Source organism: Mastigoproctus giganteus, chromosome 10, assembly GCF_048544385.1.
Source record: "Mastigoproctus giganteus isolate SK-2022 chromosome 10, ASM4854438v1, whole genome shotgun sequence".
Classification (NCBI taxonomy): domain Eukaryota; kingdom Metazoa; phylum Arthropoda; class Arachnida; order Uropygi; family Thelyphonidae; genus Mastigoproctus; species Mastigoproctus giganteus.
The window spans coordinates 172,195,516-172,267,604 of NC_143584.1; the positions used below are offsets into that span (position 1 = coordinate 172,195,516).

General features: G+C 36.3%; 1 protein-coding gene across 1 annotated transcript; it reads right to left on the reverse strand.

Moving 5' to 3' along the window:
- Positions 1 to 5,232: 5,232 nt before the first annotated feature.
- On the reverse strand, positions 5,233 to 60,426 carry LOC150079485 (bone morphogenetic protein 4-like). Its single transcript, XM_090384067.1, has 7 exons — positions 59,971 to 60,426; positions 38,553 to 38,776; positions 34,766 to 35,065; positions 29,450 to 29,650; positions 19,469 to 19,726; positions 14,040 to 14,170; positions 5,233 to 5,927 (listed from the first exon to the last, which is right to left on the reverse strand). Exons 1-7 carry the CDS (start codon positions 60,243 to 60,245, stop codon positions 5,802 to 5,804), a joined length of 1,515 nt encoding a protein of 504 aa, XP_090240193.1. The 5' UTR covers positions 60,246 to 60,426; the 3' UTR covers positions 5,233 to 5,801.
- Between the last annotated feature and the right edge of the window lie 11,663 nt (positions 60,427 to 72,089).

Sequence of the window (72,089 nt, forward strand, 5' to 3'; positions counted from 1 at the left end):
AATACTACTTTGACGAACTCCCCTTTTAATTTTTACCTCTTTCGACTTTTTTCCTTCTGTATACTTTTGCTAATTGTCTCCAACACAAATTAAAAAAAGTACTCTGATGTCCTTGCCATCAATTCCAATCGTCTCTAGAATTTTGAACATTTTGTCATGTCTTACGCGATCGAAGGCTTTCTTATGTAGAGATACATACCTCTTGGTTCACATCTCTACATCTTTCTACTAGAATTCGAACTGCAAACAGAGCTTCCCTAGTACCAAGTCCTTGTCTGAAGTCAAATTGAGAATCATTAAGTATATTCTGACAGCTTTGAAAAATTCGATTGTGTATAATCCTTAGAGATATCTTCAATGCATGCCTCATCAAACTAATTGTTCTGAATTGAGAACATTTACATTTGCTCATTTGGGAATGAGTATAAACGACGATCTCAACCATTCTCTGGGAATTTCTCCAGTGTCATAAACCTTTTTGAGCAGATCAGCCAATATATCCACTTTAATTATCTTTAAAAGTTCTGTAGGAATTTCATCAGGATCACTTCTCTTTTTCGTTTTAGCATATTTAATCGCCAAAGTCACTTCTTCCTCCATGATACTTGGTCCTTCCACATTTTCCATTCTGTAGAACTTTTCATTTCTGTTATCATTAAACAATTCTCTGATATATTCTTGCCAGCATTTAAGTCTTTCTTCAACTGAAACTGCAGTCAATCCGTTCTTATGTTTTAGAATTCCACTACCAGCTCTGAAGTGCAGTCCTAACGCCTCTTTCAAGATTTTATGCTTGTTGAGTTGGCCCTGTAGGGATTCCAGATTCTCAATTTCTTCACATTTAGACCTCATCCAGTTTTCCTTTGCTTCTTTTATTTTCTTCCTGATTTCCCCTCTTATTTTCTTGAATTCTGCTGGTTTGTTTTTGTTCTGTCTTCTCTTTTCCATAAGCTCCAGCATATTACTCGTCATGCACTTCTGTTTTGCTTTTAGAAGTTCACTTTTCAGATGATTATCTGCCACTTTAAGTACAGCCTATTTAATTGAACTCCATCTATCATTTGTATCTTCTGGGAGGATATAATTCAGTTCATTCTCCAAAGCGTCTTCGATGTTCTTTTTAAAATCTTTTTTCTCTATCTTTTGGAAGTCAATCCGTTGCTTACCCCCTTTCTTTTTTTTATAAGTTTTGGCTTCACTTTCAGTTCACCAATTAATGGTTTATAGTCTGAGCCTATATCAGCGCCTGGATATGTTCTTAAGCGCTTCACGCAATTTTTGAAGCGAAAGTTGATCAAGACATAATCAATTTGATTTCTCACAATATTGTTTTCTCCATCACATGGAGCTTTTCATGTATATTGTCTGCATGAGAAGCAACTCGAAAAAGGTATTCATTATTACTAATTCAAATCTTTTGTGCAAAGTTTGTTAGCCTGTCTCTACGGTCATTCCTCCTGCCTATTCCAAACTTTCCCACAATCCCTCTACATTCACCAGCACCACTACGCACATGAGAGGACATAAATTAAAATTGAAGCAGGAGGGTTGAACGATAGATGTGTAAACGTTGGCTTTAGCCTGCGGGTAATTGATTTTTGGAACAAACTTCCATCTGTTATGAAGTGCAAAGTGAATAATTTTAAGGAAGAACTAGACCAACTATTGTGGGGATGGACAGGTGATGTGCCAAGTTTTTTTTTTTTTTTTTTTTTTTGTGATACTGTATATGATTTCTTTTACTACATCTAATACTACTAATACTAAAATTCCCCTGTTCGAAACCCGTCAATGGTACGAGGAACTTTAATGGGCTCTCTTCATTCTGTGGTTTGCAAGATTTTTGTAGACAGCAAGGTTCCACTCCCACCGAAGCTGGGGTTTTCGTCCAGAAAAACAGGCAAACGGACGATAAATTTCACGCAATTTATGGACATGTTAAACATGGGGAGATGAGTTTATTGTTTGGTGTCCTAATATAACAGTTTTTTTTCTCTCTCTTTCCCAGTTCTCAGAGAAAAACACCACACCCTTTCTTAACTTTCAGAAAAAATGAAAATTACGTTTATTGAATTGTGAAATGGAGAATTTGTGTGTATGTGAAGTTAAATGATAATTGTACTGGAGAAGTGCCTTCCCTAGGCCACCTTTGGGTCTATTATACTTTTCGTGAATATATAGTAATATGCATTTTGGTTAGTGGATTGACTATGGCTGAGGTGGCCTAAAAATATTATTTTGTTTTTTTTTTAGTACAAAGTGCACATGACGCGAGGAACTTTAATGGGCTTTTTTTCACTCCGTGGCTAAGTTAGTCGGTCTCAGGCGTAGATAGCAAGGTTTCCCCCCAGAAACTGGGGTTTTTAGTCCAGCAAAACGGACAAATCGATCATAGAACATATGCAGTTAACAGACATAAGACACACTGCGCGGCAGATGAATTTAATAATTCGGGTGGCCTAAAAATAATAGCTTGGTTTTGGTACAAAGTGCACAGAGTGGTTGTTATGTCCGGCTGTTATTACTGTTGGTCGAGGAACTCTCGGACTATCCTACAGGTGTTCAGGATTGAGACTTTCTGGAGTTCCTTGTAGGTGTTCTCTAGGAGACTTATTGTCGCTAGGCCCTTCTGTAGGGTCTTTGGCACCATATCGGCGGTTGACACGGTAATCGAGATGGTCTTTACTTGTTGCATGTGCCAAATCGAACACATCTTTGACCTCTTAGGTCTGTGTACTTCTTGAACTTTTCCTCAGTAGGTTTCTCGAAGTCTCCACTGTTGGGCACCGTTATGTAGATCAGATAGGTATCCTTTCTTCTTGTCGATCAGGATTATGTCCAGTCATTATCATTATCTGTTTATCCATTTTGGTGCTGTTTCTTGTATTCTCTCTGTCTTGTGAATTCCTCGGACCGTCTGTTTGTCCCGGAGTATAAACAAAATTTATTTAAAAAAGTGAACCACCCTGGAACGTTAATGTTCCAGGAGGGTGTGTTATTTATAATCCGCGGTACCGCACGGACAACGGGTTAAAAGTAGAGTATATGCGGGCTCGACCCGATAAATTTTCACAGAAGTTTACTCGTATACAAAAGGTTGAAGTTGTAGTAGCAGAGGCATGTGATGCAAGAAAACAAGCTTCTGTAGCATCAGCCAAATAATATACAAGTTTTTAAAATTATATATATGCTCTGAAGTTATAAAAAATTATTTCTAGAAAGGCATTCATTGGTGCGGCAAAGGTGTCCATCACATATTCATCAGCCGATAACTGTTCACTATCGTTTCTTTCTGTAGAGCTTATCTTCGCAGAATCTATCCGGATGGATGCTTAATTTGTTTAAGATCTCAAGGGTATTGGTGGGAAACATATTCCTTTGAGAATTAAGATTTTTATGAGTTATCTGAAGCGGGAGGCAAGGGTTTGAATGATCCGGAACTTAAAAAAAATATGATGGGGCATCTATTCGCTCTGTTATGAGCCGTGCCTAAAGTGAGGGCATTTCTTGCAGCCTTAAGATGTTTCCAGGGAATGGTGCCCAGATTTGCTTAGAGGTGGGGTTTAGAAATAGTAAGAGGGTTATCCACCACCCTGTTCATCCATCTTAGTAACAAATATCCCAATCTGAAGTTTTTGTTGAGGCAGGAGCAGAGTCCCAAATTTCAGAAGCGTAAAGCGTTATAGTCCTAAGGCACTTCAGGAAAATCGGCGCTGGTTACACATACCTACGATCTCCTGGCGTACGGTCCATAGTGCCTTACGTCTTCTTTTACATTCTGTCAAAGTGATGCTGGAAAGTGAGCCCTTTTTCTCAGATGAGGCCTAGGTCTATGAGAAACATCACCCTTTGCACCCATTCACTGCATAAAGGTTTTGGATATGTTTTTAACTATTTTTTTGGTAATCGTTGTTTGAACTGATTTTGAAGGGTTCGGATGCAGCTAATTTGTTCAAGATGTTTTTCCTAGGCTCAGTATCTGACTAGAAGTCTGGAGGTTTATATCATGTTTCTGATGAGGATTATTTGAGCTCACGTAGAACTTCAGGTCGTTGGCATGGGTAACAAAATTTGAAATATATACTAAGAAAGACACCATTTCACTCGCTGAAAGCACACTCCCCTGCGGGATGCATTTTGTGACTTTGAGGGTTACCTGGAAGTTGTGGGAAATAAACATGTCTCGAAAGTAAGGTTGTGCTAATTATATACTAGTCTTTCACACCAGCAACACTTGAAGATAGTGAGGCTATTGATTTTTCAGTATTGCAAGAACTGGGTAACTGAATAGCAAAACTACTTCACTTTCTTAGCTTTTGTTTTACCTGCTCTAAATAAAGTGAATGTGGAATGTCAGATTACCTATTTCAGAATAAACAAACTGAGTAATTCAATTTGCAATTTTTTTAAAGGCTATTCTCAATTGTTTCATTAAAAGAGAAATATTCTCTTTTAATGAAAGAAAATAATTAAAAAATAAACAGAACTGGCAAATCCTCGCCCGTTATCAGCGAGGATTTGCCGTTATCAGCGTCCACGTGGACGCTGATAACGAGCGGTCGACTTATATTTTAGTTTAACCCCTGATTAACCCCTGACATGGAGAGATACTGGATATATCTATGTCGGCTTACCCTTTGCCAGTTAATTTATCAGTCTCCTGTCCATTTTTCCATCCGTGGAGGGAGCGAGCTTTGCCTTCGTAACTTTGCCTTGGTAAGATTTGTACTTAGCTGTTTGTATGTTATCTGTTTGGCAGTAAAGATTTATTTATTAAACGATATCCAAAAGGATTTCGAAACTTTGTCAAAATTAGTATCTGAATGGTTTGGTTGGTTATTGGAATATTTTGTGTACAGTGTTTTTCCAGTTTCTTTCAATAAACTCGATTTTTTTGCCTTCAAGTAAATTTTAGAGTGTGGTTTTGTTTAAAATCTTATTTAAAAAAAAACCAACTAACAAAATATCAAATTGTATGTAAGAACTAGTTAGCTGAAGTATGTTGTTTTAATATTTGTTTTTCCGTTGACTGGTAAACTTAGCTATATATCAATATACTTATGCTGTTGATATTACTGGTCACATATCAAACACAATTTTTGGCACAAAATATTTTATTAAACCATTTGCATTTCTACAGTATGTGATAATTTCGCTAGAAAAATCATGTCCAGCAATGAATAAATAAAGATCTTTGCATTATTTAGAAATAGAAATTGGTTAAACTGATATCTAACAGATGATGAATATACATAACCCGTACTGAATGAAATATCAAAATATGAAACGCCCCGTTGTTAGGAAGCACGTTATGAAAATAATACTTTTTTCTGTCCCCTCTCTATATTCCCCCTTCTCGTTCTCCTTGTATGCATCCATACTTGTCTATTTTATGTGTATGCGGATAGTATCGTGGTAGCTATATTCTGCAGTTTATAAACTGAACATAAGTTTTCTAGTCCGACGTTTATATAAAAGTTTCCATATTGTCACTGAACAGTTGAAACCCACCTCCCTAAGTCAATGCGGTTTCAATTTCACTGGCAGTCCCCAATAAACGTCAGTGCATGCTGCATATATTGTTCGTATGTGGAGATAGCGGCAATCACACCTGACGATGCTAATATAGACATTTATATCCCTGTCGTAGGCACCAAAACGTTATCACTGAGATGCCCGGCGTATATTACAGCGATGATACAATAATACTGATGACATATTGGTGCATCCAAGAACCCGACTTTAATCTTTTCACATCTCATATAGTGGTGTAATTTTATGAACTCTGTGTTGATTTGTAGCTATGTGGCTCTACACGAACATTCTTCTGTGAGGAAGTCATCCAGAATAACCCTCCGAAGTTGACCTTCTGAATTCGAGAGGAGGATTGGTAACGAAGAGAACTGACTGGGCACGCAGGTGGAATGCTGAAAGAGAAAGAAGACAAATATATAACAGTATGATTTCAGATCACTACATTACAAATAAGTATCTGCATAAATAACTAGCGGTAAATATACCTTTTGCGTGATTTCTTGAAGTATTTCTTATAGTCTCGTATGAGTTTAATTTTGGGATATGGTGATTATTGATAAGTAATACGGGATGTGTGAGATCAAAGTTTCTAATCCTACGTTATAGGCACATATCTGTATAACTTGTTTTTAAAATTTTTTCCATTTATTTATTTTTATTTTTATATATGTTACAAGACATAAAGTCCATTTGCAGTGTGCACCGTCCTAGGCATATGACGTTGTACCCGGGTGGTCAGGCGAAAGGATGCATAAGTACATGCGCTTTTAGTAAACGTGATTCAATATTGCGTGACTGCTAAATACGATGCTGTTTTTTGTATTCTACATTGTGAGGTTCTTTATATAGTCGTCACTGAGTATAAACAGAAAAAAATATTATACGAACACCTCAGCCCTGGGAAGCACTGGTTGATTCAGAGGTCACATGACAGGTGCATGGCAATATCAGTTAAAAGTAGGATATACAAAGTGGTTGTTGTAGTGGGGATTTAGGAGCATCAACGAATAAGGCCATACTGCTCCGTATATACTATCTGTAAATTGCGTGTGTTTAGTGGTCTATTTATTTTCTGTTTGCTGGACGAAACACCCGAGTGTCCTGGAGAAAAAACTGCGCTACTCTCGCCTGAGACCGACTAACTCAGCCACGTTGTGAAAAAGGCCCGTAATTCCTCACGTCATCGAGGAACTCGAACTCTGGTCTTTTCCACCCGGTGTGGGAAGGACGTATGTATGTATGTATGTATGTATTTAACTGTCGAAGGGTGGCACCCGGACATACATCCATCTCCACCAATTTATCATATAATATCATATTCTCATAATGGCCTGTTAGTGTAAGTGTGTGTAATGTGTTATAAGTCAAACAGGCTACTCTGCCACCAGGTGATAGTCCATTGGGCAATTACCACCTGGTGCCCATCCCTGGCACGAGGAGCTATGCCTGGATCTATTAACTCTGGCTGTGCATATTGCACCTAAATCCCGCACCCACCAGTAAGGGTGCAAGACTGGTGGGTGCCAGCAGTCCCGCTCCTGGGGTGCCCACACCCAAGAGCCATAAAAAAAAAAAAAAAAAAAAAACAGGTCTTTAGTCAGTATTAGTAACATGTATACTCCTCCTTTTATTAAATGTCAACCTGCAAAACCGTTGAAATTCTACAAAATTCCTTTCATTAGACAGCCAAATTAATTCAGAACCCCTAATAAAATTAGGTACCAAATTAAATAAGTCTAATCTAAATTGATCATACAAATTGCATTCATATAAGATATGATCCCATGTTTCCAACCTTCCACAAACACAGTAAGGATCTTCCACTAAACTAATTGTGGGTGTGGGAAGGACGACGATCCTACTAACTGTGCTATCCGCAAGGGCCTAAAAAAAAACTAAACTAAAATTAACTATTTTATTAGGGTCACTTGGTCTTCGCCTCCAGCTATGGGTCTTTTTCACAACGTGGCTGAGTCGGTCTCAGGCGAGGGTAGCATGGCGTTTTCTCTTGGAAACTCGGGTTTTTCGTCCAGCAAACGGAAACTCGACCTCAGAACACAAGCAATTTACAGACAATATACACGGAGCAACACGGTTTAGTCGCCCATGCTCCTGAAACCCAACAACAACCAATCAACATCTTCGCCTCCAGCAAGACGCTGCGGCTTTATACACTGGACTGCCGCATTCTCGGCTAAACGCCGCGCCTGGATGGGAAAGAATATTTGGGCCCAGGCTAGACCCCAACACGACCGTTTTAGATCTTCAAACTCGTATAAATTGGTTAAAAATATATATTGCAGAACATCACATTTGGCTCTCGGTTGTAGTTACGGTGTTGCAGGCAGGCGGCTGTTTGTATTTCTCATAATTTGATTGGAAATGAGACTCCTGTAGACTTCCGAGTTGAGCAACCTCTGATAATTTATGAGGTGAAGGGATGCATTGGGGAACGTCCTGTCCATTAGTCTGGAGAGTTTGGATTTGAATTGTTGTTGGTTTCTTGAATTTTCTCTGTTGGTAGGAGCTATGTTGGCTAAGTTTGGTGAATTGGTTGCAGAAGTAATTAACTTTGCAAGAAGTATGACTCCAGTCTCGTTGATCATCTTTTGCAGAGGCTTTGTTTTTAAGTTTTTATAAAGCTGTTGCCTGGATATTGTACGGGGAAAACGAAGTCTAGGGCATGGAATTTTTTGACGGTAACTTGAGGAGCGCCAGACCAGATTTCGAAGGCATAAGATAGAATGGGAAAAATGCATCTCTGAACATGGTTTATGACTGTTTTTCTATCTTGAATCGCTGCTGTCACTTGCTCGATTAGCCATTTTGCTTTTTGGATTTTTTTTAGTAACATGTACATAGTGAGAATAAAAGGAATGATTTTTGTCAAAAACAACTCCTAGGTCTTTGTGAGCATATACATTTGGAATTGAAACATCTGCAATTTTAATTTCTATGTGGTTTGGTTGTTTCTGTAAGGAATAAGTTAATTGAACATATTTGCTTGCAGTTATAGTCAAATTGAGATTCTTTAGATACTTGATGATTCCGCACATCTTTAAATTCGCATAATGGTAAACCTTGCAAATATGGTTCATGGGTGATGATTAGGTCTAGAGTATTATTTTCCCTAGTACTTTCCCTGACATGTTGATACATATAGCAATCATCGAGTTGATTTAAAAATTTTGTCCTCCATGTGGAGTTTCCTTCCCATTTGCTCCAATCAATTAGAAGAAAATTGAAATCATCCATAATAAGACATTCACGCTTACTTGCCCGTTCCATTTGCATGCAGAGGCTGTCATCATAATCCTCACAATCACCTGGCCTGTAGATTACTCCCACTCTCATTATACCGTTCTTTCCAACTATCTCACACCATACAGATTCAATACTAGCATCCAAAACGTCTGAATCCGGGAAAGCTTTCGTCGCGCTCAGGCTACTTTTGATAAGAAGCATGACCCCATCGCCCCTTCTATCTTCTCTGTCCTTCCTAAATACATTATACATACCGTCCTGAAACTCATCATTCCTTATCTCCGGGTGCACCACATTTCTGTAAGCCCTATTATGTCAGCGTTACTTGTCCTTATCAGCAGTTCCAATTCACTCATTTTATTGACGACACTTCTGACATTACTGTATAAACAATTAAGACTTAGTGTTCTTGTATAAGAACACTAAGTCTTGACACACTGACACACTCCTTAAAGTTATTTAAGCTCGCTTCCCTGGCATTTGCTACTCACTCATTTGAAACGCTTTTGCCCTAAGAACATCTTGCTACTATGTTCTGTTGCGGTAACAAACAAATACACTTGAGGTATGTGCAAAAGTTAATTTGACCAGTACTATCAGATAAACGCGTATCTATATTACCCTTGTCCCTCCAAACTAGTAGTTTCCCTGACCTAAATTTAAGGTACCCTCAATAATACTAACTTCCACCACCACCTTTGTTTAAATGTATCCTGTCTCTACAAAACAGATTCCTTCTACCTACAAGTGCTGGCCAAGCTGATAGAAATTTATCCCCACAAGCCTTGCGGAGTCCTTCAAGTCTTGAGTTAATCCACAATGCTTTCAGCATACAATCACTCTTATCGTACATGGGCAGAATTGCAGACACATAAGACATTGTGACCTAACTTGCGACATTTCTTCAGCATGGTCCTATTTGTCTAATAAATCGCCAGACCTCTTGTCAAATCGTCAAACAAATGTCTAACCAGATCAAACCTCTTGTTGGACCAAACCTTAAACTTTTTTTTTCATAGTCAAGCAACGGGCTTTCAGGATCTTGCAGAAGTCTCCGACCCTTGATAATTCTATCAACAAAAAAGCAAAAACTCTCGTCATGCGCGCTAAGAGACTCCTCTCTTATGGAGAGGCATACCAGCTCAAGGAGAATTGTTACCAAGTCAAGTTTTGACTGCTCTGTGGATCGGAATGCGTTCTAAGTTGGGCGGATCACATCTTGCTGGGTTGGCTTCTGGTCATCCTACCCCCTGCTATAACGGTGGGTTTATCCCAGTAAATAATTGTAAAAAAATTACAAATATTGATATCAACGTAGAACATATTGAGCATTACAGCTCCAGTTCATACTACACATTAAATAATAAAATTCTGCTTTCTTCTATCAGACTGACCAAACAGTATCTTGGCTGTTCAATAAACAACTTCACAAGCAAATGTACTATTGGACCCGTTGGATTTCCTTTATTCTTGCTAACATTTGCCGTCCATTCATAATAGATTCCCTCTTGCTTACCTTTAATAGGATTCTCGCGTCTGCAACTATACCCTACGGAAGCAGTGTTATCGCAAATCCCATACCAAAAAACAATGGAAATCAAAATCCCGTAAGGAGTATAGACCAATCTCGATAAGATTCAATATGCTGAACATCTTTAAGAGAGCCATCCTCAGATACATAAATGAGCACTGCTTTGGCGACAGACCCAGCTATAAAGAACAGATGAACAACCTCAAATCTTCTCGAGACCTGTAGGATGCAACGTTCCCTAAACAATAGAAGACAAATGGATATACTTTTCCTCGATATCAAAGCAGCATTGGCTCTGAAACATCATTGCTAGAATATCTCAATTCCCTATCTGTGTTCAACCAGTTCACTCTAGAGTTAGAGGTTAACGGATCTCTCCCATTCCTGGATATCCTAGTAAAACGGTTTGGACATAAAATGTGCAAGATGGGTGTGAAATTCGTCATTTTGTTTTTACTTGGCATAGTCCACGCCTTGGTCGTAACAATTATCATCCTTCCGGAAGAACTCTGTTCCGTGCCAACAATTACTGAAGATTCTAGGAAAAATGGTTCAGGTGTTGCCAACCACCAGCATGATGAATGCGTTATTCCACCAGCAGTACCAAAGGAACTGCAACCCCGCTTTAGAATTGGAAGACTGTCCAACCCAGTAGAAGTTGCAGCAGTAAAATATGGATTTAATTATAAGCATCTAAAACATGTTAATGAGTACTGGGAGATGGAAGCAAAAAAAGCAAACGGCTTTTTCTCAGTTTGCTACTGAAATCGAGGGCCTCAAAATCAGCTATCTTCACGCCAAACCAAATGATGTAAATCTTGAAAAGGTTCATGTCGTCCCTCTGTTGTTTATCCATGGTGGACCAGAACCACCAGTAGAATTCTACGTAGCGATTTCCATATCTTAGAGAATATCGAAATCAGTGTATTGCTTTCGAGGTCATCTGCCCTTCGATTCTAGGATTTGGATTCTCAGAGGCACCCAGTAAATCTGGATCTTCGGCAGTGGATACAGTTCGCATCTTCTTGAAGTTGATGTTACGTCTTGGCCACAATAACTTTTATATACATGGAAGAGGATGAGGAACAACTATCACTGCCATGATGATCCAGATGAAGAGAGGTTCTCAAAAGGTCCCATATGCAGTTGCAAGTTTTCAAAAGGCATTGCTTAAAGTTTTGAAATATCCAGAAAATGCTAAAAGCAATAGTCTTGTTCAATGTATTTCCCTTCATCGAGGATTATCCTCTTCGGGGATGGAGGAGGCTGCTTTACTTGCAGAATGCTTTCGGTCGTTCCTGAAGGAATCATTCAAGAGGAAAGTAATTCCGGATATCGTCTTCTCGTTTCTGGAGAAATGTCTCGAAATAAAAATATTTCCAAATAGCGTCCGGTTATTTATAGAGAAATTTATCATAAAGAAAAATAATTGCGCCCCTTGACACGAGATTCAACAAACGTGAGGCCTCATTGATTCCTTGATGAAAAAGAGACACGATTTGTCTCGAAAGCTACAGTATCTATTTGTAATCAAAGATATTCTGTATCTATTTGTAATTAAATTGTTTTACTGGTTAACACTTAATCTTCTTTCACCATGGATCCCAGTACAACAGTCCCATTTGTCCTCAAAGCAGCATATGATAGACTCTGCGTCAATTTCTTGCTTATAATCCTCGAGAAACACTTCAGAATTGGCCCTTTTTAGTGGACTGAAAGACAAATCATTGTGATGCATAATAACAATTGCTTCAAGTTCACCAGAAACGGGGGCATTTCCTAAGGAGGCGTTCTGTCCGCATCCCTTTTGCGGCATCTGTTAACCCCTTCATGACGCTGCATAACAACTTTATTTCGCATGTAGACGACCTAAAGATGTTAGTCTCTCGCAGGAGTGCCAAGGCGCTGTACATATCTAGGCTGCATCACGCCAGATTAAAATTAACATCACAGCCCTTCTAGATGGTCTTCCTGTCAACCGAGTCACACAGGTGAATTGTTCATCGAGTCGCCTGCGATGAACAATTCACCTTCTTGTGGCACTTTGTAAAAACCAAGGAAACGACCCTTGCAGCACTCTGGAGAGCAAGCAATAAGTCACCGGTGTTTGTCATCCTAGCCTCATAACGCAATATGTCTTGAGATGTGCCTCCCCGGTTGCATCTATGCATCTGTTGTTTGGTTCTCTGTATCGTCTATTCCAGTGTTTCTCAACCGTTTTTGTTCGTGTACCCCCAAAGAACCACGTTCTTATTTTTGTCCCCCATATATGTATGTCTACTATATTTTACTACTCTTCACTTGAAATGAAACCATAATTAACATAACTTTCTTCATAATAACGATATTTGGGTTTAGTCTCAGCTTTCAGAGATTTTGCGGTATTATGTTTAGTTTTAGTAGATTTTCCAACGACATTCTCACACCACTCGGTCCAGATGAAGGAGTAACAAGTGTAACTTCATTAGATCTTTGCAATTCATTATTTTCACTGCATACACTGCCGTTCTCACCTTCACGTTTTCGCTTTAAAACAAACTTATCCATAATGGGGTATTTAAAAAAATCATTTTTTTTATAAGTTTTCAAAAAAAAATATATCATCTCAATCAGAATGTCAAAATTTTTAATCAAATTTAATTAATCCAAAAACGGAATGTGCGTATACTGTAATTGGATTTTGCGGTACTTGACACTAACTCAGCACTTCGGATGAATCATCACTTAAATCGCAAGTGTATATAAAACCATACAAACCACTCTTAAGTAAAAAATCGGATAAATCATCACTTAGCTTAATAATGGCACTAGTGTAATTACTAGAGAATATGGTTAAGTAAAAAATACGTTTCAATTGTTCCAAAATATTTTTGTTTCTTGTTAATCTCTCGCGTACCCCCGGTTGAATAACGCTGGTCTATTCGACTCAAGAGTTTCTGAATCGTAATGTGACTAAACAGGGTACTCGGAAAACCTTTCATGGTCTCAGGAAGCATCCTATATACCACCTTTAACTGGGAATTAATCATAATAAGGATCAACATCATTAATCTGGCAAAACGTCTTACATTCAGAATAGACGCACAAAAATTTCTGAAATTATTTTGCTGACTCGCAGCCAAAGGATAAACACACGGAACCAAGGCAATGCGATGCGCTGCGCTCCAACTATGACCATCGCAGAAGCCTATATAACGGATGTCCCGTCCAATACGGTAAATCTTGAGAACCGGCTGGGCATAGATATAAAGCAACTGTGTGCTAGTAAGACCTACAGAACTGCCATTTTCCAGCAGACTTTCCAGCTGGTGAAGAACCTCTTGATAGCTCGGTGTGCCGCTTCTCCGGCAATGTAGTACGCATCGTACTACATGCTTATATTCAATGTGTATAATGCATTTAGTTCAAAATGAGATGAAAACGTTTAATACCTAGTTTAACACCTTTCTTCCCGAAACAGATTCATGTAATTTTTGTCCTCTTCGAGTTCAGTGTATTGTGTTTTCCTAGTGCGGATCAATTTTTTTTTGCATGGCCGCCTGTGGCGTAGAATCATCAGACAACTGTGTGCCCCTTCGGTTTCTCGGGCCCTACACACACTCGTGCTTTATGTAATGGTTAAATCGATTCTGTGAAGTAAAGTTAGAGACACAGTATAAACATATAACTTTAAATTATGCAACAACGTGATGAAAAAACATTAAACTACCTTTATGGAATCGTGATGATCTTTATAGAGATGATTATATAAATGTTTTCTTGAGCGACCCGGACAGTTTCCTGTACAGTATGACCAAAGAAATCCTTCCGGTTCGAGGATTACATCTTCCAGGCCAAGTTCTGAAAATATAAGCAAGCCAAAATTAAACATAATTTTCATTTATGTAAAATGTGCTTAAATTTATTTTATAAATAAAATGCTACTTAATTAGCACCTCCACAAAGAATAAATCCAAACATTGTACAGTATTTATATCTGCGAAGAAGATATAAATAACAGCACAGCGTCTTATAAAGCATTTTTTTTTCATTACTAAATTTATAAATATTTCCTGGAAAGAAATTTGTGACATTTGACGAGACTTTGGTGCACTATTTCAGCCCTATTTACGAGGGAACAAGCATGGGATGGAATAGTACCACATGACCTCGCCATCTCTAAGATTGTTCCCTCTACGAACATGGTAATGGTGGTGATTTTTTGGGTAGCAAAGGGTGTCATCTTCATTGATTTTCTTTTGGAGCGAGAGACTTAATGTGGATTACCACTGAAAATTATTTGAAGTATAAAATAAAACCGCAATATAAAAAGCCAACAGTTCTTTCCCAGTAGTTTGATCTTAGTATCTTTTGATAATCATTTTTTCATAGTTTTGGCAAAAGTTTCCGTTTACAGAAGAAGAAAAACAAGTTTAATAGAACTACAAAACGAATTACGTTACCACAGAATTGCTTTTTAGGTGCGTTTGCAAATGCATCACTGTCTGTCTGCATTAGCATTAGTAGAGGCATATGATGAAAGAAAGCAAGTTTATACAGCATTAACCAAAAAAAAAAAACCTTCCCATGTCACCCATCCATCCACTCCAAATGTTTGTCTAGTTGTTCCTTGAATTTATTTAAACTGTGAACTTACACAACGACAGATGGAAGTTTTGTTGCAGCAGTCAACAACCCGCTGGCTAAAGGCAGATTTCGGCACATCTGTTCTACAACTATCTTTCCTCAATTTGAATTTATGTCCACTCAGGCGATTAATCTGGGAAAGAGGAAGAATCGCATCAACTTGTTGAAACCACTCAAGGCCTTACACACCTCAATCAGATCACCTCGTAGGTGCCTAGTCTCCAGACTCTGCAATTTTCAGAACTTAAGCCTTTCTTCTTAAGAGTAACCCTCTCTTCCATTCACCGTTCCACCAGCTCTACATTTTTCCTAAAATCAGGCCTCCAGACCTCTATACAGTACTCAAAGTGTGGTGGCTTGACCATTACCTTATACAAGGGGATAATCACCTCCTTATCTGCGCTAGAAAAATTCCTGTATATCATTGACAAGCAGGAGCGGATTAAAGTCGGTTCAGGCCCCGGGCGCAGAAGAAAATATTGGGTCCCTTAAAAAAAAGAGAAAGATAGGGAAAATAAAAATACATGCTAACCAATTTTTTAAATACTGTAAATAAAAAATATTATGTACTATTAATGTTTTATTTCCAATAAAATTTGAATATATGTATAATATAATTAATAATAGCATAATAATAATCACAAAGTTTTGAACTAATATGTTCAACTAATTTGTTGGGGTTTTGCGTGGGCCCTTCAGAAGTCGGGGCCCAGGGCGCGCGCCCGGTGCGCCCGCTGTTAAATCCGCCTCTGTTGACAAGACACCATGAGCTACTCTTGCAGACTGTCTCACTGCGCAGAAAACTTCATATGACTGCACAATTACCCTCAAGTATTTTTCATTCTCCACCACCCTGAGTATAGCACCACACAGTTGATATGTTACTCTGGGGTTACTGCTACCCATATGCAGTGCTTTACATTTGCCAATGTTAAACTTCAGTTGCCGACTCTCAGCCCATCTGCTCAATTTTTCTAGATCCTGTAGATAGTCTACATTAACAACCCTGCCAACCTTCGTATCGTCTGCAAACTTGGACATTACCTTCATCAATATCATTAATAAATACAAAAAACAACAATGGGCCCAACACCAAACCCTGGGGGACTCCAATAATAACATTAGTCCACGAAGAGTCCATTGATTACCACTTTCTGTCTTCTCCCACTCAACCATAGCTTTATCCATAGCAACAATTTGCCTTTAATGCCAAACTGCTCCAATTTGTACAGTAGTCTTCCATCTGACCCCAATTCACAAAGGAGGATCAAAGGGCGACACAGGTAATTATAGACCTGTTAGTTTAACTTCTGTTCCAGAGAAATTAATGGAGGCACTGGTTAAAGAAGCACTACAGGATCATCTATACAAGACTTCAGTTATAGCTCTGACACAGCATGGTTTTGTTAATGGGAAGTCTTGTCTGATCAATTTGATTGGATACTATGAATGTGATCACAAAGGAACTGGATGCAGGGAATAACTTTGATATCATATATTTGGATCTTAGAAAGGCTTTTGATACTGTTGTACATGGATTATTGGAGTTCCTCAGGGTTCTGTGTTGGGTCCATTATTGTTTTCTGTATTTATAAATGATATTGATGATAGTACATCAGGCTTAATGTCCAAGTTTGCAGGCGATACGAACGTTGGCATTGTTGTTAAGGACACTAATGACAGTACGCTGCTGCACCAGGATTTAGAAAAGTTGAGCAGATGGGCTGAGCGGTGGCAAATGAAATTTAACATTGATAAATGTAAAGTACTACATATGGGAAGCAGTAACCCCAGAGTAACGTATCAACTCTGTGGTACTACACTGACAGTGGTAGAGAATGAAAAGGACCTGGGGGTAATTGTGCAGGCAGATATAAAGTTCTCTGAGCAGTGCAGACGGGCTGAAAGAGTAGCTCATGGTGTCTTGTCAATGATATATAGGAATTTTTCTAGCAGGGATAAGGAAGTGATTATCCCATTGTGTAAGGCAATGGCCAGGCCACACCTTGAGTACTGTATACAGGTCTGGAGGCGTCATTTTAAAAAGGATGTAGAGCTGTTGGAACGAGTACAGAGAAGGGCAACAAGATTAGTGAATGGAACGAAGGGTTGCTCTTACGAAGAAAGGCTTAAGCTTTGCAGATTACAGTGTCTGGAGACTGGGCACCTGCGAGGTGATCTGATTGAGGTGTATAAAGCCTTGAATGGTTTTGAGCATGCTCAATGCTGATGGGATTCTTCCTCTTGCTCAGAATAATCACCTGAGAGGGCATAAATTCAAATTGAGGGAAGGCAGATGTAGGATAGATGTACGGAAGTTTGCCTTTAGCCAGCGGGTAGTTGATTGGTGGAACAGACTTCCATCTTTTGTTGTGGATTTTGGTAGCCTAAATAAATTAAAGGCTGAGCTGGACAGGTATTTGGAACGAACGGAGGGGCGAAATGGGAGCTGATTTTTTTTTTTTTTTTTTTTTGGCTGATGCTATATAAGCTTGCTTTCTTGCATCGTATGCCTCTACTAATGCTAATGATAATGTGAAATAGTATCAAAAGCTTTCCTGAAATCCAAGTATATGATTTCCAAATTATTTTTTGCATTCAGTTCCTTTGCGACCACATCATAGTATCCAATCAAATTGGTCAGACAAGGTTTCCCCTCAACAAACTCATGCTGTGTCTGAACTATAATTGCAGTCCTGTCTAGATGATACTGCAGTGCTTCCATAAATTTCCTCGGAACAGAAGTTAAACTAACAGGTTTGTAATTACTGCGTGTCACCTTTTGATTCCACTTTGTGAATTGGGGACGCGTTTGCACATCTACAGTCCATAGGGACCTCCCCTGAGTCCAAGGAAGCTCTCATAATTATGGCCAAGGGTGTGCTTACTTCCTTTGCTGCCTCCTTTAATATAACTGGATAGATCCCATCCACTCCTGGTGCTTTTCTTATGTTTACCTTCAATAATTTCTCATCCACTTTGCTCTCAGTTATTACAAAATCATTTACATGTAACAACTCGACGGATTATTATTAATATTTTATATTTGGATCTTTTGTAAAGATTTGTTGAGCGATCAAATCATACAAATAAAAGAAATCCAACTCCCCCCCCCCTTTTTTTTATAAGTTATTTGGGTTTACCTATATAGATAAATGAAAGTGTTTCAGGACTTTTTACACACTTATTAAGGAAACTTTGGCTACACCACATTCTCATTCTCAGTGTATGTTTTGTTGGCCACTGGAAAGGTTTAAATCAGATTCTTTCCCCCCCCCCGCCCTCAGCCTTCCACTTTCGCGCCCTACAGGAACATTAGAACAGAAGTTCTTATCCTTTTCAAATATTCTTATTCTCTACCTGTGTGCCAAATTTCATGTCGATAGGTTACCATCAATAGGTTAACCTTTAATCTGTTTCCTTGGCCTCTTTAAGAATTTCTGTTACAGAAATCACGCTTCGCGGCTTTTATTCACTTGAACATTATGTGAAGTTTTGGTAAACGTTTCTTGAGGAGAGCTTTTACCCCGTCCCCGCTACTTATTTAACAATCTAACTTGCCTGTAATATAGTTCAGCACGTACATTACCTTATTCTCGTATCATTAAAAGAGTTTTTTTGGGTCAAACATTTCAAATTAACGAGGTTCTTCCGATCACCACTACTACAAAGCTTCTTCAAAAAAGGCATTGTTTAGGTTAGCAAGACGGCAGAAGTATTTAGATAAAAAGGAACCTTCTCAATAAGTAATAATGTTTGTATTGTGATATTGGTTGGTTGTAGATTTGGGCGCATCAGCAACTTAGGCCATATTGCGCCGTATATAATATATCTCTAAATTACGTGTGTTCTGTGGTCGAATTTCTGTATTCTGACGCAATACCCGAGTTTCCGGGAGAAAGTAATATGTTAACCTCGCTTGAGACCGAACTAACTCAGCCACGTTGTTAAAAGAAGACCCATGCAAATTCCTAGCGTCATTTACGGGATTCGAAATGAAGACTTTTCCACCCAGTGTGGGGAGGACGGAGATTATACCAAACTGTGCTACCACGAGGGCTTGTGTTATGATAAAATGTCCAATAAACAAAAATTCGTATTTAAACCACTTTCATACATTGAATGACTTCTTAAAAGTATAAGAACATGCAATTTTGAAGAGAACCAGTAAAAAAAGAAAGGGAGGGTAGTCCTTTTTCTTGAAAAGTATCAAAGTATCTCTGCTAGGGTTCAGAGAGCGTAAGCGTCTTTATCCATAATTGACAATCGCCAATTTATATTGGAATGAGAAAAAAAAAAAAAAAAAAAAAAAGGAGGAAATGATATTTTACTTTCAATATGGAAAATATTTTGTGTTAATAGGTTTATCTGATTTTATGTTTAGCTAAAAATAAAATCAGAATAAAAAAAAAATCAGACCCAAACCTTTGACCTTAGACATCAATTTTTAATCTTGGAGATATTCAACAAATTTACCTATATAGATTTGAACAGATAAAATTGCTACAGTACCTTTGAATGTGATAAAAACCTCCTCACGACCACATCTACTATGTAGTTTTCGGTGATATCTGTGGTTAACTCCTGTATGACGCTTCCTCAGAAGACGGCCACTAGCTTCGCTCGCTTGTACCGATGGCTCCTCTCTTGAGAGTTCTGCTGTCTGGAGGTCAAGTGTGGGATATGTTTCATTGTCAAACAAGGATGACTCATTTTCTGCCATGTCTGGATGGATTTCCATAATATTAGGAAATGGAGGGTCCTGGATTACTGCAAAAAGAAAATTAAGGTGTAAATATAAATGTCAGAATTTCCAATTATGCAATGTAATAGATACTACCCACATAGTAATCCTATGATAAGCATGTCCGGTTCCAGACAATTGGCTGGAAAGGCTAAGGCGTGACATCGAAAGAGTTTACAGGACAGAGGGTCGTCATACTTCTAATTACCTATCACTGCATTCTATCCATATGTTATTTTATATATGATCGTGCGACTGAGAATGTTCCTAGAGCTGACGCGGCAAACATAGTGATAAAAACGGATTGTTGAATTATTTATTACGCGAACTGTATCATTATTGTGATTAAGATTTCGTAAATTGTATCCTTGTCGGCTCGTTAGCTTTCATCTGAGAGGTGTGCGGGGTCCTCGTCTGTCATCTATTTCTAAAATTGGACGAACCCCACCTTGTGTTCTGCTGTCGGTATTGTTTGGAAAGCATCGTTTATTTGAACAAATGAAAATCTTTTGTTTGATCACTGATCGTACTCCGGTCATTTAGACTGGCATACTTACACACGTTCAAACAAAAGATTCTTTCCAGGGACACAAGACCTGCAGCAGAACACCAAGTATAGATCATCCAACCTTAGAATAGATAGCGATATAGTACAAGGAAGAATGGATATCTCCAGTAAGATTGACTAACAAACTCACGAGTATGCACCACTACAAATTAAGAAGTCTCGGCCAGATTATAAAAGAATAATAAGATTTATGTAACTTTCCTTTATACATTGTAATAATTGAACAGCCTGCATCCATTACTCTATTTCGGTAGCCATATTAGCAAGAGCGCAAGGCTGGTTGAGTGTATGGGGTTCGAGACCGGTAGTCGTGGATTTCCTCTTCGTATCTTGAGTTAGTCAGTCTCAAGGTGGTGCTATTAACAAGTCAAATCCAAGGATCCTGACTCGAAATAAATAAACATTATTTTTTGCAAGTTTTATTTTAATTTTCCCTTCTTAACTTTATCTTGGCTTAATTTCATTCAGCTATTTTAGCCATATTGTTCAAGTCGGCAGAATGTGCAAATCGTGGAGAAAATCTTAGAGCACTAAAGGGTTAACACAAAGCAAATCAACCTGTAATATGGCGTTAAAACTGTTAAGCGTGAGTTATTGAAGTTAACTGTATTTTTTTAAAGAGTAGTTTGTACTCACACGCGTAATGAATACAAATTATATTAAGTTGTTAAAAGCAATTGTTTAACTTTCACTGACGGTTTCGGAAGTAGTTACAAATTTCCATTCTCAGAGTGACTAAGATATTCAGGATTGCAATCTACCTCTATAATGTTAACATAATAAGAGTGACATCACAACTCCACCGGAGAAACACGTAACATAAAGAATTAAATATAAACAGTATATTTTGTGAGACACGTACAAAATCGCTGTTAGAAGGAGGGAAACAAAGTTAGTAACTGTAACAGGAGACTTCGGACAGATTTGTAATGAGAAACGCAAAGCGAAACGGTGCTGGGAAACGCAACATTCCTTTGCAGCGATAAATCATTAGTACTAACTACAAAAAAAAAAAAAAAAAAAAAAACCCAAATAAAAAAGCCACTTGTGTTAAGAAAAAAAAAAAAAAAAAAAGGTAAACTGGACATATACAGTAGAAACCGGATAAGAAACTCCCGTATAAGAAGTTTTCCCCTGTACTAGGTTTGGTTTCTTAAGTCCCAGTTTCAACTCTGTAATTTATTATTTTCCCGGGTAAAAAGTTTTTCCGCGTAAAAAGTTCGTGATAAAGAATACACAGTGTATTATTATAATGACGTTTTCCCACTTAATACGTTTTTTTAATATACAAATTCTTTATATTTAATATTAAAAATTATTAAACAATATGAACATTTTGGTAATTGAACAAATTATTGCCAAGCATAATTTTAGTTCGTAGTAAACCACCGAAGTAGGTGAAATGGCATCGCTTTTGATATACAGTATCTCATATTGTGAATGTCTTCACAACGAGTTGCCCTGCTTCAATAAGCAACACTTCGCAATGGAGAAGACTAATGTTACTTATTCTCGGCGGATACCACCACCCCTGAGTGGTTTACTACGAACTAAAATGATGCTTGGCACGAACTTGTTTGATTTTTCCGCTTTCAGCGCTAAGACCTTTTTAGTATAAACATTTTGATATAATGGATGTGGCATATTGCAATTATTTTCATCGATATCCATAACTGGATAGTGTCGACCACGTGATGCCGTTAAGTTCTTCTGTTCAACTGTCCAGCTCTGAACAACCGTGAACAGTTCTGAATAACTTAGTGGATTGTTGCTCTGTCTTATTGTAATTTTGACCTTTTAAGTTATGTTAGATACAAGATAAACAAGATAAATATCTTAAATATATACAAAAAAGGACAAATGAGAATGAAAAAATATATAAAAACAAGAACGCAATAAAACTAAAGATATAATAAGCAAGGCTAAAATAGAGTCATGGGATAAATTTATAAGCACAATAGAACATGATGTTCATGGAAGACAATTTGGCATATAAAATGATGAAACACTTGAATAGCGCAGAGAAAGACACTTCAAGAATAAATATAATAAAGGAAGAACAATGAAAAAAACATTATGAAGAATTGTGGAAAGACCCAACATATCAAACAGAAGAGATACAGTTAGACCCAGTTAGTGACATAGATTCGATAACGAAGGAAGAATTTGAAAAGGCATTGAAAGCTACAAAAAAATAGGAAAGCAGCAGGAATGGATGGTATAAATGCAGAACTGATCAAGTATGGAGGAAGTTTTTTAAAAGACAGGATACTAAATTTATTTAATAAATGTTGGGAGCAATATAAAATACAGAAGAATGGAAAATAGCAAAAATTATTTCAATATTTAAAAAAGGAAATAGAAATGATACAAAGAATTATAGAGGGATTAGCATACTAAATACAGTATATAAAATTTATAGCAAAATAATAAATAATAGAATTAAAATTATCTCTGATGAAATATTAACAGAAGAACAGGCAGGATTCGGAAAAGGAAGATCATGTACAGATAATATATTTATATTAAAACAAATAATAGAAAAACGAAAAGAGTTTAATTTAGAAACGCATTTATAGATTATGAAAAAGCATTTGATCGAGTAAACAGACGAAAACTATGGGACGTGTTGAGTAATAAAAGATAACCAAAGCATCTTACAAAAATAATACAGCGTTTATATCAAGGAACAATAAATTAACAGAAGAAAGTATAATAAATCAAGGAGTTAGACAGGGATGTAGCTTTTCACCAACGCTGTTTAACTTATATATCGAGGATATGATATGTAAATGGAAAGAAGAAATTAATACAGGTATATATATTTAAATACAAAGAGTAGGATTAATACACTGTTATTTGCAGATGATCAAGTAATTATTCAAGACAGTGAAGATAATTTACAAAGAGCAGTATTTAAATTAAACCAAATAACAGAAGAATATAAAGTTAAAATATCAACGATGAAAACTAGAACAATGGCTTTTAAGGGGAAAAATATGGTGAGAACAAAAATAGTTATAGACAATAAAATATTAGAACAAGTGAAACATTTTAAATATCTAAGATGTGATATAACATATGATGTCGAAGAAGATATGAACCAGAAATTGGCGAAATTTAAAAATATATGTGGAACAATAAAAAGAACAATAAAAGGAAAGAAACACAATTGAAATTTTAAAAAGTAATGGCAATACCAACATTTCTTTATGGTTCTGAAACATGGATACCGAAATAAAGAGACATTAATAGAATACAAGCTGCAGAAATTAAATTTTTAAGATATGTTAAAGGATGTACAAAATTAGATAAAATACCAAACGTAAATATTAGAAAGGAATTAAAGATTTACTCAATTAATGGCAAAATTACAGAATATAGACAAAGATGGAAAGAACATGTAGAAAGAATGGAAGATAATAGATTCTCTAAATTAGCTTATACACATAGAACAAAAGGAAAAAGAGACAGAGGAAGACCAAAGAAAAGATGTGCAGACCTCTTCGAGATCGGAACAGGCGGATCGCCTAATCCATGAAGGAAGATAACATAAGATAAGATAAAGGTATGTTAGAACTCCAAAGGAGCTCATCCTCCCAACTTGGTAATGAGTATTTGGTAAGGAGTTTAATGAACAGAATGTTAAGCAATTAGAAATCCTCAGTTTAAAAATGTTTCCCATAGGAAGAGTGAAATATTTATAAATTCAGAAATAGTACTTTAAAACGATCTTTACCTTTTGTGTATCTTTTCATTTTTATTTCTGTAGTTAATATTTAATACCCTTAAGGTAATTTTCCCTTCTAAGAAGTTTTCCCGCGTAAGAAGTTCTAAACCTTCGGTCCTTTGAAAAACTTCTTATCCAAGTTCTACTGTATTTAATTTAATTATAATAATGAAATTGTTAATTGAAAATTGAAGTCAATCAAAATTGAAATGAAAGAAAGTTGAATAAGATAACGATAATGGATGAACAAAGGCCTTAGAGGAATTAAATACTGTATATATTTTTCACCTATCCTTAGGATTGAATAAGTAAATTAACAAACTCGATGATAATAACGGTGGAGTTAAAAAGAGACAAAAATAATAGCCAACTATAGCCAAGCAAATAATAGCCAACTGTATTTTTAGGTTGATTATAATCAACCTAAAAATACAGCAATTCTCAACTTACACGGTTAAATCGTACCGAAGGTTTCTGTGTAAGTTATGAACCATGCAAGTTCATCAGTGCTGAAATATGATATATTTTTTACCTATATGTTCGTTTCAATGGATGATTGAAGTAGGAAAGTAAGTAAACTGTGAGCTGTATAAAAACGGTTTGGCCTGATATGTTTACTATTTCTGCAATGAACAAATATTTAAAATTTACAACAATATTGCACAGCTTGCTCAACAGGTTGGTTTTAATTAGTAAGGCAGTTTAAGAGAGTTGTAGTGAGATTTTAGCTATTGATGTCTTATCTTGCTGGACCAATAAATGGATGATTGCAACTGATATAAGCAGAGAAATTCTAGCCAGATAGTGTTAACATGCAAAGGCCTCTCGGACTTCCGAAACCGTTTGTGAAAATTTAACTACTGTATTTCTCTTTATAATTATATAGTGGTTTATAAAGACCTCGCTAAGACTTCTTATGTTAGCATTTTAGATCTTTAATATGATAAAACTGGGCTACGAAAATAGCCTCTGAAAAAGACCCTAACACGGAATATAGCAGTTCGGTGCAAAGAATATGAAAGCTATTATTGTCTTTTAAAAGAACTTTATAAAGAGAAAAAAGTCAATCCAAAGATCTTTGTTCTTCCTTTAAAAATGAGGCAGCAGCAACTGAGTCCTTTCATAAATAAATGTAACTTTTTTTAATCCATAGGTTATCTTGTACTTAGTTTAGTTTAGAAGTTTGTTATAAATGATAAATGTGAACTGGCAGAACACTTATGTTTTTACCCAAATAAATATAATAAAATATGTTTTAGTCTTTGGAACATACAAAGAGTGGAAAATTTAATGGAACCACCTATGATAAAGTTACAGGTATGCACTAATATGGTGTTGGACCACCGTTTCTTTTGAAACAGCTTATACTCTGCGTCGAATAGATTGGAATAAACCTTAAACTATCTTAAGAGGAATATTAGACTCTTCTTCATGAAGGAACGTTTCAAACTCCTTGAGTGATTGAAGGTGGAGGAAATCTGCTTCTCGCTCTCCTCTCCAAATATGCCCACAGAAGCTCAATAACTTTTAAGTATGGTGATTATGCAGGTTATGGTGGATGCTTAGCTTCAATTTCATGCTCCTCAGACTAAGATTAGACATACCTAGCTGTGTGTACGTTGGAGCATTCATCTTGAAATGTGACATTGTTTGCGGGAAAGAATATTTGCACCATGGGATAAACCTAGTCACTCAGAATACTAAAATAATCATTGGAAGTAATTCGTCTATTCAAAGTGATGGCATAAACAATACCCTAAAGAATACCAAGATACGTGTCCAAACCATTGGCGATCTTCCTCGTCCTCCATGTTTGACGGTTGGCACAAGACAGTCAGAATGATGCTCTTCATTTGACATTCTTGAAATATGAATTCTCCCTAATAGAGGAAAAAGTGCGAATGATGATTCGTGTGAAAATATGACGTTTACAATCATCAAATGTGCTCACTACGCCATTACATGCTCTTTCTAGCATTTATGATTTTCTGGCTTTTTGAAGTTCTCGCTGAACTGTTTTGTTAGAAACTGGATTGCTTGACTCGCATTATGTCCTGCGATTATTTTTGAGGCAGTAGTTTTGCGTTTTCGGGCTACAATCCCTTTCAGTGTCCGGCGGTCCCTTTGAGTCAGCTTCGATTTTTCTGCCACAATTCGTTATATCAGATTTTGTTTTTCCACACTTGGTGAATGCAGCGGTTAGAGTCACGGATGCCCCTGCTAAACATGCTGAAGCAATTTGATCTGTTTGGAATTCGTACAGGTCGGTTCTCTGCCAACCCGCACTGGACCAGCGTGGCAGATTATGGTCCATTTCCCTCAGCATGAATTGTTGAGGAGGCTTCCACCCTGCAGTGGGTTGATAATGGCTGCACTTTACTTTTACAGGTCGGTTATTTTCTTCATGTACCTTTTTATATCACCGATAAATAAACACCAACTTTTATCGTCTTTCCTTTACAGTAATACCCGCAATAAACAAAGAGAAATCATCACTGCATGTTCCTAAATAAAACCGCAATATAAAAGCCAACAGTTCTTTCCCAAAACTTTGATCTTAGTACACCACCTGTATCTTTCGTGTAATACATTATACATATACACTGGTGTTCAAAGAAAGTGCATCACCCGTTAAAATTGTAATTGTCGTCCGAATAACGTAAGTATATGGCAGTATTTCTTACAGATTGCATCAGATAAGATTGACACACGTAGGTGATAACGTAATATTGCATCAGCTGTTACTTTCAGCTGCAAGCAACTTCTGCAAGAGTTGCAGTCATTCCTTGCTTGTGTCAGGACGGTGAGTTACGTGCAGTTGACGCCAGGAAGAAAGAGTGCTAATGTTGCTCTACGTGAGGAAGGATGTTTGTTATTTTGGTTTCTAGGAGCATTATCAACTAAGGCCGTATTGCTCCGGGGATATGCGGTGGTCATTCCCTGACCTTTCCGCATCCTCCGTATTTGGTGGTCACGGGCTCGAACCCCGGTCTAATCAAGAAGCGTGTGCTACGCACTGCTGCTCCTGCCCACCTGGCTACGGAGGCGGCAAATGAGGAAGGATGTTCTTTCCGTCATATTGCTTATAGAATGTCTTATAACCAGTCGACAGTGAGCCGATTTCTTTCCAAACTCAAGAATACTGGTTCTGCTGATAAGGAAAAAGGAACCGGACGCAAACGAGCTCTACGCCAAAACAGGACCGCGTTTTGATGCGCTTATGCCTTAAAAACCGTAAAGCTTCTTCGTCTGAGCTGAAAAGAGAATGAAAAGAACATACAGGAGTGGTATCAAGTGCAGTAACAGTCAGAAGACGCCTCTTCAAAAATGGACTTGTAGCCCGTCGTCCCAAGAAGAAGCTCCTCACACAAAAAATAAAAAAAGGCCCAATTAATTCGGTGTAGGGAGCATGTCAAATGTATGTATGTAACTATTTGTGTAGAGCGGCACCTGGAACGTTAGTTAATCTCCGCCTCGTTTCACTTTTAAGATACAGGACTCTGTAGAAATGGCCAGAAATTAACTGGCTGTTTGACTATCCGGATTCAGCAGGTCGGAAACGCGCCAGAGTCCAACAAAGTTCGAGCCGAAGACTTTAGCCAAAAATTGTTAAAAAAAAGTATATTAACAACTATACAAAAAATAAATAAATACTGTACACAAGATTAACCTCAACGTATTGAGGTAAACATTTGATACTTTGAGGTTTTAAAGTAAATAGAGCAATTAATCTCGTTAAATTTTAAAAATTAACATAAATATCAGAAAATAACGGTTATATACAAGATCAGAGATTAAGGATAATAATCCCCAACAAAAAAACAGAAAGAAAAACCCTAAGCCAGTACCATCCAACCGACAAAATTTCACACAAGCATTTTAGCAGGCACAAACCTTTAAACATCTTAGGTTAAATGTGACATTAAGTAGGTCCTGCAGTCATCAGTAGAAAAGTCACAGTCAATCAATCATCAATAACAAAGTCACAGTTAGTTAACAGCCAGCCGAGCAATTTCAGGAACACAGGAATTTTCGTTAAATTGAGTTGTAGTTGTAAGGAACGTGTAGAATTGCAAAAAGGAGCATGTCAAATGCGCCCCCCGAGCAGTGGAAGTCAGTTATTTTCTCGGATGAGAAGAAATTCAACCTGCATGGCTCTGATGGGGGGGGGGACAAACGGTTTGCCGTAGACATGGTGAAGAATACCATCCAGACTTTATGGTGTCTCCAGTGAAATTCCCTACCAGTCAAATGATATGGGGATACATTTCGTACACGGAGTTGACCACCTGCAGTTTATAAAAGGTTCCGTAAATGCCAATGGATACCTGGCTGTATTGGAAGGCAAATTGCTGCCAACCATTAGAGACCATTTCAACCTGTCAAGTAACTGCATCTTTCAGGACGACTCTGCTCCTTGTCATCGAGCGAAAAGTGTACGTAGGCACTACTGTTGTTACTTTAGCTTCATTTCTGCATTAGAGTTCGACAGTAATGCGTTTACATTTGTTACATGCGAAAAAATGGTTGGAAGAATGGTTCATTACGACTCTTAGCTGGCCAGGAAACAGCCCGGACTTGAATCCTATAGAGAACTGTTGGCATCGTGTGGAGTCTGCAGTTTCCAAAAAGAAACCAAAGACCCTTCGTGAACTTGAGGAAGCCATAATTCATGTTTGGAACCACGACCTATCAATTGATTATCTTCAGAAATTTTTCTTGCCAATGCCTAGACGGTGTGCTGCTGTCATCAGGGCTAGAGAGTTGGTTCAACTAAATATTAGTTTGCACCTGGTGAACTTTTAATTTTGTTTTCCATTTAAAATGATAAACTGAAGAAAATTGAGGGCTTCTGATAACATTTCAGCCATAATTGTCGTTTACCAAAACTGTTGTATAAAGGTTGCAAATGCTCATTTTGGAATATTTTGAGAGCACCTCTCAAATATTACTTAGCTTTGCCTTAACTATTAATAAATATCTTTTGTTTATATTTCTATTTGTGATGCTAGTCATTAATGTAACATACCATTGCGAAAAGGGTTAGAAATGTGAAATCCCTAGGTGATGCACTTTCTTTGAACACCAGTGTACATGTATGAAAGTCAGTAACTAATATCAGCCCGTTCTTTGTTTCAGTTTGTTCTGATGAACGTATCAAAGACGAACAACGAGCACCTAACTGTAGTTATTTCATTAAATAACCATCTGTGCGATGACTTTTGACTTTATTAAAATAGTAAAGTTATGAAGTCTAAGAATACTGCGCTTATATTCTTAATTTTATCTCTTATAATTTTAATTTCAAACTTAGCAAACAATTTTTAAAGCAACGTTTCTTTCACATTGTTTATAAAAAAGAATCCAAAAATAATACCTCTACTCGCATTGTTCACCATATTCAAAGATTTGCGCATAAACATGTTTAAAAAGAATAGAGCATCGCCTTACCACTTTCCTCGGAACAGTTCATGCTTTGAAAGTACCAAGTAGGATTCAGTTGATTGCCAAAAGCATCTTCCACCTCCACCTCAATACCAAAGTTCTTATTCCTGTTGTGGTACCAATGATTTAATGTCGATATCATATTCATCTCTACCCACCCGCGATGGTTAGCTGGTATTGTCTTGGAGTCTATAAGACGTTTCTTTTCTGTAAGAAAAAAAAATTGGACATAGTTATCTTTTCGTTAGGTAATGATATATTTATTCATTACTAAATGAGTTTAAATATATTTTGCTATTCTACTCTAATAAATGAGCAAAGCTTAAAGAATTTTCTGAGGATACGTCATTGATTTCAACGAAGAAATAAGTCAACATGAAGAGATATTTGGGAAATGAATAGACATTATCCTACTAAAATTCATTTTGTAGTACCGTCTGATTGCAGGAAATGTGTATAAGTACGAAATGTACGAATATTTTGTCCTGTGATCAGCGGCTAACGTAGAATTCATTCTCGTGAGCTCACGAATGTTTTAAAAGAAGAGTGCAGCGCAGCATCACCAAACCTCTACCAGAAATTAGTATGAAGTCTTCCATGACGCACGAAGCAGTGAATGTGAGGAAAGGTGGGCAAACACTTAACTTTTTTTGAATAATTACTTTAAAGTGCCCTATAACTTTTGGTAGGGCAGTTATATATGAATTTAAATTGCGGTTGATATATTAGAAGAAGGAAAAGATTATAAAGCGTTTAGGGCGTAAGCCTCATTGATTGATGCTTTATTGATGCCTTATTGATGCTTTCGCACTATACTTATATATAGGAAAAGATTATTAAAAAAGGTCAGAGAGAGAGGTCGGGTAGGTCAGTATATTGTGTTTTTGGGTTTTGTGTGCTCTCTGTTCGTGCTTTTTTGTTTGTGAGATGAAAAATACAAGCTTCCGGAAGAATAGTAGTAGTAGTAGTGGCAGTGGCAGTGGCATGTGATGCAAGAAAGCAGTGTATGAGCTTATGCAGCATCAGCCAAAAAAAAAATCACACATTCCCTCCAAATGCCTGTCCAGTTCCTCCTTAAATTTATTTAAGCTATCAACTTCCACAACGACAGATGGAAGTTTGTTCCAGCAATTAACCACCCGCTGGCTAAAGGCAAATTTCCGCACATCTATTCTACATCTGTCTTTCCTCAATTTGAATAAAACGAAACAATCGTGGCGCCTCCGTAGCCAGGTGGGAAGGAGCAGCAGTGCGTAGTACACGCTTCTTGATTAGACCGGGGTTCGAGCCCATCACCACCAAATACGGAGGATGCGGAAAGGTCGAGGTATGACCACCGCATATCCCGGAGCAATATGGCCTTAGTTGCTAATGCTCCTAAAAACCAAATAACAAACATACAAACAAAACAATCTACTCTCGAGCTCCACTAACTCGGCTAATATATGAAAAATGTCAATGAAAGTTCCACTATCTCCATTGGGATTTCCACGTGTTAGGAAACAACAGTGAAGGTACTCTGCTTTATTTTTTTAAATTTCCTTTCCAGTATTAAGTTGATATCGAAAGTTGAAGTTCATTAAGTTATTGCATTTTTTTTAGTTTTTGGAGTTGTTTGTGAATGAAAAGAAACGAGTACTGCCGGAGAAACACTTACAATCACAGCACGGAATGGTAGCTCAGTAACTAGTGAAAAAAAAGTTGGCTAAGTAAGGTAAGTTTCTTGGGCACCTACAGAGTGTTATTCACCACATCAGAAAATAATTTAAAATTCATCTTGTTTTCAACAGAATGATAAAGAAAAAATAGTGCAGCGCAGCATCAACGATAAATAATTTTAAAATAAAATATAATAAAAAGACAATCTTCAATGGAAAAAATCTTCAATGGAAGTAAAGTGAAAAAAAATATGACAAACTGTACAAAAATGTAAAATAATGGACATTTGGTGTAATCACCATCCTTCAACACCGGGTGGAAAATAATTGAGTTCAAATCCTGTCAATGACGAGAGGAATTTTTATGGGTCTTTTTCACAACGTGGCTGAGTTAGTTGGTCTCAGGAGAGGGTGCTGTTTGCCGGACGGAACACCTGAGTTTTTCGTACAGCAAACAGCATATCGACCATAAAGCACATTCAATTTACAGACATATATATGGGGCAATATGACGTAAGTTGCTGATGCAGTTAAAACCCTATTCATTTATAGTCGTGTAAATATAGCATTCTACCTTCTCTTTCATTTCACTTATTATTTTGGAGTTTTTAATGTAGAACGTTGTCAAAACCTATACTGAAATCTACGAATATGATGATGTTGTAGTAGTAGGATTTTAAGAGCATTGGCGACTAAGGCCATATTGCTCTGTGTATATTGTCTGTAAATTGAGTGTGTTCTATGGTCGATTTTCCGTTTTTATGGACGAAAAATCCGAGTTTCCTAAAGAAAAAAAGAATTCGAAAGACCAAAATTCGATGGGACTCGAATTCTGGTCTTTTCCAGCCGGTGTGGGGAGAACAACTGCGCTACCCACGAGGCCGTATATGATGCAAAAATTATTTGTTGCATCTATTTTCTTTGGTACTATGTATTCTGATTCGCTGATTGATCAGATAAGATCTCGCCTTAACAAATTCATGCTGTTATTTTCCTATAACCGTATTCCTGTCAAGATGATCTTGCAGTATTTCTTTAACCACTAACTCCATTATTTTCCCAGTAACATTCGTAAAGCTTACAGGTCTGTAATTACTCACTTCACCCTTTAATCTCCCACTCCTTTGTGAATTGGATACATTCGAATATCTACCATCCATTGGAACATCCCTTGAATCCAAGGATACCCTCATAATTATGTCTAAAAGTTTGCTGACCTCGTTTGCTGCCTCTCTTAGTATAATTGTACAGATCCTATCCGCCGAAGTTGCCTCTTTTATGTTGAGCTTTTAACAATTTCTCTTCTATTTTCCTCTCAGTTATCACAGAATCACATTCATCTCGCTGTTAGATTTTGAGACACTTCTGGAATCTCCATCCCTAAAAATTTCTTCATATGTGAATGTAGATGCAAAATATCGGTTCATTTTATCAGCAACCTGAATAGATTATCAAGAGTTATACCAGTCATATCTAGTAGAATAATGTGATTCATCTCTTTTCTTCTAGTGGTAACTAAGTAAAGAATTCTTTGCTACTTTCTTCATTGCATTGTTAGCCAAATAATGTTTTGTACTGAGCATTATTTTGCCCACTTAATTAAATCCTCTCCTTAGCGACTTAGTTGCAAACTTGTGTATACTAACTGTAGGTTTCTATATCCCCTGATAGTATATACGCATATACGCACTTCATATATTTTTCTTCTCTACCATCCTTCTCATCTGTTTATCTGGCATCTATTTAGGTCTAAGCGTTGAACAGTATCTCTTAGCTGGTATAAAAATCCTAGTGGCTTCTGCGTTTATCCCTGAGTGCTTCCCATTTAAAATTTGCAGTTGGTAATTTTATCAGTTGGTCCCATTGCAAAGAATTTAAAAACTGCCTAAAGCCAGTCTAGTCGCCTTTACGTTAGCAAAATCCCATCACTTTATCCCCTGCAGTATTTTGTTTGTTTGTTGTTGTTGGGTTTTGGTGCATCAGCGAATTAGGCCATATTGTGCCGTATATATATTGTCTGTAAATTGCGTGTATTCTATTCTCGATTTGCTGTTTGCTGGACAAAAAACCCGAGTTTACGGAGATAAAATTATGCTTCTTTCTCTCTCTCTCCTGAGACCGACTAATTCAGCAACGTTGTGAAAAAGACCCATAAAAATTCCTCACGTCATCGACGGAATTCGAACCGGGGTCTTTTCCACCTGGTGTACTGAAAACGGTGATTCTATCTACTGTGCTACCCACGAGGGCGTTATATGTTTAAGTATATCCTACATCAATATATTTATGATCATTGCCACCTAGTTGTTCCTTTATGTGGAGATTCCAAATGCATGAAGGGTCACTGCTGATAATCAGATGTTATCGGAGTGGGAGTTTGATGCTAAAAGGGATGCTATGGTCAAATTGCTCTCTAACTATGGAGTAATGATCAGAATGGTAAACAAAAGGATTTAAAAGTAGTTGTAGAGATTAACTGCTTTTTGATATGTGAAAAACTGATTTAAACTAAACCTAAGGGACTGCAAAGGATTTAGAGAGAGAGAGAGAGAGAGAGAGAGAGAGAGAGAGTCGTTGTTATTTGGTTTTTAGGAGCATTAGCAACTAAGGCCATATTGCTCCGGGGGGATATGCGGTGGTCCTTCCCTGACCTTTCCGTATTTGGTGGTCACGGGCTCGAACCCCGGTCTAATCAAGAAGCGTGTGCTACGTACTGCTGCTCCTGGCTACGGAGGCGCCTGACAGAGAGAGAGAGAGAGAGAGAGAGAGAGAGAGAGAGAGAGAGAGAGAGTGTGTGTGTGTGTGTGTGTGTGTGTGTGTGTGTGTGTGTGTGTGTGTGTGTGTGTGTGTGTGTGTGTGTGTGTGTGTGTGTGTGTGTGTGTGTATGTTAAAAAGGAAACGTAAAGTGTGTACTATCTGTTTCAGGGCGAGCAACGGTGTATATTCTTGGAAATAAACTGATCGTTTAATATGAGCAAACACAAACGGATGGAAGTTGCTGTGTCGATGTTGTTTTTACAAATAATAATCAAAGTTCTAGAAACATTCACTAAAAAATAAATGTTTACTCAATCGTTGCCCTCAGCCTAATGTTTTTGTCTACGATTCTGATAAATGCGAAACTCAGAAACCGAGTAATCTGTTTCTTATTATCAGTGAATCGCTAATCTTGTTCACGAATAGCAATTAAACAATCCCACGGACTACAATTTCCTCCATGTCGTTTAAGCACGATTTTGAAGTGAAAGCACCATCCTGCACAATCGGCTAACATGCTACTTTGTGAATACTTGAAGTATTAAATTTGCTGATTGTCGAGTAGTTTACCTTATTCCTCATTTCACTACTAGTTGCTGGAAAATGGGTGGTATCAGATAATGACTTGCCGGATTTGGGAAGTTTGAGCGTATGTAGCTTTTGTAGGTTTAGTTTAAAATCTTTACACGTGTTTTAGGAGTGGGTTCAGTTTCATTTATTGAGTTCCTTCTGTTTCTACCATTTTCTCCATAATACTGAACTGATCTTGCTTCAAAAGAAGAATGCAAGCCATTCTTTACATAAATTTGCTTAATGGGTGTGTCTATAATTTAAATGTTAAAAATGAAGCGGATAAATAAAATAATGCATTATGATAACAGTATTCAATAACAAAAATTCACAATACCTCGTTTATTGAGCCTCAAAGGTTTCAAATATTGATGGATTGATACGCTAATGCTATTGCTAATGGAGCGATGTACGAGGAAATCCAACATTTTGTAGCGGGGTAGGAAAGATTGCTCAGGATCCCAGGAAACAAAATTTGGGTCGTCGTCAGGATCACGAATCTTGAAAAGACGAAGTTTAGCGGACATAATAGAGATCTCTGTGCTAGAAGAGGGTCTAGGAAAACTGATGTCATAGTAAAGACGGAAAGATGATGGATCTTCCCAACGTTCACGTTCTGTATTGTTAGGTACAGTGCCTGCAAGAGAAAAACAAATTTGCGTCTGCTTTCAGAACCATAAATACATATTTTATGTAATGGTTTGACTACTACAGGATATAAAGAGACAAAATATATGCTTCAAAATTATTTTCCTTAGATTATTCAGATTATTAGTATAGATTTTTCATTCATTAAAGATTTATTATAACGATAAGTAATAAAAATGTTATGTACCTTATAGTTGGAATGCGTACACACATTTTACAGTTTAGTTCCCAGATATTTTATGTTGATATTCAAAGAAAAATTGAATGGCAATTTCATGACTACGGTATTTAGTATATAAAACAGCTGTCTGTCATTTATATCTAGGAACTATTATACAGAAACATATCTAGAAAGTATTTTTAATTTTTGTTTGATATATATTTTATAGACTTTCTCTATGTTATAAAAAGGTCAGCGATGATTGTTCACATCATATGAAAATGTAATTATGGGAGATTGGAAAAGAAAAGACATCGTACCGTTCATTTTTTTTATACAACGTTACTTTTTATATTATTTCATTATTTGACTAGTCTGTGGAAAGGACAGATAACGGCTTTCGTAAAACAGGGGCCTCTCGGAAAAAGAAATCGAACCACGTTCGTGGAATTAGATTCGTGGCGTAAAATTAGCAAAGAGGACTAATATTTGGTCGTTGCATATTATTTGCATAGTATTGTTTAAATACTGTGTTCTTCGTATCCTGTTTCGTTATAATTCTAGTTGATGGATTTGTGGATCTAAATGTTGTCCCTAAAATTAAAGTGCCATGAAGTCGGCAGAGCAGCTTTAGTCATACGTATGATGTTGGTAGGAGATATACGGACTAATAAAAGAGTAACGCTACCCAGGAAAAAGGTAGTATAACGAAAACAATTTTAATTTACTAGATCTGACAGAAGATAGCACAACAAAAATTTATACAAACTGAATGCCGAATTGACATTCATAAGCAATTACAGTATACTGTAAAAGTTTCTTGTTTTGGACTTCAGTAAAAATCCATATTCGCATCGAATCCCTGTTTATAGAAGGTGAAACCAGACATAGCCACCACCCTGGAAGACACATTACTGCTACCTTTGAAACTTTCTCAGAATTCACCACGTGTGATCACTAGCAGTTGCAAAAAAGGACTTCGGAATGGAAAGCGGAAGATATCTGAAAGCGGATTCATTCATGTCCGGACTGTATTTGTCCGGATTATATTCAAGATATAATATAAGTAGTCAGTTGTATTTGTCATTTAAAGAAATTACTTCTTGCTGAATAACGCGGTCCTTCTGTTAGCATACCAAAAACGTTCCTTTTGTAATACGAACTTCGAAAGTAAATTCTTCTGTTGTCATTCTTTGTTTTCATCCAAAATTGCAGCAACGATGGCTCCGAGTGCTAAGCGATAGTTCCCAAGTCATCTTTCTAGTGCGATTTTCTAGCGTTTTTCCTAGGGCGAGTACTATTTCTTTAATAAACCCTCCACCGCTCGCAACGTTACTGCTTCACCGCTAGCATCGTTACTGCTAACCCCGCTTGCAACGTTACTGCTATCGCTGGCAACGTACTGCTCTCCTCTTCTCCTAATCGCTTGGTCAATGGTTGGCACCGCTCCTGCCTCCACGTGGCGGGGTCGGTAACCTGGGAGAAGGAATTCCCTCTTCCAGGGCTAAAAGGAGCAGCGATGGATTGCGATGCATATCCACCACTAGAGCCCACGGGATCCAGACCTGTTAACACTGACTCAGAGCATGACTCGAATCGTCCGAAGAGACTACGGACAGAAAAACAAACTGCAGACATGCCAGCATTTCTCATAATGCATTCACTATCCACACAACCTGTCGGCAAGCTATCGCTTTCTAATACAGAAATGTTTAGAATCGGTTGTTGGATCTCCTAAAATGGTTAAACGTCTCCAATCTGGAGACCTTTTATAATTGAAGCTTCTAAGCCAGGTCACTCAGAAAAATTGTTAAAATTAACAAATTTTAACAATATTCCAGTGTCAATAACAGCCCATAACACTCTGAACATCTCTAAAGGAGTTATCAGCGAATGGGACTTACTGAATGTGTCTGAAGAAGACATAATACAAGATCTTAGCGAACAAAAAGTGCCTCATGCACAGAGAATTATGACAAAAAAAGATGGCAACCTACTACCAACCAGGTACATTATTTTTACATTCAGTACTCCGAATCTCCCATCTGTTAAAGCAGGTTACTTAAATTGCAAGATTCGACCTTACATCCCGAGTCCCATTCGTTGCTTTAAGTGTCAGAAGTACGGCCATTCTCAGACGGCATGCCGAGGCGATGCTGTGTGCCCTATTTGCGTCTCCAAGGAGCATTCCCAAGGAGACTGTACAGCTTCCACTCCCACTTGCTCAAACTGTAAAGGAAGCCATCCTGCATTTCCTAAAGCGTGTGACCTTTGGAAAACAGGGGAAAAAATCCACAAGTATAAAGTGGAGCATAAATTCACATACCCTGAAGCAAGAAAAAAAATACTGTTAACCATGCCTAACCAATCATATGCATCAGTCACCAAAACAGCCGCTCAGCTGCAACCCAAACAGATATCTCCATAGAACCGAATATTTCCTTTGCTACCTGGACAAAGGAAATTTTGCCACCTATGCTAACTTACAATAAGAAACCTACAATCAATGAAACCAGCAACACGCCGATCAGTATCCCAACTGATGCTATATCAACGTTGCCTGAAACATCAGGTACTGTTGAAAATCAGAAAAAAGTGAAACCACGAAATATCACCGTGGAAATGGAGGTTCAATCAGATGACGACACAGTACTAGAGTTATATGTTAATGATACCATGGATACAGGACGCCCAACCTTTCCCAGAAATGAAAAATCAAAACTAAGCAGACAGAAACCTTCTCAGAAAAAACAGTCAGATCAATCTTCCTCAAATAAATCCAACCAATGAATAAATTCCTTCAATGAAACTGTAGAGGATTACGCAGTAATATAGATGACCTATATGATTTACTCATGCAAACTAATGCAATAGGTGTACGTTTACAGGAAACCATTTTATCACCACAAGTTTCTCTGAAAATTAAAAATTATACTTTTTTAGTCGTGACAGGATTCTGACACTCCTGCTCGTCGTGGGGTGGTATTCTTGTCAAAACTACCATACCATCAAGACTATATTCTGATATCCCTTGGAAATAGTTTCCCTGGGGAAATTTCTAAACAACAAACATCGATCATGGTCAGTTTAATATTCTTTCTACTAACATCTCATGGGATGCACTAATATTTAATTTTAGTTTTTGTTTTCCTTATTAACTGGTGGAATTGTACCCAGGATGTGATGTCCTGTGGATCCATGGCATTTTATCATATAACGGGTAATTGTGAATTGTATAATTAATGCACAGTAAGCATTATATTATTATAATATATAACATCATACATGCTCATAATCAAGAAGGGCCCTCACTTACATGCAGGATAGAAACTCTGAATTCTCTCGGCATACAATCGAATAGGAGTTTCTACCGTATTCTTGTGCAGATGAGAGCGCGTATGACGCATACGCTCAATGATCTGGGCCATCCGTTGTCGTTCTTCTTCAGAAAAGAGGGGAAGAGTGATATTCGGCTGTCGGGATATACCGAGACGCTGCAGAATCTGAGCTTGAATCAAGAATAATCTCTCTTGCTTCTTTCTATAAATATAATAATATATCACTTTTAAAAACGCATTCAAAACTATTTGCACAACAATACTTTTCAAGAAATTGGTTACTTTTCAAGATGTATATAAAACAACTTCAAACAATAACTTCAATAGCTTCTGGTATTGAATAGAATATAACTTCACGTATACTTTTAGATGCATACTTCAACGTTGTTATAATTGTAATGTTATCCTGAATTCTGTGAAGTTTATTTTTTGGTTGATTTGAATTATGAGGCAGAGTAATTTATATAAAAAAAAATGGCTTTCAAAATGATTGTCACCTGTCCCATTATTTCACATATATATGCTATCGCATCATTTATAAATTCCATAAAATGATAATTTATAATTACAAATAATGCTTACGATTTAACTGCTAATTGGCACTGTTAATATAAATATTTGGCACTCGGCGACAAATGTAATAAATATTTAGGAGATTTATTAACTCATTGTTCCTTAGGGAGAAAGAGTAGTGATGCAACTTGGCTCAACTGCACGTATACTTATCGGTCTGCATTTCATTTCTACAGCTTCTTTGGAGACAGCAATGTTAGTTATAATGATAGTGTTGGCTTAATGAAAACAGTAAAATTTTATAATATACATTGATACATATAGGCTGTAACAAAATTGATCGAAGTAGATAGTTTTTAAATAGAGTGGAAGAAAGCCATGTTGGTAAGACTATCCCACTCTTTCGATGTAAATAGGTTTCGTGTACGCCGCCGACACACAAAAACCTTTTTTTTTTGTATGTCTACCCCCCTCACTGTAAGTCGTTGACCCTACCGTTCCCGTCAAAACAACTTGAATTATACCTTGAAGCTGTCCAAGGAACGCGACATGGTTACAAAGTAAACAAATAAAGAGAGAGAAAAAAAAGTGATACATTGTGTCAGAAAATTTCCACAGCAGAGGTCATATTCAAGGGAGTGTATGTACCAGCTATTTTCATCTTAGACTTTCTCTGGTGTCGCTCTGTTTTTGTAACAGGTACAAAATCTTCCCACAGTGAAAGTAGTCTGCGTACTCAGTTTAGAATAAAAAAAAAAGCATGATGCGCTACTTTCTTTTCTGTTTCTGTTCTTTAGTTTCTGTGGAACAGAAATGACAGTGCAAATAAATAAAATTGTAGTAATAATGTTAATGAAATTTCGAAAAAAAAAATACAAAAACAAACAAAATTATGTAATATTTAATTGTAGATCATAATATAATAACAAAATAATGTTTAAAGCAGTATGCAAAAATGTTTAATTTCTTAGTTTTTGAAAAATATATGTATACTGGCTCAACAGTCATGCGACATACTAAATATTTATGTAAAATCTGTATATAACGTTATATATAACCAGTACTGAATAATTATATATAAACTACGTGTCTTTTCCCCCACAAGAAACTGAAGTATTTGTGTTAACCAGCTATTACAGCGGACGGGCTCTTTCCTACAACGGTATCTAACTGAGATCAATTTACGATGTCTTGCAAATCATGAAATCAAATAAACTTGAAGGATCAAATAAACTTAAACTTCACTCAAAGTAAGGATGCCATTTCACCTCATCGATGAAAAATTTATCTGTTATTATTTTAATCGTCTTTTAGAAAGAGCTAAAACCGCGATTGGTGGATTTGAAACGGCTTTAAAATACACTGTAGACCTTAAAAACTACAATGACAATGATAAAATTAATGAGAAATCCCTTAAGATAAGGTAAAATCTCTCCCCCCCCCCACACACACACAAGAGATTGATCTAATTGTAAAATATCATTTTAGAGATTGTGTCGAGGGGATTTGAAAGTTTTCGTGGAAACGCCTTGCAACAGAATTTACAACTTATTCTGTATTTCAAAACGAGTAAGGAATGTTACAAAAATAGATATGAAAACAGTATATTTTGGATTATTTGGTTGATAAATGAAAGGATAATAATTATTATTTCATTTATCATTGCTAAAGTGGATTAATTTCATATTAATACTTTTTACGCTGTATCAAACTGTTGAAATTTCTAAATTTAAATTTGTAAACTTTCCTCAATGTAAAATTTTGAAGCCGACTTCCTCAATCCTCAGTGACCCTTAGAACAATCCCAAGTAATGGTTCGTTCCTCCAGACTTAAGCGTTCAAATGAGCTTTCAAATGATGTTCTCCCAGAACACTACAGAATTCTTTGTAAGCTGTACCTAGATGAAGACAAAGAATAAATATATGAAGACAAAGCATGAAGAAACAATTATTCACCTGTGCCCAGCTGTTTTCAGGTTATTTCTCGATGCTCCAAGGTGGCGATGCTTGAATCAGGATCGGATACAGTTAGGTCTCTAAGAATCTGGACTCTCCCTTTTGAACCAGATATAGACGTCCTGTCTGATTTCCAATCAATACATCAAAGTCTAAATGTGAAATTTTGATGTAGACAAAGAGTAATTCAATCTTTGCTCAGACTATATTACTTATAACTGTTAACTTTTTTTTTCTTCAACGGTAATTTCACATCGCATTGTGTCAGAAAATTTCCACAGCCGAGGTCATATTCAAGGGAGTGTATGTACCAGCTATTTTCTCCTGTTTATACTCCTGGACAACCACATAAATAATAAAGTCAGAGGAGCTCACAAGATAAAGAGAGCATACAAGAATATTTCCGCATTTAGCAACTAGCGGACTTGAACCACGGTCACTCAAGCCCGTGCACTTCCTCTGCCTCGATCTTTCGGCTATAGTGGCTTATAACATATCTACATATGTATATCTCCTTAATTTCATATGCATCATTATATTATAATGATGATAAACAAATTCATCATTATAAACAATATCTTGTAAGCAAGGTATTGTTTACAATATAATATACAATATCTTGTTTAAAGTATATATCCTGTGGAATATACCGTCTTTTTAAGGAAGAAATGTACTTCAGATTGACTGAGGGCAGATCAAAAAGTTCTGAAACTATTTTATTGAAAAAAAAGAAAGAAAAAAAAAAAAATATATATATATATATATATATATATATATAAGGTGCACTTTTATGAGCGACTCCCCTTCAAAAGTTGTTCTTCCCTGATTGATACGCAGTTTCTTAACTTTCTTGACACTTCTGGGAGCATCGCTGGAAGTTTTTAACTATGAGAGATTGAATTCCGCTGTCTCACTCTTTTGGATGGTTGGAATGTCAACAAATCTTCCTCCTTTCAACTTAATTTCGAGTTTGAGTAAGAGAAATAAGTCACACTGGGCAAGGTCAGATAAATATAGGATTGAGGTACAACAGGAATGTTTATTTGGACCAAAACGTCTTGAATGGAGAGTCAGGTGTGTGCAGGGGCATTGCTATAATGCTGTAGCTGAGAAAACATCCACCATTTTCAAACAGCTGGTGATGCTTTCCTAAACGTTTTCTTTCAATCGAGTCAGAATCTCTTTATAGGTTGGTGAAGAGAACGGCTATGACCATTCTGACTATTTTGAAAAAACAAGTAAAGTGATTCTTATATTTGTTACAGCCTGTCGTGCTTTTTTGGAAAACGCAAGTTTGGTGACTTATAGTGGGATGACTAGGATTCGGGAGTCATAGCAGTTTCATCACCAGTAACTTGCAATTGGTGAAATTAGAGTCCATTTCAATTCTATTTTTAGCTCTTCTTGGAACAAATTTTTCTGACGCTCGACGCATACTAAGGTTAATGGCCGATAAAAACGAAATTTTTCACGCCATTTCATCACTGCTTGAAATTGAAGGTTGACCTGGCCGTTGGTCATCTTCAATAGATTCTCGGCTATTTTTAGAAACGGCTCATCTACTGATAAACGACAGCCTTAAATGAGCATCACGACATCAGTTCCTAGGAGTCTTCTTGTCTCAGAGTTGTTGATGGTCTACAATGCTGACGTGAACTCCTACGAACGGTATGAGTTTTCTGAAACCAATTCCACAACCCGCTGATGAAATTTTGTGCACACCACAAGCCATATTATAAGTTTGGATACCAGGCATGTGATTGTCTTGACTGCGGTCTCTGAATGTCTCGAAGCGGTAGACTTGGATAATCCCGACTGAGATGGCATTTTGAGCTGCTTCACTACGATAATTGACAGGTGTATTGTCTTTTATAGCTGTAGCTCATGGATAAAGTGGGGTTCCGACATCGCAGAGTATGTACCGAAACGTCTCCAATCCTGAATTTGCATAGTCCAGGTCTGAATTTATTGGATAACTCTGTGATTTACATGTGTACGTCAGTCCGTGAGCGTGTGCTGTCGCTGGGGCCACAGTGTATATTGATTATCCAATAGCTTTTGCAGTGATTCCTTAATTGTTTTGACCAGTGTAATTTTGAAATTGTGAAGCAACTTATTTTCTAGAAACGCGATATAGGCGATGAAAGAATGAATGAGACATTTTAGAAATCTGTTATCAACTGTGATAAACAAGGTAATCTTCAAATAGTTAACCAATCTAATGAATCTTCCGACACTTTTTTTCCTATTTCTTTTCCTGTTTTTCTAACTCGAGCAAAAAAGGGGTCGAGGTAACGGCGAAGATAAAAAGATTACTGATTGTGATGTAAACAGAATTTTTTTACCTTAGAAAGCACAGCAAAGATTAAGTAATGCTTCTGAGAAAGCAACTTTGAAGGTCACGTCACTCACTCTTAGCAATCTAACTCTTGCGGAGGGCTGAAGTTCTTATTTATTAACTTGCATATATTTTTGAACCAATGTTTGTGTATATTTTAAAATGAAAAAATCGAAATATTAATGGTAATTTAGTTCTGTTTAATGTATAAAAAAGAAAGGGCTGTTGAAATCTACAGCATTTCACCACTATGGATGGGTTGAAATTGAGAATCGAAAAAAAAACTTGTTGATTGGGCTTGAATTTTTGTAGATTGTATATTGTAGTAACTGTTCCAAACATCAGAACTGATTTTTTTTGCATTCCAAAGAATGAAGTTGAGGGAAGAAACTAGTAAGGACAGGGAGTTGAGTGTTGATCCTTGTATAGGTGCCGGCGTGTAACTTGCTGAAGTTTATGTGTTCTCGCTTATTTCTTCTTGAAAACACGCAATTAGAAATGCCCTTTTCGAAGAGCATTGCGTAGAATGGATATAGAGTCGAAAATAAACGTGCCTTAGAATGAAGCGAATGTTCCTTAATCGTCCTGTTTTGAACATTGAAGTATTTTGTGATAGTCTCCCAGAAAACAGTTTTCTATTGTAGAAAAGATTTATGATTTATGCAAGGTAAATATATATTTTTTAACTTTTCACAAGAAAAATAACATTACTGAAGAAACTTTTTTTTCCAGAGATAAGGCAGATACAGACGCGATATTTTTTCAAAGCAGGAACAATATTAATCTCATTAAGCAGTTGTATGTATGAGGTGTGATCCAAAAGTTTGGTGACTGAACAATGAAGTTTACCAGCTATTCAGATGGATCTTCTACCCTAGGTCCATTCTAATGTTCTTTTAATCCAGGAATAGGTCAAAAGGATATGAAGCTGGTAAGCTTAATATTATTTTATTTTTGTGAAAAAAAATAAGACAGGTTGGAGCTTTAGAAGGGCTGAAGTTAGTTATCACACTTCAAAGTGATTAAAGACTGCATATAAGCAGTTGCTAATGGTAAATATTCGGAAAGTTTGTGCAGTGCCAATTTGCCCAACAAGAAAGAGTGTAGCCTACTGCAATCAGCAAAACTGTGAGTAATAAGAAGATATTAGGGAAAGGTGATGTAAAAATATCATTGGTATTCAAAAGTAAGTGGTGAATGAAATTGCCTTCAAGTGCTCTAGTGCTAAAGAGAAATTTGATAATATGAGCAATTCACCACCATATGAAGTAAGAAGCAGCCACAATAAAAAAAAACACTGCGTATCCAATTATAAAGTTTTTAAATAATTTTAATAAATAAAACTTTTTAATAATTTTAATTAAAAAATAATTTAATTTAATTTAAATGTAATTAAATTATAATTAAATAATTAATTTTTATTTATTTAATTTTTAAAAATTAAATAAATAATTTAAAAACAACGTAAAATTATCCATTAATGGATTGGATTTCTTTATCACTTTAGATTTTACCAAAGTGATGGAGATGGATGTATCTCTTTAGCTCTCCTATAGAGCAGAGGTTTTAAAACAGCTGAAGAGATTAGCTTACAATCAGAACACTGCTTAATAACAAGATTGTTCAAAATTACTCTGATTAATCTTCATAGAAGATCGTTTGCTTTCTTTCTGTTTGTCCCAAGGAAATTAAGCAATTGTAGGTACGAGGTGTGATCAAAAAGTTCTGTGACTGAACGATGAAGTTTACCAGCTATTCGGATGGATCTCCTACTCGTAGATCCATCCTAAAATTCTTTTGATCCACTAGTAGATCAAAGGGATATGAAGCCGGTTAGCTTAATATTCTTTTGTCTTTGTTCAATTTATTTTAAATAATTTAATTTTAGAAATGTCTACAGAATATTATTTTATTTTTTCTTTCATGCTGACAGTAGTAAAATCATCATTTCCATCTGCGGTATATAACTAATACTTTTAACAAAAAATATTTGATTCAACAAATTTTGGGCAATCACAGACATGGAATCGTAGATTGGAATGAAGTCGTCCCATGTCACGTGAAAAATAGTTCCGTCCAAAGTATTTGTAATGTGCTGAACGATTTAAAGTCCACTCAAATACTTCATACATTATACACTTGAAAGTTAATATATTTTATCACAAAAAACAAACAAGTTCCCGTTTGCTAGTTACATAATTCACGGTTACTCATATAGCTGGTTAAAAAGGTCACTGTTCTATCATTATTTGTATCGCATGAACTCTTGCTTTTCATTATCCATCTGTTTATTATGGTGTTGCAGTTTATCAGGAGATACCATTCAACAAAAATTTCACAAATCATTCACCGGTTTTCTTCATCTGTTTATTTGACAGTAAGGTTATCGCAAAAGTGTTGTTTTTCGAAATGTTTTCCATTCATTCACAGTTACGTCAATGGAGAATCAGTTATATTACTATCAATGAATACTTTAAAGATAAACGATTACTACTAGTAAGGTTATAAGATATTAGCTATTTAATTACTGGCAAACGATCTTTGAGAATATTTCAACTGAGAGTCAGCAGAAATCGAAAATGATTTGTTTCTTACGCATGTTACATCTTTACTGACGTGAAAATAATAGTGTATTATTTACGCTATTTTCAAAAAATCAGCATCCACAATTATGTGGTGTCGGTTGAGTTGGTTTTTGTAGGGTTTAAGGCGCACAGCAACTTAGGCCATATTGCGCCGTATATAATGTCTGTAAATTGCGTGTGTTCTGTGGTCGATTTGCTGGACGAAAAACCCGAGTTTTCGGGAGGGTATAAAAAAAAACTTTGCTCCCCTCGCTTGAGACCGATCGACTCGGTCATTTTGTGGAAAAGGCCAACAAAATTTCCTTGTGTAATTGACTGGATTCAAACTCAGGTCTTTTCCACCCGGTGTGGAGAGGACATGAATTATACCACCTCTGCTATTCACGAGGGCGATATGGTGTCATTAGAATATTGAATCAATGTGCTTTTTTATATATGGGAATGAAATGGCCTTTAAGGCGACAGACCCCAACCTAAATGTGTTTAGGGTTGGAATGTATCTCAGTGTAGTATTATATTTCAGTTCTTTTGTACCACTTCACATTATTTAATGCATTAAAACAAGCAGAATTCCTGATGAGTTTTTGTGTAAATATTAGAAGCTTTAGCAATTTCAAATATATGCTTTATTTAAATTTCGTGGCAAAAATACTTTTCAGGACAATCGCGGGAGATGCACCACTGGAAACTATGGACTTTTCTAATTGTAATAAATAAATTTTACTTCAGAAAAAAATTACGTTAATCAAACTTTGTTGTTACTTCATTTCAGCAGTTGTTGATGCGTCTTTTGAATTTGGAAGAGCAATGTGATGTCAAATACAAACAAAAGGAACTCGAGATATATTTTGTATAAATCCGCAAGCATATCGAAATCTGCGTTCTCCTATATTATTGAGACAAAAATGAAATTTAGATATTTTTAGAATCACATAATTAGTGACAACCACGTTGTTTTTAATTTAAGTACAAGAAATGATACAAAAAAATTAACCACTATAAGAATTGCTGGAATTTGAAAAATAAATAAATAAATCAATGAAATAAACCTAAAGAGCCCATATCCACCACCCCAACCTGTTCAATCAGTTTTCTTCAATTTTCCATTGGGGCCTCTTCTCCCTCACATTTTCCTCTATCTCATTCTTCACCAATCCCTCACCTAGAAACACGATTTCTCTACCTTTTTCTACCAAACGATTTCAAACACGATTTCTTTTCCAATTTACCTTCCGCTTTCTGATTTTTCGGCCGAATATCATATCTCTTTTCACCCTTCTCGAAACCTCCTAATTTGTCATTTTATCAACCCAACTTATCTTTACCATCCTTCTCCATATCGCATTCCATCCTAAAGTTAAAAAGCAAGAGCCTGCAGAGAAACAACGAGATGGAATCCTGCGAAATCATGCACAATTTCCATCCGAAATCACGCATGAAAACCTTCTTGTACCAATCTATTGGGCAAACACAGATACAAAAACACAAAAGAAAGTTTTGGGGGACCACAGTAACTACTTCATCAGCGAGGCATTAGCAAGTGTGAAAATTCCTAAACGCTCGTGTTTCTGTCATGGCCTACCAAATCGGAAAAGTGACTATGGGTGCCCCGATGCGAGCGATAACGACAGATTTAAAAAAAAAAAAAAAAGAAAAAGAAGTCTTAAATAGACCGGATGTGCGTCAATCAAAGTTTAACCCATAATCAGATGAAATATCTAAAAATTTTTCTTTTTAAATAATTTAATAAATCAGAAGGAAACTAAAATAATGATAATAGGCCGCCGTAGCCTAGTGGTCAGGAGCGCGGGTGCATAAGTACACGTGCCTTGAGTGACTGGAGTTCAAGCCCGTGACTGCTGAATACGGTGCTGTTTCTTGTATTCTGTCTATCTTGTGAACTCCTCTGACCGTTTGGTCGTCCCGGAGTATAAACAGAAAATTTATTTATATGAATTGCAAAACCAGGAAAATAAAAAATATGCCATTACTAAATTTTCCTTATCAATCCTTCAGAATTTGCTCGCGAATCCCTAAAGGTTCACGAACCACCGAATGGATTGGAAAACTCTGCTTTAAAGGCTGTCTCTAATAATCTTTTGGTGAGGGTTGACGCTAGAATAGCCACTGCTTTGTGAAGTGTGAAAAGGAAGTTTAAATTTTTTATCTTTTTATTTTTATTTTTTTATACTATAAACACGTGCGAGGTGTTTTCAAGTTGAAGTCAAAATAACAAATAAGTTTAAGAGATTTAAAATTACGTCTTTCCTTTTCGAGTCGAACTTTAAAATACTATGATCTTCTAAAACAATCTCAGAATCTTATTACTTTTAGTTAAATAATTGTTTTAATTTTTATTATATTTTAAAAAATATATATTTTAATATCGCTACGTACCTAGCTACAAACTTATGACAATATCATAATTCATATTTTATTGTAAACGTGCTACATACTCTTATGTGCTCAACTTGTTTTTAATAAATTCAGTACATTCGAAACGTTATTTTATTTTAAAAATACTCTATTAAAATGGATTCTGTGCAGAAACTTATTGCTCAAGGGATTGGCAAAGATAAAAAGTTCTGGAAACCACTGACTAAAGGTGGTATTTATCCCGATGTACAAGACAAGGTTTAGGCCGCATCGTGAGTACTTCATACAGGTCTGGAGGCCTCACTTTAGGAAGGATGTTGATCTGATGGAACGGGTGCAGAGAAGGCGAACCAGATTTGTGAAGGGCACAAAAGGGTGCCCTTACCAAGAAAGGCGTCAGTTCTGCAAATTGCAGCTTCTGGAGATCACCTCTAGGTATCTAGATGTGATCAATCAGATCACTTCTAGGTACCTGCGAGGTGATCTGATTGAGGTGTTTAAGAATTTCAACGGATTGAGTAAGCTTAATCTAATGTAATTCTTCCTCTTGCTGAGACTACACACATGAGGCGGCATAAATTAAAATTGAGGAATGATGATTGCAGGATAGATATGCGGAAGTTTGCCTTCAGTCAGCGGATGGTTAATTATAGGAACAAACTTCCATCTGTTGTGGAAGTAAATAGTTTGAATAAATTCAAGGAAGAAGTACTCAAATTATTGGAAAGGATGGACAGGTGATGTGGGAAGCGTTTTTTTTTTTTTTTTTTTTTTGGCTGATGCTTTATAAGCTTGTTTTCTTGCATCATTGCCACTACTTATACTAAAGAAAAAAATGGACAAACAATGAAAGTACTAGAAGTGCAGCTCTTTGCCAGGACTGTTGTTGGAAATTATACATCAAATTTATAAATGATAAATTTTCGTGAAATGCGTAAAATAAATAGTTAGCACGTAATCATTATTTAATGGATGTTTGGAAACTAAAAATATTAATAAACACTAGCAAATGCATTTTAATCTGATGGTATTAAGTACTTTACGCCCCTTTCTTTTCCTTTTTCCTCAACTTCCGCTACTAAGGCAGGATGAGGGCTAGAGTTACTTTTAAATGTTTTGTAAACTACGTTAAAAAATAAAATTTTTCAAAAATTAAAATGTAACAAATAATTGTAATAAATCGATTAAATAAAAGGTGAGCGAATTTGGAAGTAAAGAATGATTCAGTGTAGTGTTGAAGGAAATACTTAATTTTAAAATGGCAAAGGAACTTAATTTAAAAATTTATTGAAAGGGAAAAGTTAAAGTACCAAACAAACCTAAGAAACAATTGAAGTGTTTATTGGGGTTTCATCCTTGTGTCTTAAGAGCTTTTCTGTTTAAGTTAATTTTTAAGTAATACAATCAGTCAGAATAATACGCTCTGTATACCTATTCACATGCGGCACTTGTATAATTGCAATTACTTCCCAGTTATGCCTTTTACTGACTTACATAATAGATATGAACAAAACACAGCCTGTCTTAGAACTTTCAATTGCATGAAACTCAAAGGCACAGCTTCAAGATACAGAAAAAATTCTTAATTATGGTTAAGAACCCTTATTGCTGTTGGAATTTACGTTTGGACTCCTATAATTTCAATTATTTCTTTACTAGATCGTATATATAGCTTAGCTTAACTTTCAGCACTCACCTCATGAGGTGAGTGCTGAAAGTTAAGCTAAGCTATATATACGATCTAGTTATTACATTACAGCACATAAGGACTCCTTAAAAATCAAGAGTTATTTCTTTACTTAATATTTTTAGGCTTGAGAACGAATTTGACATTGAATTCGAAACTTGCTCAAAAATTGGAGAAGGACTATCTTTGAGGAAACCCTCATGGCTAGCACAGTGGTTAAAATGATCTCCTTTAAGGCCAGTCGGGGGAAGGGCCGAAGATGATCCATTTGGCCTGAGCCTCAAGCTCAAAGGGGAAGGGAGTCCACCTAGTTTTTTCGCCTGACTTATGTGCGAATGGTCAAACGCGGAAGTGCAGTCGAACACGCGTTTAAATTTACCGTAATTCAAGCCCGCGTGGCTACTAAATACAGTTAATAATTGTATTCTTGTTTTTTTTTTTTTTTTTTTTTTTTGTTATAGCTAGTATCTGCAAAAGCTAAAAGTGGGCCGGCTCTTTCGACATCTATACTGTCTCGAGAGAGGTTTGCATGGATTTTTTCATCCTGGAATTTATTCAAACCGATCTATAAAATATCATATGCACCATGTGATGCATTATTCTTCAGTTCGTTTAAAGAACCTTATAAGTGCATTCCCACTGCATTCATAGAAACCATATATAGTTTACGATTAGTTACTTCGTGAAAATTGCGGGGGGTTACCTCATCCCCCTCAAAAAAAAATCAAAATAGCTTTGAAAAGTGCTTCTCAATCAACAAGATGAGAAAAGAATAAAGTTTTGTATTTCATTTACGCCATAGAAATATTAGGGTTTTTGGCTCTATTGGTGTTTTTACATTCATATTTTGGCTTAGAAACTTGCTTATTAAATACCTAATCCCGTCTTTAAGGAAATCCCTTCGGATAATTTTATATTCTGGTCTTAATTCGTATCAGGCCACAGCCGCAAAGTTTCTTTTAGATGAACCAGCTTTACCATCTAAAACAACTAAACTGCATTCATGATTCTATGATGATTACCTTAGTTCACTGGCATCAAGATTAGAGTTATTTCCACGACGTGTTGGGTCGACTTCGAGAAAGACATTCGAAAACTAAAATTCAGTTCCAGCCATTGTTGGCACATTGGAATAAAATCTGGGAATAAACTGTCAAACGAGCAGATATGCGAAGGAAAACAATTAATGGAAATATGACTTTTTAACAAAGTTTGCTTATTCGGCCAATATTGCACTATCAGGAGCATAAATCATAAAAGATATTGAAGTTGTCAGGAAAATAAGTTAGATCTTTGATTAACGGTGAATCATGTTAACTGAGATTTTAAGGAATTTTTAGATATCACTTGATATATTACGATAAAAAGTTCATAATGTCAGCAAAAAGAGGGCATTCACTTTTTGAGCTTTGAAAGTTTACATGATGCAAAAACTGAAAAACATCCTCCTAATACTCTTGAAGGCACGATGTAAGCACGTGCTTGGTTATCGAAAACATAAGGAGAAAAACTCACTGGGTATCCCAGCTGTTCAGATCAGGACACTTTGAAGCTGTCCCACTAATTGCTTATTCTGTATTATGTTAGATAAAAAAAATTATAGTAAGAATAGAAATAGTGGGTGGGCCACATGTCAATTTACTGAGGAGAGCTGAAATTTATAGAGAGGTAAATTATTGAGAACAGCTCATTTGATTCATATAAATTCCACTAATAACATCATCTTAAATATAATATTAATATTAATGAAGTAATATGGAGATTATGATTTCAAGGTTAAAATTGGAAAAATTATTTCTCGGTAAACTGATATGTGTATATAACAGTGGATAGCGAACTTAAAATGCTTAAGTATACTCTATTTAATAAGTTAAGTAAAGTTTAATAACTGATTTTAACCAGATAAAGAATTACATAAATGACGACATCATAATTATTATAGTGGAGAAAAGGACATGGCAGGAAAGGTTATGGAACGCTTTTAAAGAAGAAAACGCTTTTTGCATATGAATTTTATATTGTAAATTTTAGTTTACTGTTTTACTAATAAAGAGGAACAACGCATCACTTCTTAGTACATTCATATTATAAAACTGTAATGATGTGGTACAATTGTGGGATTCCACACCGAATTCAGAAAAGTAGCTGTGCTTTGGTTTCTAGGTTCTTCGCGCGAATTTATTAGGCCAAAGGAAAGGGCATCGTAAAATCGGGTGTAGCTGCAATTACCAAGGCAAATCCACTTCCTGTCTGATTAGTTTTCCCTCACTGAAGGCGGTAGCGGTGTCTACTTTTTGAATCTTCTTCCCCAGGGTCTGTTGATAGAATGCTATAGCCAGAAACGTAGCCAATTATTATAGTTTAGTAACTTGAATACACAGGGAAATAACATTTGTACCTTTTTTTTTTATTTGACATACAGCTCACGTAGAAAATGTGTTTTCATCTTAAAAAAAAACCCATAATCGCCACGTCATGTCATTTTACCGCCGCATGAATTGTCATATCGGCATCTCTTTACCTTTTAACTAATTGCAATCAGTTATTACAAGTAGACCCAGTTGCTATTTTTTTAACCAAAACGCATTGGTTACTTAATTTTTCTAATTTTTGTTATCGCTTACTTCCTGACAGATGACATCCATCAACTGTCATGCAGCAAAAGTTTTTCTCAATAAATAAAATGGATTATATTTTGTAATTATCATTTCAAATAAGATGACAGCTTTAAATTAAATTTTATTGAAAAAATTGCACTATTATTCAGAGAAGCTGGCAGATCGTCCCGTAATACTTTTTGTTCGCAGTTAAGATTTTTAATACATTAAAATACTTAACTTTTTTTTAGTGACAGTTCAGAGTTTCAAGCCCGAATCGTACAAGTATGGTCAACGAAGACTGTTTGAAAGATCTTGTTGACTGCATTTCTTCTGCTATTCTTGATCCATTCCATCTATACCAATGTTAGCATAATACAGTTTTCTCTCTACTGAGCTAACATTCATCTGTGAATCTTGGACGAGGTTTCGCTCCCTTATATCGCAAAAAATCGAATTACTACACTTGGATCAGCAGTAATATACTCCAAAAGCGGAGTTATATGTCCAAGCTGTGGCAGTCCCCAAGGCACATTTAACGTACTGAAACTCAACCCCGTTTTAAATTTGTCTCGGTATTTGGTACACCTTATATCCAGAAGAGTGCTTTCTAACATATCAGTATTTAATATGTAGATTGACTTCTTCACTTTTTGAATCTTAAAAAAAAAAAACCATAATCAGAAACGATTATGGTTTTATTACTCTCATTATAATAATATGCTGTAATATTCGTATATGATTTTTTCATATACTGCAGAGCCAAAATATTGAAACCCTACCCCGTCTGAATCAACATAGTGCAAAGAAATATATTCCAATCAGGGAATTATATAATATGGTCACAGTTTAAGGCCACAAACTTGAATACTGTCAGTATAATCAACAACCGAAATGCATCGTCGAAATTGACAAACGGTTGATATACAAATAATTGACTTTCAGTGAAGACTTACTGTTGGTGTACGAGTAACTGGAGCCACAGTAAAAAAAAATCAGCAAATGACAGGAATACTTAAGGCTACAATATCCAGAGTTTATTAGGTGCCGTCCGAAGGTGGAGCTCCCACTTCTGGAAGGAAACTGTGGTATCACGTGTTTCCGCGTTCTCTCACCTCTGCAGTCCCGCTCTTGTAGAGCAGAGAGACCACAGGGATGGTTTGAACCCACACCAAGATCAAGCCATATTTGCTTGCAAATGCCCAGGAACTGGGAAAATTGTGGTTCGGCTGTCATTCATAAGCTACTCCTTTTAGTCCAAAAATTGAAAACAAAGATTCTAGTAGGTATATAACTGTCGAAGTGATTGTGCTAACGAGGATTGGAAACAGTTATCGTGTCTGATAAATTCCGATTTACATTCTTTTCTACAGGCAATCATGCAAGGCAATGGACTCATCGTATGTTATCCCTGCTGCTTGCGCAGAGATAACATCAGATGCTGTTGGTACTATACAATCTGCAAGGAGTTGAATAATTGTCAAGAGAATGCTTTCATGGCATGTATTGGGTTCACTAATGTGTCTGTAAGGAAGACATATGGCTACCGCATAATTTCTTAGATAATGTATACTGTTCACTGCTTCATTTTTATCTCGAAGATGGTTACTTTCAAAATGGTAATGCGATTGTTCATCCTACAGGACCATGATGGTGAATTCACTCACCTTCTTTGCACTGCCCTTCCTAGTCTCCAGATCTGAACCACCTTTAAAATGGATGCAGTGGAAACTGGTAACGGCGCGTAGTATGCTATCCTAATCCCTGAAGGAACTAGAGCAGGTGTGATGCTGGGGCACAGGAAAGGCAAGACCTTCAGAACTACGCCTGTTTTTTTGAAAGCCATCGATACGAGCAGAACATGACTTTGTATAACAAAGCCTTTCGAAAATTGGATTTTTACCATTTATTTTATTTACAAATTTTGAAACTAGAATAGGAGCGATGAGGTTACGTGGCAAAATTAGAAGGGAGGCGATTGAACAAAGAGGTTAAGCACTCTTGAATTAAAACAATTACTGTATTGCTAGACTAATGGCTAAAAATTACGCTAGATAAGTTTCCCACTGGTCGAATCCCCCTTTTCATTGAATTAAGCTGTAATTCAAAAACGGGAAGTCTTACAAGATATTGATGTTGGCTGCTAATGTTTTGGATATAATCAAAAATGTAACAAAATATATAAAGTAGTGAAGAAATAGCTGAAATGAAGGAATTTTTACAAACGTGCAAAAAAAATAAAATAAATAAATAAGTAAAAAAAAGAAGAAAAATCAAAAATATGCAAATAAATAAAAAAAAACCCAAAAACAACAAATCTAATTAACATTGCATTTTACTTATGTATAAAATAAAATAGTAAATATGATATAAAATATATAAATAAATAAATTAATAGAGATAAATATAGGTTTATTTACATAATGAGAGAGATAATTTGTGTTACATAACACGTAGTACTTATTAAGTAATTCGTGTTATTAACTCAGTTGTCAGGATTGAGATACCTAGAAGGAAACATAAAATCCCAGTATAGGTTAAGATAGGCGAAAAAACCTGTAAAAAATGTGAAAGATGTGTCTGCATTTATAATTCCTGTGGTGTATACATAGGACGGATGCAACGAAATATTTTCGTTGTCTACGGGAAATTTCATCAATTATAGAAGTCGGATGAAGGGGATGGGGTTTGAAAAACGTTTACATGATTTAAGATACGCACGGTTAACTTTCAGGAAAGCCTTGCATTGCTGTCAGCTAATGCATAATGTATACAGATGGTAATTTCGATGATAACAAAGGTATGCTTTTTCAACTTCTTACTGAAAAAGTTCATTGTTTGCATCTAACTATGGAACATGGAAATAAGAATACTCCACAATTTCCAGGTACACTTGAACAGTAATGGCATGTATGTATGTGTCTAACGTGGGAGACCGCAGTGTTGGAATGTTTCGCACGAAATTTTTGAATGTGCGGGAGCATTGTCATAATGCAAGCGTTGATTGCCTGAAACCCACTGTTCCGGCTTTTCTTGGAGCAGTATAGCGCACGCAGTCTCCATAGAACTGTTTGTAGTATTTCTGGTTTACTGTTTGACCATGTGGGACGAATTAATAATGAAAAATGCCCTGTGAGTTTAAAAAAATACTATAAGAATGATCTTCAAAATTTATCGAGATTGTGTTATTTTTTTTTGAGGGAGAAGACCCCCTCGTTTAGAAGAGGTCCCTTGGAGAAGACCAGTCCTCTCAATAGAACACCACTGAGAGGACTGGGTCACTGATTCTGAGTTATAGCCATACACCTACGATTCGTCACCAGCAATAACGGAAGAAACAAAATGTGGGTCAGCAGCACGTTAACGATGATCTTTGGCATGCGAGAACTCGTCGCTCTGTCATCATCGAGGCGAGGCACAAGTGGCTGAAATACATCGCATTTTTAAGCACATTTTTGAATCTTGTGATAAAATTGTTTGACATATCCCATAAGAAGTACCAATTTCATTAGCGACGTCGCAGGTAATTAAAAGTAATCACTCTTTATCAGCACGAACAGCTTCTTTGCTTCGAAAGCTGTTTTTATTAACTTTTGTGGGTTTATCTTGCACGTTTTTCTAATTTGAAATAAAATTTGTTGAAGGTTCTTTACTCAGTAAAATCACTCATTCTAAAATGCTACGAAACACAAGGTCGCCGTAGCCTAGTGGTCAGGTGCGGGGTGCATAAGTACACGTGCTTATGCCGGGGTTCAAGCCCGTGACTGCTGAATACGGTGCTGTTTCTTGTATCCTGTCTATCTTGTGAACTCCCCTGACCGTTTGGTCGTCCCGGAGTATAAATAGCAAATTTTAATTTAACATAAAACACCTATTCAACGGGCACTAATTCAGACTGACTGCGAATAAGCTAGTGATTCATACGTTACTGTATCTAAACGAGTCACTGAACAAGTTGTGACAACTTGCTACGACGTCGCAATTTTACGTCAGTCCCGTAACTTTTTGATCACACCTCGTATGTAATAAAAACAGTGTTCTCGGGGGACTTTATCTTCCTCAGTTCCCCACTTGTACGATATGTATTAAATAAGGTCACTGTCCATAACATACATGGCGAGTTGTCTTTATCCCTTCTGCTGATGGAGCAGTTATATGGTCATCGACTCCACCTAAACAGATTCAGATCTTGGCAGCGGAGTACTGTCTACTCAAATGGCTGAACAAAGTGACGCACAAACCGAACACAAGATTGAGAAAGATATTGCACATTAACCTCAACTTTATGCCGTGGAAACTTATATTTCAAGAAATGAAGCTAAGTACCCTTGCAAAACTTAGATACGGACAAAATTGACGCAACAAACCTAAATAGCATATGGTAATTAACAGAGAATCTAATGTCCAGAGAATAAACAATAAAGAGCCTGGAATTGAATTTAAAGAGATGAATGCTCTAGAGAGAATGTTCCCTGCAAATACAGTTGGTTCAGTAAAACAGTTTAAGATAATTATTTGGAAGAGGTCTACGAGATTGTTCATTATTATGTTAATGAATTGATAGACACTACACTTTATATCATTTGTTAGATTAAATAATTTATTATCGAAATGATACAATTTAAAGGAATTGAACCACCTCAATGCCAAACGCTTAAACAATTTATGGCTACTTTTCGGAACTCACTGTTCCCCGTCTTCAGGCCTGTTAACGTGATGCGGGAGTGGAGTCTCTTGGTCCGGTTAGGGAAGTTTTCCCCAACCAGACCAAGAGAAGGAGTAAATTAATCAATTTAAGAGTAAAAGAGATATGGAAAAACGTCAAAATTACAGAAAAAAACAGGAGCAATAGGAAAAGGAATAGACTAAGTTTGTCTTTCGGAACAAATACTGAAAGAAAAAATCATAAATATATTAATTTATTAGCAAATTATTCTAAAGTAGAAAAATTGTATAAATAAGAAATTGTAAGCATTTATTGTCCAGTCCCCAAGCCTTGATGGCTGTGTCAGGGTGATATGTAATAAACAGATAAAATAAAATAACTGGTTTTAGGATTCTATGAAAAGAAAAGGATCCATGGGATAAAGCCTGAGCTCAACTATCGGAGGAAAAAGGAGGACAGTTCGCCGAGACAACAGATGTGATCGAGCAAGCGACTTGATGGGGAAAGTTACCAATGAACAACCTTTGTTGAGGAGGAGGCGAACTAAGTTTGTACTTGAGGTCTCTATATGGACCCTGGTTACAACTTACGTCCCTCTACAAAATTACATCAAAATACAATCCATGCTCTTCTTAGAACTTTTATATTATTTGTATATTTAATATAATTTATTTACTTTTTTGCGCATTCCAAATTACTTCATAATGTATTTTGTTTAGGGCCATTTTGTGCAGTATATAGATATCTGGTTAATAAATTATTTTAAAATATCTAAAGTCATTGTAACTCCTTGTTTCGCTTTAGGATCCATTCCATTCTATGGATCCTGGAGGTAGATAAGAAAAAAAAAGAAAAAAAAAATACATTTTTTAAAATTCAGATTTCAATGCTTAGTGTTCTACGAAACTATTTTTTAAATTAGGTTAGCCAGCTTTGTAAACTTTGAAGGCTTGACATTGGGAAGCATGCCAAAACCTTAAGAACTTATAGTGTTGGAGCTGTATGAGCATGGTTCAAAAATGAATTGGACTGAATTGTTGAATAGGAATGTGCTTAATCTGATTATAGATAGTCTGTTTAAAATTTTGAAAATTAAATTGGGGAACCTTGAACAAATAGTAAAATCGAGACATAGGTTAGAACATAAAGCCATGTGCTAATCTTTTTATTTCTTACCTTATCATCTTTTCTCCATTCTTATTCGTTGTTGTTTCTGCACGATCTTCTTTTGCATTTGAAATTAATAATAGCACTACACGCTCTCTCTCTCTCTCTCTCTCTCTGTGTGTGTGTGTGTGTGTGTGTGATGCTATTTTTACTCACTTTTCTGTTACTATTAATTATTGCTATCCCACACCGTATTTACTACTAGTACTAATAATAATTGATGTGATTAGGACCACTCACTTTCAAAAACTTCGCCATATCGAATACTTTCGTCATGGCGAAGTACATATCAGCAAAGAATCTCGTTTGCTGATATACTTTTTTCCTAACATTTTTCGTTGTTCACATGCTCAGCGAAAGGTATTTCCATAAGAAAATAACCCTTATGTGCCCAGAGAAAGGTATCTTCATAAGAAAATACCTTTCGCTGAGCACGTAAGGGTTAGAGGCAGAGAAGATGGCATCTCTGTTTACAGTTAATTAGTCATTAATTACTGTCCCACTTTAGACTCACAGAACTAAGTTTTCCCATCTTCATTTATCCTTTCTGCATCTGTTTTCTGAAACAATATTTCTTCACATGTATTTTTTTTTAAATTACAGTATACAGTTACAGCTAATATTAAAATTACAGAAATTCAAGTCTAATGTCAACGAGTATCTTCTTCGCCAATCCCCAGTATTAAGTAGTGTAAGTTCTAATGTCTTTTGCGTTTGCTGTTTTCATACAAAAAAAAAAAAAAAAAAGATATATATATATATATATATATATATATAATGATAATAATAATATCGTTTGACGAACCAGTTGCCAAGAATTCCTTTTGCATCACCCTTATTATCCAATATCGAATTCGTTTATCTATTCTACATTTTTACGAGATACAAATATAAAATCCGGAACAATGAAACCCTTCGAATTGGGAATGTCCCGGATAAACTGGGACCATGGTTCCTTTTTACTCACACAGTGTGTGAAATTCATTTATATGGTGTCCTTTTCTCTCGTCCCGTCCTCTGTTTTGCCAACCTGCTTGCCTTGGGGGAGGCTAAGTGGAGTGAAATGCGCTCACTTTTTTTTTATTGTTCTTTTTGCATCAGGTGTGCTTACTTTCTCAGAAAATATCGTTCGTCGAGCACGGAAGGAGCAGAGGCGGATTAGGTGCTCGCTTTCTGCTTACACTTAATACTCATAGACCAAGTAAGGATTAGGTCTCCTGAAGTGCAAAATGAGCGAAGAGTCAATCAGAATTTTCCTCGATATTCATGCACATGTATTGTTACATTAAATATTAAATAAAATGTTGATAAGAAACAGATATGAATTTCCTAGAAAATTCTAGATGCCCTCAAATATTTTTAACAAAGTGTTCAGAAAAATTACTTTTTTTTTTTTTTTTTAATTTGAAATCTCACATTAACAAATATACGAATTTCCAGAAATGAGAGGATCCATCAAAGGGGAGGGAGAGAAAAAAAGAAAGAAAAGAAAACAAAAATAAATCTCATACCTTTCTCTGTATCTCAGCTGAAGTCGCTGAGTGTCATTATCGTTCTGCAGATCGGAGAGACTGGTATTGGACAGAGCGGTGGAGGCATTGGCATTCGTTTGTTCCTGGAGACTTGCAGCCGCTGATGGATCCAAGTTGCGCATCAGTGCAGTTGGAGATAGCTCTTGTTGCCGAAAGGTCTCTAGAATGTCGGAGGTCACAGAGCCCAAAGCGGTAACTAAGATAAGAAGTAAAAGGATCAGTATAGAGAGCGACCACAAAGAAGAATTAACCATGATCTCGAAAAGAAATAGTTTATAAAATTGTTTATAACTTCTAATGCACAGTTAAATGTTTTCTCTGTATGGGTTAACGAAGAACCTAAACCTTTTTCGGTTTGTTGCGTGTAGAGAAAATACACGCGGATCCGGTCGTGCAGGGAGGTACCGGGTCTTGCTTGCTGATGGCGCGTGACGATTAACGAGAGAACTTCTGACGATTCACTGAAGGAGAGGTTAATATAGGGTCGCTCTGCCTGCCCGGTAGTGGCTTGGCCCCTCCCGCTGCGCAGCCAGAGAAAGCACGCGGCAAATCTTTCGACGAATCCCAGCTCCAGACACCGTCTGGGCCGAGAATAGGACGCTGTGTCTGCTGATTCACTCGTCTTTGTTCCGACAAAGGTGGTAGGGAAATAATCAAAACAAGGGGAAAGTTCTATAGCGAATGACATCGTCACTGTGACGCTGTTTTTCCGTCGGTTCTGTGGGTCACACCTTTTCCACTACGGTACCATCGCTATACTGCTTTCTCTGCAATATTACACTTCGTTTACGAATTCTCGTGTCAGCTTTATTGCCTGGGTATTCTTAGATCATCGCTTTTCCTGCTTTGCCGCGTATATTTTGAACTGATTTGATTATACTGATAACTGACATTACTGTTACGTTCAGCACACACACACACACACACACACACACACACACACACACACACACACACACACGACGCATTTGACAGCTGAGGTAATTGCTGAAACAGTTTATTTTGATGTTTCATTTTGCTGCATGCTTCTTACAGTAAATTATGACAATACTGATATCGTAGAACAGCTCTTAGTCATCACATGGGTAATTCCGAGGCTCATTAAGGTGGAAGAAAAAAAGTAAATTTGCACAGATTTTCTGTTCCTCATCATTAAATTGTAATTGTAGGATTAAAAAAAAAACTTTTTTTTAGAGAGAGAGAGAGAGAGAGAGAGAGATTTACCCTAGTTAGGATGAAGAATCCCAAGGAAGAAAGATTGCTGCGCATCGAGGATTCGTTGGATGACTAAACCTGGGGTGCATAACTATTTCCTCTTTCGCGACTTCATATTTTACGGCATTATTTTACATGATTCTACACGATTTCTTTATGGTACATTTCTTACACGATTTCTTTATGGTACATTCGTTTTCCAATGTGTTAAAACGTTATAACGGGATATAATATTTACATAACTCCAGGATTTTGCATTACTGAACTGAATCTAGGTACAATGGTTCATATTCTGCTGTCATTAATTCGAACTACTGAAAATACGATGGGCTGCCCACCCTCTATTATGAGGTAATTCAGTTTTGGAAATGTTAATCGGTCGTTTTATGATGCATCCAACGGACGGACGCGCAAATCGTGCATTCGTGGTCCAGAGTAAGCTTGAAACTCTGATGTGAAAAGGGTCCTTTCATATACAGTACCACGAGAGGCCGTCCTCGACCCCCATGGACGAGAATGCCGACATTTAACACGAGAGGGAGACAGAAGTTTCGCCAAATGAATAAAACCATGACGTGTTAATATATCGTGTATGTAAAATTATGTGGTTTGTAAATTTATTTTTATTTTCCGCGATGAAAATCCTAAAATATTAATTAAGCACACAGTGTCCTCGCAGTGACTAAGACTGCAGTCCTTTCACATCAGGAGAATAGGCTTAATTTCGACTTCGGTTGGGAGATTGCAAGGAAGTCAAACTCCCCCCCCCCACACACACCATGACTCAGTCGGTCTGGGATATATCTTGAACGAGCGTTGTGTGGAATTTTCTCCTAGAAAGGTGTTTTTTTTCTTCTTCTTCTTTTTGTTCAACTAATAAGTAACTGGCCTTAGAATACATGCTGTTTACATTACAGTCATGTTATACATATTGCTTCAAAATTGCACGGAATAAATGTAGGAGCATATTATACAGCTGAAAATAAAAAATAAAGTTCATAAATAAATTACAGAGTAAATTACAAAACCGCGTAACAAAACATTTTTATGTTCAAAAAAGCGTGAAGCGGGCTTTAATTCGGACAGTATAGGATACTTACACGTAGAACGCAGGTGGCTTGCTTTCCGGGAACCAGCACCTTCAAGCAGCCAAAATGAATAATATGAGTGATGAACAAAACACGGCTGCTTAGCTTTGCAGTGTGGCCCCCATCTAAATTTAGTAACATGAAACAAAATAATTATAATATTTCTATAAAAATATTATTAAACAGTTTTGCGTTTTATTATTGATAATATATAATATATATAATACCTTTAATACGAAAATATCAATCAAACAGAGGTTTAATTTCTCATAAAATAAACTATATAGTGTTTGGTTTTGTTGTTTTGGTTTAAGTCAACCACGAAACGGCCACTTATATGTAAACATTTTTTTCATAAATCTTATTTTATATATAATAACAGTGGCTGCCTCAATACAGGCGCTTGGTCTGCATTGCTCAATTTGTAATGTAATTGATGATAAGTATATTAAAAAAACATATAGATATCATTTATAATATAGTCCGCAGATTTTTTTCCCTCTTGAATTGGACCTCTTGCCAAAAGGTTGCCCATTGCTGAAGTAAGTTAATGGGAATGCACACAGTAACAGCGCTTCAGAACTGGTCATCTCTGGTGTGTTAATCCGTCTGCGTGCTGGAATGAATTTTGGTTTAAGATGATTGTCAGCGGCTGAAGCAGTTGATATTGTGTTGTTGCTGTGCGTTGATTGGAGGAATGAATTGGCAATATGGCGGATGCACTGAAACGAAACATTTTCACTTCTCTTTTCGTGCAAGTATTTTCTCCGCAAGTTTCTGCTGTCATAGTGCGATTTTTTTTTTTTAAATCGATGATCATCATTTTTTAAAATATAATTAAAAGTTTTGCAAAACTAGCAACCATAGTATTTGTACATACCACTCAACACTATATATAGACTAGCATGACAGCTTCCTCGAAACTTTCCCGAGGCCGACAGCATGCGCTGGCCAACCTGCTTTCTACATTTACGTATACAAATACCTGAGCTGTTATATACACACATACAAATACCTGTGCTGTTGCGTGTAGTACAGTTTGTATAATCACCGGCCTCCCCACACCGGGTGGAAAAGACCTCAGTTCGAATCCCGTCAATGACGCGAGGAATTTCAATAGGTCTTTTTCACAACGTGGCTGAATTATCTGGTCTCAGGCGAGGGTAGCATGGTTTCCCTCTCGGAAACGCCAGTTTTTCCTCCAGCAAACAAATCGACCTCAGAACGCCATAATATGTATGGCATAATGTAGCCGAAGCTGCTGTTGCGCCTAAAAGCCTATAGCAGCCAGCATCTACATGAACAGTGTTGTTCTATTACATGTAATACCAGTTACTTGTAACCATTGTGGCACGCTACATACTCTTAACGTACTCTCGTTGATACTGAGAGTGAACGTGTCCGTTTAGTTTCGGGTTCCACGATGACTGCTTCATTGTCTACAGAACGGCATTTGTTAAATTGATATTGTGGGAGAAACTACAAATTTGAATTTTTGCTGAGTTAACGGTGTGATTTTAATTTAGGCCCTTAAGGATTCCTTAGCTGCTGTTCGGCGGTACATCGAAAAATTTCCCACTCAACAAGTACCAAATCGGAAAACATTTGTTGCTGTGTGGAGTCAACTTAGAGAAACAGGTAAGCTGAAATTGTTGGGAGTAAACGCTGGTAGAGGGTGATTATCATAAGTACTAGAGGATTGTCAGGTCACCTAAATGTTTCAGCATTTATGCGAACTACAATTGTATGGAGGACAATTATATGTAAGTTAGATCATCATAAACAGCAACTATATCCATTTCACGTACACCTGTGCAAGAACTCTTTCCAAAACTTATGAATACAAGGCAGAAAGTTTTTTCTCTGGCAATGTAAACGCGATCCTCAGTTTCTGATTCATATTAGGGTTATAGGTGATCATACACATTTGACAAGAATTTAAATGGAATTCTCAACCTTCCAAATACTCATACCTGGGCCGAAGAAAACCTCCCTACAATTGTACTTACTGATTATCACACATGCCTTTTCCCTTAATGTTTGACGTTGTGTTCTTGGGGAAAAGAACACTACAACAACCTTATTCGTTATTTTTTTAGCAGTAAGGCTTTCAGTTGGTTGTTTCGCAGTTTTTTTTTAAATTTATTTTCATATTAGGGCCACCTGAGAATCAACTTATCTGCCTATGTGTAAATATGTCCATAAACTGCATTTGTTCTCTGTTCGATTTGCCTGTTTTGTTGGCGGAAACCACAGTTTCTGAGGTGAAAACCTTGCTATCGACGCCTGAGACTGACTGACTCTGCGTTTTTAAACACACGATAATTTCTTGCGTCATTGACGGAATTCGAGCCCTAATTCCCAAGAAGTGGTTTAAAGTAAATTAGTTTTAAATTGATTGGTATTATTTTTTAAATTGTTAAGTGGCAGTCCCAAGCCAGACTATAGCAAACCCGTCACGTGTTTATGTATATTACTGTACCCAGCTAGACCGGTCTGCGTAGTATTACACATCCATATTCTGCTCTATAGCGGACTGTTATATTGTCCATACAGTATATAAGTCATAATTAAGTTAGTTTCAGTCCATATTTAGTATATAAAGTCTTGCTATTGAATTCATTGGTCATAGCCAAAGTCTTCTTGCCTTATGCACAGTACTCGGACCTGCAGCCCTTTAAACTCAGTGAACAATTAATACATATCGATGACAGGATCGTAGCATTTTATCCCCAATGATACAATATAATGAGCTGCATCATAAACTAGTTGTATCACATCCTGTAAAATTGAAGCACAAGGAACTGCGTCTTATCCGAACTGTATATCCTAAAACACCACACAAGTAGCTGCATCCATTTGAATTCATGATCCATATATTACCATCAATTCACAGTACCATGAACTGAGAGTTGAAGGAACCATAAACCTTGATTTGTTTTACATTCATTGCCATATATAATAATCTGTACCATATTCATTCAGAAGCTTGCTCCTTTACTTCTACTGTTGGTCAGGGAATGACCACCGCATATCCCCGGAGCAATATGGCCTCAGTTGCTAATGCTCCTAAAAACCAAATAACAAACAACAAATATTTCAATTGTTGTTACCCACAAAAGTCTTGTAACATTCAACTTTTTAGCTAGCCTGGGCAATCTTTCGTACCAAAACTAAGCTGCTACAGGAACTCTCCCAAATAGTCTTCCATTTCAAATCACCTATAGCCCTGCTGGAGCCATTGGTAGCCATTGGTTTTGATATAAGGGCAGGGCCGCGCCAAAGAGGATGCGATATGTGCATGGCATATGGGCACCAGATTTCGAAGGGCGATAGTGACGATTTATTTGGATTCAACATGTGTATTGCTAAATTGTAATCTTCAGCCAAAATTCACCGACAATCACTATATTGTTTACGCCAGCGATTTCCAAACTGGGAGGCGCGGAGTAGTGCAAAAGGAGGCGCGAAAAGTTTAACAGAAATGTAATTTTCATAACATAACATATATAAATAAAAAAAATATATACATATAAAAAAACTTTCATAACATAACATTAAATTTTATAGCCTATTTTTTAAAGCATGTACCGCCACCTATCTCACTCTAACTTCTATATAAACATGAGATAAACATTTATTTGGAAAAAAATATTATATTTTTCTGAAATGGATTGATGAATTATGATTGATATGATGTAATGTAATATATATAATTTAGTGCGTACCATGTAGGACATATATAGGTAGACTGCATGGTATAGCATTAGCTGCATGGTTGAAAATATGGTTTCAGCGGTGTGCGATTGTTTTTTTATTGTTTTTGGCGTGATTACTTACTGATAATAATCGTTAGTAATTTAGAAGTTGTATCTTTTAAGAATATAAATTTAATCTTAATATTTTTAGACGAATGGATAAATTTTTGACTGGTTACAAGAGAAAATCCACTAATAATGAAGATACTGATGCTGATACAAGTAAAGGTAGTGGGAATACAAGCAACAGGGAACAAGGAGGTAGAACTCCCAAGACAAGAAAATACGATTCATCCTATTTATCATTAGGATTCACAAGTGTTATTATAGATGGCTTGGAAAAACCAATGTGTTGGTTTTGTACGAAAGTTTTGGCTGCAGATAGTATGAGACCAGGCGAATTAAAACGGCACCTTAAAACTAGGCATTCTGAATACGTTGGTAAGCCCATAGAATTTTTTCAAAGAAAATTAGATGAGTTTAATAAACAAAAGCAAACGTTCAAAAAATAGTTTCTGTTCCATCAAATGCATTTCTAGCGTCGTACCAAGTTTCTTACAGAATCGCGAAATGTAAAAAACCACACACAATAGGAGAAACTCTAGTTTTTCCAGCAGCTATTGATATGGTTAAAATAATGTTCGGCGAATCATATGCGAAACAGTTGCGACAAATACCGCTTGCTGATAATACAGTTGGCAGAAGAATCGATGATATATCTGAAGATCTTTGCGATTAGTTAGTTTCTCGACTACGTACTTCGAAATTCGCGTACAAGTAGATGAGGCAACTGATGTAGCTAGATGCTCATTTAATTGCATATGTTCGATATGTTGCAGAAACTAATATAATGGAAGATATATTATTTGGAACCCCATTCCTGGAATGGCCACATCCAATGAAATTTTTAATATAATCGACACTTTTTTTTGATGAGAACGACATAAAGTGGAATAACTACATTGGACTCTGTACTGACGGAGCACAGTCAATGTCAGGACACAAGGCAGGTCTTCAAGCATTAGTTAAAAAGAAAGCATCCGAAGTTATCTGGACGCACTGCATGCTTCACAAAGCAGCTCTTGTGTCAAAAAATATGAGCGAGGAACATAACAACATTTTTACAAAAGTTACGAAAGTTATAAACTACATAAAAAAGAGTCCTTTAAAAGTTAGGTTGTTTGCAAAGCTGTGTGAAGATATGGAAGCTAATTATACCTCACTTCTATATTATTGTGAAGTGCGCTGGCTATGCAATCTCGTACAAAAGTGATTTAAAGGGTGTTTGAACTCAAAGAAGAGATTGCAATTTTTCTTGATGAAAATCATAATGAATAGGCAGATTTATTTAGGAATGATAACTTTATTGTTAAACTTGCTTATTTGGTTTAAATTTTTGGAAAATTGGGTGTTTTGAATAAATCAATGCAAGGACCACAAATGCATTCACTGATTCAAAAATACAAAGTGAAAGCATTCATAAAAAAAATGGAGCAATGGAAATCAAATTTACAAAAAAATAAGTTCGACATGTTTCCACTTTTAAATGATTTCTGCACCAGAGTTAATATTGAAGCAAACAAAAATCTATTTACTGAACACTTGGATGGTTTTCTAATGCACTTTTCACATTATTTCGAAGATCTTGATTTTACAAAGTTCGCGTGGATACAGAATCTATTTGTCGATGATCAAGATGATGAATTTGGATTGACAACTATTGAAAAGGAAAAATTGATAGAATTATCATGCGATACTTCGATGAAACAAAATTTCAGAGTGAAACCCTAGTTAAATTTTGGTTGAATCGAAGTGAAGAATATAATACTTTGTCAAGCAAAGCAATGCAAGTATTGCTGCCATTCGTAACATCATATTTATGCGAAACGGGATTTTCTGCATTAGCTGCAATGAAATCCAAATATCGAGCCCGTTTAGTTGTAGAAAAAGAGCTACGAGTAGCACTCTCCTCAATGACACCTAGATTTGATAAACTTTGTGCTAATAAACAAGCACATCCATCGTATTAAAAACAAATTAATTTAAAAATGAATATATATATAGTAAAACCTTGTTATTATTCTGTCAATTACGTTTTGTTCATTTTTTGTATTAATACATTTTTTTACCATTTAAAAATGTGTCTGTATTATTTTATGAAATAAAGGGGGGAGGCGCCAAGATTAGATTTTTTTAAAAGGGGGCGTAGTAACATAAAGTTTGGAAACCACTGGTTTACGCGGTGTCTGTATAATTGAAAAAAGATTGATGTTAACCAATATAAACAGTTTTGTAATTTTTGAATGTATGGATTCTTGATGTAATTAAATCTATTTGGGGTTGACTTATTGGTGCAGTACCGATAATGGATATCGTTTTCATATTTTTTAAAAGGTACAGCAAGGAACGAACGATAGCATTGAATATATTTCGCTAGAATAAATGAATTAGGCGCCTCTGTAGTCAGGTGGGCAGGAGCAGCAGTGCGTAGCACACGCTTCTTGATTAGACCGGGGTTTGAGCCCGTGACCACCAGATGCGGAAAGATCAGGGAATGACCATCGCATATCCCTGGAGCAATATGGCCTTTGTTGCTAATGCTCCTAAAAACCAAACAATGAATGAATTTCGTTCGATGTTTCAGAGCGAAAATAAAAATAAACTTTTCTTTTTTTAACTCCAGTATGGCCAGATAACGTTAGAAGAGCTCACAAAATAAAGGGAATACAAAAAATTACCGTATTTAGTAGTCACGTGAACTTAAAACACGGTCACTCAAACTCATGTACCTCTGTGCTCCAGTGACCACTTTACTACGGCACCATCAAGGGTTGGTAAATGCATTTTATTTTTTATTTTTGTAAATTTAAAATAAACGAAATTAATTTTGGATATGGCTAAACAGATACTAAGTTGTCAATATTAATGGAGTAATAGTTGCTGCTGTTGTCTTATTTTTATTTTAATTTTTTTAAATTAGATTGTTCTTGTTTTTCCTTCTGTATTGAGACGGCTGGCTAACCAATATCACAATAGTAAGTATTTTATAATTCTTTTAAATTATAAAGCCATTTTATTAATCATTTGTTTGTTATTACCTATTACCTAGTTTTATAATATGGAATCCCTTAATAGATGGGTGTGTGTGTGTGTGTGTGTGTACACACACACTTAAGCGCCTATTGCCTTCACAATGTCCGTCTGTCTGTCCTTTTGCATGTAGAAGCTCGCCTCCCATTGGATGGATTTTCATGAAATATGTTATATTCTTTCTAAATGTCGAACCAAACAAAATTTCATTAAAATCGGACAAATAGAAATCCGTTAATTATATATTTTATGGAAAAAAAGTGATGTTGATTGTGAAGATATATACATGAGAGAGAGAGAGAGAGAGAGAGAGAGAGAGAGACTTAATAAAATTAGTATATACGGGGGGATAGTAATAAATATACAGTTTTAAATAAACTGTATTAAACGTCTAAGTTTAGATCTAGAACATAAAACTGTAGTTTTATTAAGTGTTCTATAAAGTTACAATCTTAATAATTAATTGATAAGGAGATTAACTATATTTACTCTTCATTTCGATTAATTAGAGAAAAAGAAAACATTTAATTTAAGAAAAAATCGAACACGCCTGAAATATAATTGTATACATTAACTAACTTGTTTCGTTATTGTTACGTTGTATATTTTTATATATATTAAAGTTAATTTTTATGTAATAACTGTTTTCAGTAATAAATAATTATAATTATAATTTTAATATAATGTGCATTTACTAAGTATTTATCTAAATCACCTGCGTTATGATATATTCGACTGGTAATAGGAAGGGAATGCTGATGGGTCAAAAAGGCCCGCTCCGAGCTATTCTTGCAGAGACTCTAGTCCCTTCAGTGGTTCCCACTGCTAGCACACGGAGTCGAAAAGGCCCCAATTTTAAAAACTAAATGGAGCCCTGCTGTTTATTAAAACTGCTTAATATTCTATTTTCTTGGTTAGTAATTCTTATTAATAATCGTCATATTAAAAATAACCTTTTTCCATTTATTTTCGCTTCAATACCGAGTTTTGGAAGTTTATATCACATCTGTCAATAGATGTTAATTGAAATGTATTACCAGATAAAATACACATGGAAGAAAGGTATTATATTAACACTGTTAGCAAAGAACAATTTGTTATGCGTAGTATTGTATGTATTGCAAGTTAAAACTTGCAATATGTGCTTTTTATACATCTTCTTCTTCTTCAAGAGGAGTGTTTCCATTTACAATGGGTTTCCTCAGCCTACAAGTTATTTCTTGTTAGGATTTTTTTCCCGCCATAAAGTGCGGTTCAAGGTGTCTTGTCGGTTAAGCCTCGGGCTATCATGCACTCCCGTACTATATCCATCCATGTCCCCCTAGATCTTCCTCTTCTCCTTCTTCTAGGAGGTATCCATTCCAGGCTAGCCTTTGGATATCTGTTTTCTTGCATCCGTTTTACCTGTCCATACCATGTTAGACGCTTTTCTCTGATGGTGTCAATAATAGTCTTTTTCACTTCCATTTTTTACCTTATGTCTTCATTCCGTTTTCTGTCTCTTCTAGAAGTTCCTGCTGAGCGTCTCCAAAAATCCATTTCTGTGGAGAGCAATTTGTTTTCCGCTCGCCTATTCAATGTCCAGGTTTCCGCTCCATACAATAGAAGACTTTGTACAATCGTTTGAAATATAAGTTTCTTTGTTTTATGTAGGATATTTTTGCTCCACAGAACAGAGTTTAACATGCCGATAGCCTTTCTGCCGTCTGTAATTCTCTTATTGATCTCTGCTTGGGATGATCCATCACTTTGTAAGATTGACCCAAATATTTTAATTTATCGACTTGTTTGATTTTAAAACCTGCAATATTTAGAACGTGTCCTGGCCCTGAAGACAACATTTCAGTCTTGCTAAAATTGGTTTTTAGACCCCATTGTTTATATTCCTCAAACAATTGACGACATGCATACTTTGCATCTTCTAAGTCTTGTGCTATCACCACCTGATCGTCTGCAAAAAGTAAATTGTGAATATAGGTGTTCTTATTAATCGGCAGTCCCATTTTATTACATTTTTTTGACCAGGATCTTAGGCAGATGTCGATATAAATTTTGAAAAGTGTTAGTGACAACCTTGTAATAAGCCTTTTGAAGTGTGGAATTCAGGTGACAAAACTGATCCCACTTTAATTCTGCATCTATTATTCTTGTAAATTGCCTTAATAATGTTAATCAGTTGTCCATCAATATTTGCCTCTTTCAGTGCTTCCCATAAGAGTTTTCTTGGAACACTGTCATATGCCTTTTCAAGGTCAATGAAAATCATAATTTTTTTTTCCCTTTTGATTGGCATTTTTCAAGGATCTGTCGTACTGTTGAGATATGATCTATACATGATCTCCCAGCTGTAAAACCACTTTGTTCTTCTGATACCTCGATTCGGGCTTCTAAATGGTTCCTGATCCATTTTCCAAGGATCTTTAACAGCGGGTTCAGGACGCATATTCCTCTGTAATTTGAACAGCTTTTCCGATCGCCCTTCGTATAAATTGATGTAATATATCCTGTTATCATTTCTTTCGGTATTTCTTCTCCTCTCAGTATACTATTTAACAGTTTTTGTATCAGAACAACCACTCCTCTTCCTCCATATTTCAGAAGTTCCATGTAAACTCCTCCAGGTCCAGGTGATTCGCCATTCCTTCCTTCCTTTAGCAGGAGTTCCACTTCCCTAACAGAAACTTTTAAGCCCGAGTCTTCTACACCAAAATCCTCCATCGTCTTGAACTCTTCCCGGTCTTCTTTTAAAAGTACTTCGTAGTACTCCGTCCAGTCTTTCAAAGGTATTAATTGCAAACCAGCATTGTGTTTATTCTGTTTTCTCAAGTCTTTAAGGACCTTCCATGATTCCGCTGATTGCTTGAAGCCCAATTTGCTATTAATAATTGCGCATTTCCTTTCCCATTCTTCATTTTTCGCTTCTACTACCAACCGATTGGCTATTTTC

What these genes read in the sequence shown, in the direction of transcription:
- LOC150079485 (XM_090384067.1), bottom strand. Translation starts at nt 60,245, where the DNA reads ATGGTTAATTCTTCTTTGTGGTCGCTCTCTATACTGATCCTTTTACTT. An exon ending in TTTGAGGCTCAATAAACGAG is followed by an intron (nt 29,651 to 34,765) that starts GTATTGTGAATT and finishes TTTTTCTTACAG; the next exon opens with AAAAGAAACGTCTTATAGAC. An exon ending in ATCATCACGATTCCATAAAG is followed by an intron (nt 5,928 to 14,039) that starts GTAGTTTAATGT and finishes TTTCTCTTTCAG; the next exon opens with CATTCCACCTGCGTGCCCAG.